This window comes from Diorhabda sublineata, chromosome 6 (genome assembly GCF_026230105.1).
Source record: "Diorhabda sublineata isolate icDioSubl1.1 chromosome 6, icDioSubl1.1, whole genome shotgun sequence".
NCBI classification, from domain to species: Eukaryota; Metazoa; Arthropoda; class Insecta; order Coleoptera; family Chrysomelidae; genus Diorhabda; species Diorhabda sublineata.
In genome coordinates, this window is record NC_079479.1 from 32,301,986 (window position 1) to 32,374,074 (window position 72,089).

General features: G+C 32.6%; 1 protein-coding gene across 1 annotated transcript; it reads right to left on the reverse strand.

The window, feature by feature from the left end:
- Window positions 1-11,423: 11,423 nt before the first annotated feature.
- LOC130445096 (homeobox protein caupolican) lies at window positions 11,424-55,433 on the reverse strand. Its single transcript, XM_056780595.1, has 5 exons — window positions 55,038-55,433; window positions 35,437-35,754; window positions 30,026-30,135; window positions 14,662-14,966; window positions 11,424-13,693 (listed from the first exon to the last, which is right to left on the reverse strand). Exons 1-5 carry the CDS (start codon window positions 55,074-55,076, stop codon window positions 12,993-12,995), a joined length of 1,473 nt encoding a protein of 490 aa, XP_056636573.1. The 5' UTR covers window positions 55,077-55,433; the 3' UTR covers window positions 11,424-12,992.
- Between the last annotated feature and the right edge of the window lie 16,656 nt (window positions 55,434-72,089).

The window sequence follows — 72,089 nt, forward strand, 5'->3', positions numbered from 1 at the left end:
GAGTGAATATTTGAATACTACTGTTCCTAAATTCACCAAAATGAAAGGTAGTGGAACCAGAAATAGGGGACTACCAAAAAGGTTTTGGACAAGACGCCATACATACATACATAAGATTAGTATGTGAATGTTATTCATCGATTTTAAACAAGCATTTGACAGTCTGAAAAAGAGGACAATTATAAAGTATATGAGAAATTCCAAGTACCGCAAAAGTTGATGCGATTGGTGAAAATGACTATGCTAAATTCTAGGGCAGGACCATCTGAGGAATTTGAACTAAATACTGGGGTAAGACAAGGTGATGGACTTTCAGATGTATCGTTTAACATTGCAGTTGAAGGCATAATAAGGAAATCTAATATCAATGGAAGTATCATTAATAAATCAAAAGCAAATAATAGTATATGTTGATGATTTAATTCTAATAGCAAGGACCGAAAAAGTCTTGAAAACATAATAGAAAAAATGATAAGAGAGGCGAGGTAACAGAGGATTAGAATCCTTATCATATAAAGACAAAATATTTCAAAATTGAAAGAAAGTCCATAAACAAGACACACAGTTAATGTAAATGACTTCATCTTCGAAATAGTCAACAGATTTAAGTAACTAGGAACAATGATAAGCTGCAAAAATGACATGACAAAGAATGAGATAAAACATAGAATTCATGCAGAATATAGAGCACAAAATTATAAAGCACTACAAGGGGATGAACGGAGCAGCCAGTCAACAAGACTACGATAAAACCGAGGAAACTATGAGACTAACAAATATGGATTAAGAGCTACTGGGGATATATGAGAGAAAATTATTGATCTTATTGATAGTGAAAATTGCAAATAATGAGTATATAAACTCATGAGCTTCGAAATTAAGAATATATTGGAAGATGTGGATATAGTAAACACAATAAAAGCCAAAAGAATACAATGGTGCGACCACATTAGAAGAATGGAAAAACGGCAGGAAACAAGAAAAATTACAGGTGGATATCAATGCCAGGAAGACCAAAAATTAGATGCGAAGATCAGATTGTACAAGATGTCTTCAACGACAGCGATTTAATACAAATGTTGCTCTTGTATAAATACTTTTAGTAGGCTTTGATTCTAGCATGATTCTTTATCTTTTGAAACATCATGAAAAACGTGCAAGGATAACAATGATTTATATTGATATATTTGTGGTGTTTATCGCTTTGCCAATGAACCCTTAAGGTTACTTAGAAATTCTGGAATTAGATTCCGCAATTCCAATGACTTTGATAGGGCCATTTGGTATTAAAATAAACGAACCCGAACAACCATATTTATGGACAGAGAAGTTAGAATAATGTAATGTTTACACAATTTTGGACACTATTTTCGTAAATTTGCATTAATATAAACTTAATTCATATAATGAATTCTGAACTTTTTGAATTTAAAAACGATCACCCGGTATTATCTTTGTCGGTATTTCCTGTATATACAGCAAAATCTTCCGGCAACAAAAACCCTCCATGATCAAATCAAGAAGAAGAAATCCGTTGAGTTTTAGATGTAGTAATAAATGAAACTTTTTATGTTTGGAAATAAAAAGATGTTGACTTCAATAGCCACATAATTTACGTCTTCAGAATCTTGTGTGTACTTTCATAACAATAGAAAACATATGATTGATGACAATGTATTTTTCATAATGAAGTCATAATTCTTAGAACGATCTGCTTTTCTGTCGTATATTTCAAGTCATTGAGACGTTTACGGAATACTAAATCAAACAGTCAAGAGATAATTCCCCTTTGATATTTTTAATGAACAAATTATTATAAATAAATCTTATTGTATACCCACCAACATTAGAAATTCTTAATCATGATTTAAAGTGGGCTAACAATGTTTATTTATTTATTTTTTTTTTTTTTGGAGAAATCATTTAACCAAAGCTGAATGGTACCAAAAATTGGCGAAGTGTTCTCTTGATAATGATACAATATTTCTTTGAACCTTTAAACATCGAGTAGGAACACCGAACACAATATTTACACTACCAACAACACTGTCTGACGTTTCGATAACCAAGTTATCATCTTCAGATACTGAAGGTAAACATTTCAACTTGGTTCGCGTCTGACAGTGTAATCGTGTGTTGATGTGTTCAGTATAAATATCACCAACGGTTCCAGGAATTTCAACTCAATCGAATAGGAAAATGACAGTTTTGATTCTTTTCCAAACTGTACAGTGTTGTTTGAAATAACCAATCTTATCTAGATTTGTCGTAACCCACGTTGTATTCTCACTAAATATATCATCATCTAAAAGTGTTATTACGGATTTCAACAGCTACATCCACAGTCTGAGTAGTAACAATAGCGACGTACTTCACTTTAATTAGAATTCTCTCTCATATGGTAATGGTCCAATGAAAGTTAATTTCACGTCGTTTGCGGCCACGTAATTAGAAAGTCGCTGCAAACAGTGGGATATCAATGGCACGCCGTCGTCGTCCTGGCTCTTTGTGCCAGGATTCCAGTCCTTGCTAATTACCCCACGTGAGTGTTGAACATAAACGACAAGATTAAGTCTATTAGACGTTCTTACTCTTGCAATTTGCATGCGCTGTTATGAGTACAAAGTCGATGAATTTGTCATGTAATTCATTATAATATTATTTAAGAAACATTTCTAAATACGAAACTAATATATAAAAAAACTATTTTTGATGAATTAGATAGAAAAATATATCTTGTTATTATATAATTCCATCGTCCATCATTTATTACATTGCCACAATTTCTATTTTGACTGTAGCTGAAGCTTTTGGAAACGGTAAAAAATAAAAGAAAATAATATGTTAATCATTGGAAAAGGAAGAGAATATTACAAAAATTAAAAGAGAACTAATTTACGGACGATATGAGGTCAGGAAGTGAACGGAAACGGTTTATCTCTATTTGCCCCAAAACTACATGTCCCATGAACAATTTTTTGCTTTTCTTTAGAAAGCTTACTTATTTTTCACACTATCAGAACAAAAAACCCACCGATTTATTGAAAGAATATCTACATTTTGACTTTTTAACAGATAAGAATAAAAAAAAATACTTGGCAATTGGAATTTTTTACATAAATTTTGTGTTTTAAATGGGATACAAAAATTGTATTTTACGTTTAAAAACTTGACTGATTGATTATTTTGAAATATTGAAAGTGAATTTTGACATTATATGCAGAAAAGTAAAAAACTACTTAAGCTCTAGCATGTATCTAAAAAAATATTACAGCGTGAAAAATGTCTGAATAATTCTGAACTAGTTTTAAAGATTCATTGCCTTTCTATTCTAAATGGTTGTCCTTTGGCGGTGGTCCTCATGGGAGACTTGTACACCGAACTTACATACCTACCCATTGTCATGGCATTCTCAATGTTGACGGTCGAGACCGCACTGGCGAAAAAGTCCTTGTGGTATATTTTAGTTGGCGGCGAAATTAAAGAAAACGACGACGATCAGAGGCAAAGCAGAATACCAAGCGACCACTCAATTTTACATTCAACAAGAAGTATTCGATTATGGTGAGCCGGTAGATATTAAAAAGTAATTGGTAGCTATATCAATGAAAATTTGGAATTTGATATTTTTTACCAGGATTGTTAATCAGATTGTATTTTATTAATTTAACATCGTGCAAGGAATATTTAATGTCAACACTTCGTTATTGTTAACATTTATACTGGTTTGAGCATTAGAAACAGAAAATACGCGATTTAGTCAGAAAAAAACAGTCTGATCACGAATATTCGTAAGGTAAGTATAAACAAACATATCTTCAACTTCAAGTACAATGAATATGCTTCGCTCGTAGATTTTCTGGACCTGATACACATTTTTTTTAAATTTTCATAAAAATGTGGAATTGAATGACGCTTTACTAGTATTGCTTCCAGTTTTTCTCTTCGTGTTATCCAGTTATCCACTAGCTATTCACTCAAAGGCCGGAGGCTCATTGTTTTCTCCTTCATTTTCCACAATTTTGAAAATTAGTTGACTAACTATCCATGCTCTCATCTTTATCTCTTCGTTTATTTACTTTCAAGCATTTCTAACCAAAAATAAAGTTTTTTACAATTTTCATCTATACTGTTTCATCTCCCAGTATAGTCTTTTGCTAGCTGTAGATTTATCTTTTTGTTTCTTCTTATTGATCCAACCAAATCGTTCTGGACATCGTTCAATCACTTCACTTTTCATTTTTTTCTCTAATTCTTGCCTCAATAGCATCTTTTAACAATTCTATCAGTAGTAGATCTGTAACTGTCTCTTCAACATACTTTCCTATCGTCCCATCTGCATTTTCACTTCATATTTTCCAGGTACTCAGCAGAGGCTTATTTTAGTGTTACGAATCTAGAGAGTGATTTGCGACAGCTTATTACTTACCGAGCCATCCGTAAAGATCAAGATTTATTACTCATTAATGATGATGATTTATCAACCGATTCTTCTCTTGTAAGAATACTGCTTCCAAAAAGTTGCTCTTTCTAAACCGGAGAATATCTCCGGATTTTGTAAGTACTATTTAAATGAAGCAGTAAAGTTAAGTGGAAGAATAGTAAAGAAAAAATAATTTGACGGAATTGACATCTCAAAATGTAACATGAAAACACTAACCGAATTAACCAAAGAAATATTGAAAATGCAGCTACGTCACTATCAATTTACCACAAATCTTCATGTATTGAGTTCCTTGCAACTTCTAGAAAGTTTGATAACAAATTAACGAATTAAGCACTCATTCGAGGATTCCTAAATTGTTTTTGCCTCATTTTCCTAAAACGAAAACCAACCATTGTCTAATTCTAAAGTATTAACTTGAATCATTTGAAAAACAAACATTTTTTTTCATACTATAACATCCCGACTCAAAAACAAACAATTCCATAAATCATCACCGACATGTGAAGCATCCATCTTTCATCTGTTCCTTTTGTGGCTCCCTCAAATGATACGTATCTAATCAGATCTCAAAGAAAAGCCTTATTATGATCAGCGTTTGATAAATGATCCCAACATCAAACGCATTTCAGTAACAACAATTATAAAAAGTGACAAAACGTTTAAAATATTCTACTAATTACATGCATGTGCAACAACTTCGAAGTACCTAAGAACAGATGTTATTTTCATCGCTGGAAATCTTGAAGGATTTTATTTTGGGGCTACGGCAAATGACTCGTATAATTATGCGTGCCGAGATGTCATAAAAAAAACTGCACCGAATTTATTACTACAAGTGTTTGTGGGATCGCAATATGCGTTACGAATTTTTGTCGATTTATATAGATACTTGAAGATAGATATACTTGAGCGAATCAAGTAAATAGGACCGCTCGATAGAAAGGGGGAACTTCGCATTCCGAAGTTATGTTTTTGACGTTAATTAGTCAGCGGTGGGGCGTGCAAAGGAAGAATTATATCCAGAAATTGCACTCTAATCTCCATCAAATCATGAAAATTCCCGTTTAGATAACGATTACCACATTCGCGAACTACCAGTGCACTAATTTCATGTGCACTGGAAATAGTATAAATTTTGAACGTCGCTGTAAACTGTGGTAATGAGGGAGCTCGGTGTTGACAAATCAGATTTAATATTCTGAGATGCAATAAACGAAGATATCATGTAGATTTCTCACGTTACACATAATCCTAGTCTTGGAAATTGAATTTTTGCATACAAACTAATTTATCGTTCTTCGAATAAAAAGTAAAGGAAGCATTAAATTATGAAGTGCACAAATACATGTGCACTTATTGAAGTGATGGTTTCTAATCGTCATTTTCATATGATGTTGGTTTATTGTTCATTGTTCATCTAAAAACAGAAAACAATTCATCTCAGAAACCAAAAATAATGAATTTATAATAATTAAACTACCATTCGAACAGTAATAAGTTTATAAATCAACAATTATAGGAGGAAATGGCAACAGCAGCATGTAATTAATGTTTTTCGTTCAAAGGCAAAAGTACATTTCCTCCAAAATCGGTACACAACTCAAGTTGTTTCGTTGATGTCAACACAAACGTTGTCGACCTTAGTTCACATTAAAATTGCCGTCCTCCTTTGTTAAATATCCTTCAACAACTAGATTATTTTGAAAACTCTAGTGTAAACTGCATAAAAGTGGATATTTATACTGCCGATTCCGTGTGTGATATTTTTTTGTGATCTAAAATAGTCGTTGAAATAAAATAAGTGGCGCGGCGGTCGTTGTTTGACAGTCAGTCTGCCATGAAAACGATCTTCAATTAGGCCCGTGAGATATGCGCTCGGGAGATACTGCTTCATCTACTAAAAGAATTTGATGCACGTGTTTATCACACTTTTCTCGCTTATCTGGATTATAAGTGTTCCTTTCATTCTAATGAAAATATAAACATATAAATCATATATGTCGAGGTGAATTACGATGTTTTTTAATATTATGTGTTTAAGAACGTGATTAAGGATTTTAATATTCATCTGCTAGCTTAAACTACTACAGTGTGTCGCATTTAAGACGAAAAAGCTTCATTATCAGAGAATATTCAAATTCTAATAATCAATTCAAAACTAATCGATTGACATTTAGAAAGTTTTTCCAATTAGTTTGTATTCTGCTCAGCTAAGCCTCAGGGACGATGATATCTTAACATATTTATCTTTTTCTGGTCTTATTTTATAAATTCCACCGAAACTAAGCCACGAGGGGTGCAAGGCCTGGGCATTTCGAAGATTACTGCAAACGCGATTGTATTAGATGAGGTTGACGATTTTGATGAATTTTCAGTTAATAAAACCAGATCTTGAATGATCTCTATTTCAAAGTAATCTAACAGTTACTACAACAACAATAAATGAAAGTAAATCCATAGTAGGAGATGTCAAATCTAATGAATTTTGTGAGTAGAAGAAATTATCTAGTAATGGTAAAAGCAAAACTATACAAATCTGTAATAATACGCGTTACATAACATATAAGAAACAAGAAAACACATAGGTACTTAGAAATGGATAGAATAAGACGTAGAAATCAGGAATAATAGCAAAAATAGATTATGAGGCAGGAAACGAAAAGAAAACAAAAACAGCTTCTCACGAAGAGGAAACATTTTGTCAAAATCAACCGAAATTAGATGCCAGCAGACTAAAGCAAGGAAGGAAATTGAATGATGACTTATAAGATACATCACATTTGAAAAAACTGTCTGATGGAGTACGAAAAACTAAATAGACTAGCTGACATCTGGCTAGCCAGTCAGGACATATTTATAACATGTAGAGGGACGTTTGGTAAAACTCTTTGCCACAAAAAAGCCTTCACTACATGAAAATCTAATGTAGGTAGGTGAGACCCAGTTAGTGAGGTCCAGCATAAACTGGATTATACAGTAGATGAGCCTAGAACACTAGGAGATCATCTAATTCTATCCGGATCCCATGCCACGTGGATTAGGTTGCATCTAGTTCAATGAGAAATGTAGAAAGCAGAAATTTTAACTACGCGGGAAAGCCAAGCACCTATCACAAAGCTAAGCTGTTCTGTTTCCAGTTCCAAAATGGTTCAAAACAGTTACCCAGTTGTGGGTGTTAGAGCGTGAGAGGTGAGAAGATAACCTTCTTAGAATCAGAATTTTCTATGGAATATTAGAAGTAAGAAAATAAAAAGAAACAAGAAACTACTGCAGATTCTGTGAGCTAGCAAAATAAATATCCGTTTATATTACTTCATACATCATGCAATGATCCCAGAGCTTAAAACTTATGGGCATATCGGATGGAGTAGAAAGATTTACCCAAATAGAAGCCGGTGGGTGTACTGAAATTTTTCAAAGGAGCAGGAATTAAAGTACAAGCTTTCCTGATTGTTCTCAGAAATTTTTGGTGGCTGCAATAGATTTTTTAGGTCATATTAAAGCAGCAATGTTATTATTTGCGTGCTCCGTTGATTTATGATCGATTTTTTTTATTTTTTTGCTCCTTATCATTCTGATTTCTCCTTATTTCTTCTTCTTCACATTTCATTCATAATGACGGTTGTATATTATGGCAAAATTGTATAATAGAAACAGCATTTACATAAGTATTAGGTCTCTTAAGGAATTAAAAGTTGTAACTGAGCAGGTATTAATGATCAATTAATTTTATATTTTTGGATATTGTTTGTGACAAACAGATAAGTGTAGGTATGCCTTAACAACACTTTATCGCGTAAAAATTATTAATTTCTCGTTTACGACAAATATTAAATTGAGATTTTATCATAAAGCAGGGTTAATTCCAACAATTTTTATAGTCGTAATAAAAAACGGAGTGGGTAATGTAGAAATAAGGTATTGACTGTTTAACCTTGGAAGATGCACACTTAGTCAATTAGCCGTGATCCGTAAGCGGGGGCGCTCGTAATAGACCTGCCGCAAAAACTGACTCCATAAATTGCTGCATATTGATCGATTTATAAGAAAGTTGGTATCTTCATTATGCTGTGGGTCGAATACCATATAGGGCTAAATTGGCCGAGTCTGACAACCGATGACGATATCATCAGCAGACTCCCCATTTGAGACATAGTTTTTAGGTGCATAAAAATGCATGAAACATGAAACATCCCAACCGATCGCATTGTGATGTATCATAATTATTATTCTCCAATAACAAATGCGATTCGCGGCATATTAAAGTTCGATGGTCTTTGTTTCAAATGTCACCAACAATAGACCACCTGTATTCGGTGACATAGAAAAAATAAAACGCTGTTTCAGTTTTACTGGGAGTTTACATTAAGAAATTAATCGACGAAGAAATTAAACGAAGGTTGATAAACTCGTACAGACACTATCTAGAATATATGGACGTTCTTTTACAGCATTCTTCTAACAAACAATTTATTTAAAAAAACATGTTAATGAACAGCTGTAACAACTAGAGAATCATACAAGGCTGATTCAATATGTGAACAGGAGGATGAAATAATAGGAAATCTTACATTTGATTATTACAAAACTGTGTGGAGTCGCATATTACGAGGATATATTGAAAAATTCTTAGCCTATTATAGAACAAAACAAAATTTCAATGTCACAATATTTTATTATTCAACATATTCTCCTTTTAATTGGATACATTTATTACAGCCAACTTGCAACGTCTCTAGACCTTTCAAAAAAATGTTGTTTCTTGCTTTGCGAACCAGACCTCCACAGCTTTTATTACCTCCTCGTTGGAAGAAAATTTACGACCTTTTAAGCTTTTTTTCAGTTGAAGAAAGAATGTGTCGCGAATTTTTTGCATGGCAACATGAGATTTGTGTGCAGGGGCGTTGTCCTGCAAAGACAAAACACCTTTGGATAGCTTTCCGCGTCTTTTCTCTTTAATTTTTTCCCGTAGAGTGGTCAGTAATGTCGAATAGTAATCTCCATTTATTGTTCTACCCTTATCCAATAATGATTACTCCATGGCAATCCCACAAAACTGAAGAAAGATATTTTCCAGCAGATTTTTGGACACGAAACTTCTTAGGTCTTGGAGAACCAGAGTGTCGCCATTCCATATATTGTTGCTTTGTTTCTGGATCGTAGAAATGTACCCAACTCTCATCAATAGTAATAGTTCGGTTTAAGAAGTCTACATCGTTTTCAAATCGAGCACAGATCGAACGCGATGCTTCTACCCTTGCACGCTTTTGGTCAACATTCAAACATTTGAGGATCCATTTTGCAGTAATTTTACTCATGTCCAAATTGACGTGAACTATATGATGAACGCATTCGTATGAAATATTAAGTGCTTCAGATATCCGGTTTAGCCCAATTCGATAAAATCTTGTCATGAACTGCATCGGTATTTTCGGGGACTGACACAAAAACTGGCCTTCCCGATCGGTCATCATCTTCAATGGAAAATTTACCTCTTTTGAAGCCTGCAGTTCAATTTTTCACCGTCGCATACGAAGGACATTGATCACCAAGGGTATTAAGCATATCTTGAACAGGAGGCTGGTAAGAAAACACAGGAAATTAAATCATTTTTATTTAAATATATTGGGGACAAAAACTAATTTTATAATTAACATACTTCAAAATCATCCTTCTTTTGAATCAATAAAATTTTTGCTCTCTGGGCATAACTTCCTATCTAATGACTCGCACACAAAAATCTGTAACAAATCGCAAAGCTCTTCAACTTTCTACAGGGAGTACGGTTTTGCTATCTTTAGATTGTACAGGTTGTCCCTGTAAAAGTTACGGATTGTTAACCATTGTGCATGAGCCGCCCCTGGGCTTCAGATAGTAGTGTAGAATAATTTATTCCGTCAAATACACTACATGGACAGAAGTATCCATCCATAAAAACATAAAAATTTCACAACCATTTGAGAAAATTTTTTTATGTCACAACTAAATATTGGGAAAGTAAGAAAAGAGAAAAAGCTTGTTTTAAAACATTTCAACTTGTCTCTCTTATGACCAAATGGTAAGTTTCTTGTGCTGGGTGTTTGTTTTGCAATATTACGTTCTAAAAACAACACGTGGCTTCATTTGTTCTATCTACTTGTCCTCTTACCTCATATTCTACGTCTCCATAACTGATTATGTTAATCCCAAATTTCATTTTTTGTTAGGGGGTCAAGCGAGCAGCCTACCCCCATAAAACAAATAACTAACGATAAATAAAAATCTATAAATTTCAACTAAACATTATTCGATCGTAGTTGAAAGAGCTGGGCTACAAGATGAAGATAATGTAGCAGTCATATGAATAGATCTGGACAATGGGCAGTACGGAAACGACTACGACTTGAAATTATGAAAACACGGACATATTTTCAATGTTAGATGAAACTTCTTCCAATTACACTATTTGACACTTAGTGTTAAAAGTACACTCTTGAGCACTGGTGGTCAATATTTATTTGAAGTAGGAATTGACAAAATTTGTACTTTCTCTGAAAATGATAAAATGATGGGATTTTTGTCCACAATAATTTTCTTTCTTGTTCTGTTTTATCAAGATGAAATATCCATTTATTTGAATATTTGTTGCTAATTGAAGTAGGTTGTAGTTTTACTATCACCCATCATAATCTGTAGGATTTTTGGACGTGATATCTACATCTACCTCAATACTTACCTAGACGTAATGAACTCATCGGTGTTAGAGATTTTCTGCGGTTTCTTTATAAATTCGTGGACTCGTTCTTCAGATAAATAGCCGACGATAGGGATTAATTTAGCAAAATCCGCTTCTCTTTTTTCACTTAATTTTATACTGGAAATATCTACAGACGGAACGAATACCATATCAGAGCAATCCATTTAAAAACCATTAACTAGTAAATTACTTTCATGAGTAATAATGGAGAAGGATATTGAAATGAAATAAAAGAACGTATTCAAATAATGAACGAATCACTTTATTGCAATGTCAATACACGATTCAATAGATGTTACTATTTCGAAGATATGTTTGACAGTATCACGTGTATCTGACGAAATTTAGTACAATCAATGCTAAACCTTCAAATATAGGATCCATCGATGCAATATGTATATTATTCTTATTATTACATATCATAATAACAAATGTTTAAATTACAATTCTATACTAAGTAAGGTACATACATAGATACAAGATTTATACTGCTGCGTAAACGCAGTCTGAGACTATTTACATATTTCCGAAACTAAGGCAAAAATTTTAAATGAAAGATGTTAAAAGAAACGACGAATTTTTCGTTTATATATTTCATATAATAAAAAATTGTTACTACGGGAACCCAATAATAAACGAAATAGCAATACTATCGATGGAAATTTTGTAGTAAGCAAAACTTTGGATAGCACAACTCATTACCACTTCAGTACCGTTTGTGATATCGTCTGTAGTGATTTTTTCGGTAGCGCTACTTTGTTATCATTTCGTATTTTATGATGCCAAGTTTATGTGCATAACTTATAGCGAAGAAATTACTACCGGAATTATATTGACGCTATGAATAACAATAGATCATTTGTCAATGAATGGTAAGTCACCCTGGAGCTCTGTTCAGAAAACTTCAATTTGGTATTAAAAAGTTTGCTACGAACTTTGTTCCTCTGACTGAAAATCAAAAAGAAGATATAGTTAATGGTTTGAAAGAACAGCTGATTTCCATGAAACATGATAAGTGATGGTGTCTCAGAATCAAAGCAACAGACAATTCAATTGAAGACGCAATCGTCACCTCATCCAATAAAATGTCGTCAACCAAAATCGTCAAAACAATGTCGCTTTTTAAATTTCAAGAGGGTAGGTCATAAAGAGTTTTTTCCCAAAGTCAAAACGTCATATAAACTTATTTTCAAGAAGTGTTCGTTTAAGAAGGCTTCCGACAGACAGGAAAATGGTTTTTACAGCACCACAGCCATCTCCGTTCAAAAGTTTTTGGATAAAAATGGAACGGTTACGCTGTCCAACGTCCTAACTGGTCTCATGTGACATTTTTTATTATTGCAGTTATTTTCGAGTCCCCACTCGTAAAAAAGCGTAATATCTAATAAAAAATTCTAATTACCACTGCAGCTGCTAGCTCATCTCATTATATAAAAAAACTTAATTAAGAATTGTCGAAAAATTCATTTCTCATTTTTAAATTTTTAAAGATTTAATTGATGTTAAGTCTGAATTGCTTATTTCGTATTTAAATTTGTATATTTCTGATTCAGTTGTTTTTGAATCGGCTCACACACTTTTTTCACAATAGCAAAAATTGAGTGAATGAAATATGTAGCAAAAAAAAATAGAATTTGATTCTCGTAACATCTTTCATTAAGAGAAGTGCCGTTAACTAAGGAACCATAAGGTATATATCACATTTACTGTACAGCACACTACGGGTACGGGTGTCCGTTATTGTCCGCTCGGTTTTCGTACACTCGACGAGGTAGATCAAGGCCACAGACCGGCCGTAACTAAAGAAGGTCAAGCTTTATTCAACGCTACTGGTTTAATGGGGGTTTCCGATCCTGAAGATAAAGATGACGTGGACGACGGTGATAATCTTGATGATGTCGTTAGACCGAGAGGAAGGCTGCTAGAACTAGAAGTAGCCGTGGCTACACCTGCTTTGGTAAATATGGAAGGAGTCGATTGGGCAACAGCAGCGTTCGAAGCATTCTGCGCCGCTATCAAGTTAGCTCCTAAAGTTCTTTGGTACGTTTCCAAGAGTGAAGCATCGGGCGAACCACCACTAGCAGCTGCTAGATGATGCGCGGCTGCCGGTGAATAAAGACTTCTATAGAAATCGTGAGGTCTGGGATAAGGTGACGTATGTAATCCTGGAGGAGGTAATCTTCCACCTAACGGTGGTACTAGTCTTCCCGCTGCTGTGGAATATAGTGTAGAAGCCGCAGAATTAGGAGATCCATCACTTTCTTTACTTGCCATATCCGCCAAAGACCAAATTCTTGGTTTTGATGAGACGGTTGCTGAGAGTTGGGGTGGAGAACCGGATGATTGCGGCGTTAAAAAGGCAGGGTGAGGTGGTCGTTCGTAAATTTCGGGACTATCGGGCCCGCTATCGGGCCTCGACTCGCTCCATTCGCTTGCCGTATCTGCAACTAAACGAGAATGGGGAGGTCGATCGCCATCTTCGCTTGAAGCAGTACCCGAGTCTTTGGAATCTGGAACAAAGAAACCACTCGTTAATACATTACTTGATTATAGTATTAAACATGTTAATATGATACCGAAACTTTTTGGAAAATATTGAATATTTTATTAAATTAGTTACATCTTTCCTTCTTAATTTAATCAGTGAAAATATAGGGCATACTTTTTATGACGATCGTAAAACTCAAAACGGCTTCTCTTTGCCTTTAGGTGAGAAGTAGTGTTTACACCTAACGAATCTACATATAATGAAGGTGATAAAATGTTTTATTTTATATAAAAAAGCCAAGAAAAAGAAGCCGAACTAAGAATATATATTAGAATTCTAATGGTAGTTCATAAGAATGTAATATAATGGACTGATTATGGTAATAAAACACGTAATAAAATCATAATTGTATATTATTTTTTTAATGTAAGATGGAGCATTGAGAACTTAATTTGTTACAGTGTTGTAGGAAATTATTCGAATTTCATCAGCATACAAATTAACACATCATATTAAATTAAAAAAACATCGTCTAATTAATATAATTTTATTCATTAATTTGGAAACTGTGACCTTGGCTTATTTTGAAAATGCAGCTTCCACTCAAATTTTGTGTAACTATTATTAGAATAAAAATTAACTAGAAATTTAACTTGCAATAGCATGATTGGATATTAAAAAAGTATTTAGCTGAATAAACTTACTAAAGTTGCAATATGAGTAGACAGAAAAAATAATAAGCGGAAAATTAAATGCTAATTAAATGCTGAATAAAATTTCTCGTTCTACAAGCTTTTGAGAAATTGGCTGTTTTGCTAACTTTATAGAAAAAGTTAGCAAAGCAATACAAGTTGAAGGTGCAAAATCGATAGATAACGAAAGTAAATGCTTCCATAAACATGTTCCGTTGTTCAATTATAGAGAAAAATGTTTTGTAATCTAACTAATAGCCAAAATCAACACGTGCAGAATTACTAATAAACAACTCACCAATGATATCCTTTCCATCAGTACTTTTGTGGTCTTGGTCATCATCGTCGTTATTATTATCGTCATCTTCGACTCTGTTTCGAGGTTCCCACGTCATTTTGTTTTCTTTTTTCAGTCTTCTCCTCGCGTTAGCGAACCACGTCGATACTTGCGTCAAAGTCATTTTGGTGATAATAGCTAACATTATCTTTTCACCTTTAGTCGGGTATGGATTTTTTTTGTGATCGTTTAACCAAGCTTTAAGAGTACTGGTTGTTTCTCGAGTAGCGTTTTTTCGCCTAGCACCATTGAGATCCATACCATATCTGAAACAAAGAAAAATGTCTTTATAGTATTACGAACAAGTCCACCACATTGATTATAAAGCTGATCTTCTCCGGTTATAATGGAATTGTAAAATTTGGCGAAGTCGCGACCCGTTTTATATACAGCGGAATTCGTTTGATATTTGTTTTTATATATGATTTTATCATAGCCGGCGATTTGTTTATATTGTCTATTTGTTTTTGATTGTTTATTTTCTACAATTCTAGAAATATTTGTTACTAGCTTCAAGATTTATGCCTCGGTACTTTGCGGGTATCTTTTTGTCTCCTTTTTTAAACAGTAAAATTGTGGTACTTGGGTGCCATTAATCCGGAATTTTTTAATATAATAGGATTTTGCGAGTTATAGCTGTAAGCTGCTGCTTCTCCCACCGTATTCAAGAAGTTTATTTGGAATGCCGTCTGAGCCTGGACTGTTTCTGTTCTTAAGTTTCATTAATGCGTTTTCTATATCTCTTTCTTTTATTTCAGCTACTTCGTTAATTGTGATTTCTAGAGTGTCCAGTATACTTTCTGTATCTTCTTTTTTATACAATTCTTCAAGATATTGGACCCAAGTTTCCTTTTTTATATGGTTTGAGCTAATATATTCACTTGCATCTTTTCTCTGAGTTCTGATGAATCTCCACATCTGTTTTTGAAGGCCATAAAAGTCATTTTAAATTTTTTTTAAATGCTTCCCAATACCACAAATTTCTTTTATATAAATTTTCTTATAACTCATTTTGTTTAACTATTAATTATTTAAATAAAAGCTACCAATGCTAGCTACTTGTTTATGCATTGATTCCAATGCGTTCATATCGTTCAAGCTTATGAAATTGATAAGGATCGAAAAATCAAATCTCGCTGTTAGACGTCAAAATCTCACTTCTGTGGAAACAGATGTGCCACAACGATATATATATATACACCCGAACACTTCGGGGATGGATGTATCCAACAGCCGGAATTAAAATGTGCTGTCAAGACATGTCAGTGGAAGAGAACAAAACGTTTGATTATTTTTTGAATGGAGATACATCAGTAGTCAAGGTCCATTCTATTTATTACTATCTCGTATTACAATTAGTCGTGTCTTATTTGATTCATCAGGTTTTTATATAGATTTGGATTTAGGATTAGGAAATAAGTAACACGTACATTTGAAATATGATCAGACCTAATTTAGAAACAAGAAATTTTTGTCATAATCGTCATATTTTCATTATTCCCTTTCTAAGTTCATACACTTCCAAATTGTGACATCAAGGAAAAGTCACTAAGGATCAGATCTGTTGAATACGGAGCGTAATTCCTAAAAAAAAAACGTCGCTATCATTTTTCCGGCCAGTAAAACTGTCATTATTTTTTGGGGGCAGATTCTCTCTCTCAATATATAGCAAATTCGACGTTTTGACATGCAGATTGCCTCTTCTATCCATCTAACCTTACTCAAATCATCCATCAGTACCATTTGGTGATAATATCGTTGATTGTCGTAGTTTTTGGAGAACGCTTGTTTTCGGTGGATCTGCTGGTCGTTCAAAAACGAATATTTAATTAAACATTTTTTCCATTTCCACGAAATTATTCACTACGACTCATGCGATTGTCACACAGAAACTAACAGTCCAAAATAGCTGAAATTTCAGTAATAATTTCTCAGCACATGCGCAAAAATATTATCTCAATGAATGAGTCCTGACATCTTCAGGTTGTAGTAGAACACTTTCCATACAATTTCCTCGGATGCTTGAATAATTAGACGTTGTGGATATTCAAATAGAATGGGGGAAACTATTAAAGAGGATGTGCAGATCTATGTGATATATTTTGATGCAGAAAAAGTCGTTGTGTTGGGATACGGTTCTATTAAACATTTTTATAACGTATCAGCATCAGCTATGATTGTTTCCAGTGAACATTAAGAATGAACGTGACTTGTAAACACATGTTTCAGCATGCCTACCAAGTTTTCTGCGAAATTCGTAAAGGTTTTTTACGACGAACGTTGCATTAACTACATTCCACTTGAAACCTAAAACACCATTATCAGCCATCGCTGAAATTTCTATTCCACCAACGTAAAATGTTCATGGGTGTTAAAAGCGTACTGAAAATCACATTTTTTCTGCATCTTAGGTATATTGACGGTTTAGTGAGTAAGTGAAGTTTGAAATAAATATTTGCCAGACATTTCCACTACAACAATAGTTTCGGGATTGCAAAAAATGACTTGTTTCGATGCTATTTGGAGTGCCAACATGTTTCGAGTAAAACCTGCTTTGATCCATCAATATTTTAGACACGGACTAGGCTTCTATGACTTCGAGAGTAAGTTTGCGGCTCAGATGTGGGACGATACAAGGGTGATGAAATTATTGTTGGCGTTACACGCATTGTAAATCTAAACAGACAACCGCAAGATTTTGAAATACAAAGTGGAAAAATAATCTAAAAGTCAATCAATTATTCAGGATGTACTGAGATAACTGGTGTCACAAATCTAACAATTTGGATGTAATTTCTGACAAGTCAAAAATCAAACAGAAATAAATCTCTAGCAAACAAAACAAATTTTCAGAATTAGAATCTGATTGACCTAATATTTGAAAATACTTTCGTATCTACCCGTATCATAATTGAAATACGGTCATTTTCAAGGTCGTAAAATCCTTTTATCAAGGACCTAAACGTCGAAGATTGGTTCAACTTATTGAACTGGATTTCTGAATTACACAAAATGGCAGTTCGTTTTGATTATAGAAATATATGATATTTGATAGAAAAATATATTTTTTTCGAATTATAGACTAATTAAGATAACCTAACTTGGGCTAAAATAAACCTAACCTAACCAGAAAAAAGGATCTGTTCCTCTGTCTGTTCAATAATGCCAAGATACAGTCTTCAATCTAATGTAAATATTGTAAACCCAATCTTTTGATGTTTGTTCAAAATAAATTTACTTTAAAAAGCCGTATTGGTAAAATCTGAAGTACTAACAGCTGGACCTTCGATAAATGGATTCTAGGACTTGGAAAACGCCAACATTAGCTTAGTTTTATTACTACGTACTACGTTATGTACCGGATACTGCTCAATCATGATACTCATGATTTAAATTATTTATATTTTAGGAATTGCACCCCATATCTCAAGTCTTATTAATTTCAAAATCAGAAACATAATTTGTTGGTTGCACTCAATTCTGTATATAATTGAACTTTTGTAAATGAAGGTTGTGTTATCATTTTGTGTGAATTTTTGTTATATATAATATCTAAACAAAAAACAAATTTTTTCACAAAAAAAATTCAATCCAAATGTATTATGTTATATATCTAGCAAATATGCATTAAAATAAAGTAGAAAAACCATTTCTAGGTTTATAAAAAAAAGTTTAATTTGGTATTAATTTGGATAAATCGTGGAATCGTGTGTTGAATACCCAAAGTGACCAATTTGAAAAATTTGTGTCCCAAATTTAGTGCGCAAATGGATCTTGATCTATATTATGCAAGGATACCTATAGTGCAGTCAAAGCAATTACGCGTTCCGTGTATTTGAACTTCCAGAAAATAAGATAAATATTACCATTAAAACGGACTTTAAACAGATGCTTTATATTTATCTCTTATGACTTTAACTACATATAACGGATTTGAAAAACATCTCACATCTCGAGCATAGAAAATTGATTCATTTTTGAAAGAAAAAGTATTTGATCGTAATCAAAAACTATCAAAGTGCTAATTTTTCCAGTGGATAAACATCGTCGTTATCGTGGTTATATACCTATCTATATTGCTTTTGAAAATGTTCATATCAGAATAAGTAATAGGTTTATTCTATACTGATTTTTTTGACGTGGGAAACAAGCGGCAAACACTACTGGATTGGTTAAACGAGAAAGGGAAAAGTTTATAGATGGGAAATTAATAAAGCTGACAGTTATCAGCGAAGCGACGCATCCGTGCAGAAACATTTCAATCTGATGAACCGCCGACGACCGTGGCGCGGTGATGGTTGCAGACGCAAATGGCGTTTCACTTTATAGTACAGTTAATTTATGAAAAAATATATTATTTCCGTCTCTAGTTTAAGAACATATATTCATAAAATAAATGGTTTGTGTTTCAAATATTTCTAACAGAATAAATTTAATTTGCAATAAAGAGGAAAAAACAATTCAACGATTTTTGCTTTTGAGTGATTACTGAAGTTTGTCACGTAACTGTACTTTAGATATTGATTTCTCAATTTGAACGTGCTAGTGAGAACGTTAATCATACACATTTTATAAGTGAAGACTAAAGACAATTAGCAACTGTTTTATTATAATAAAAGCATTTATTCATCAACATGTCGATTGTTTGAGGAGCTATTTTGGCTTTTAAGCCGCTCTGTACGTATACTTAACAAGATTTTTTGAGTATAACGATGCATCTCATTTCCTCGTTTCCTTAATATGTAGATTCCTCGGAAAGAAAGCTATTTTTTGTTCCTCTTACGCAGATATTGGTAAGGTAAAAAAGCCTTGATGCAGTAGACATCATCATCATCATCATTCAGCCTTATCTCGTCCACTGCTGGACATAAGCCTCCTCCAAATACTTCTAGTTCTCTCTGCTCTGAGCGGTCGCTATCCAATTTGTCGATATTCTTTTAATACCGTCCATCTCGTAGATAGATAATTAGATACTTTGCAGAATCTACATTTATCGTACTCTTCCAAGCCTATTGAACAGAACAGTGTCTGTCTTATCAGAAGACAGCAGTTTGATATCCCGATCCATATCGTGAGTCAAATCTACATTCAGTTTAGCTGCAGCTCCCCTAAGCGACTTGAATTAAAATTGATGGTGGTACGTAAACATATTTTCACAAAACAGAGAAAGAAAGTCAATTTTCACAATGAATCTTGTTAAAAGTTTATGCCTTGGTCATTCTCTTTTTTTTCAAATATGACTAGGTACAGAAATTTACAAGATATGCTTGACTTGAATTTATTGAAACTTCACATAGAAAGTCGTAGTTCTTTGATCAGGAACTTTGTATTCTGGAATGATATGATTCGAATTGCAAGAAGCTTTTTCTCTTTCATAAAAACAATTGGAAAATATCCACTTGACTTTCAACATAACCATTCTTGGAACGAAGAAACTGTTTGAGTACTTTGTGTAAACGATTTGATTTACTAATACAGACATTACTTAACAAAAATTTCTACAAACTCTTTTCATGAATTAGGTTTATATTATAAATATTTTCAGAGTGTAGGGTCGCTTTGACTGCAGTATTATGTTTAAAATGCAAAACAGAGAGTTAAAAAAAAGACCGAAGCGGTTCGTCAGGTTTGTCGCCCCTGATCGTATTATCAGCTTGTTTCCATAGCAATTGCTAATCGTAGTGCGCCATGCGACGTATCGCTTCTGCACCGAAGACTGCCAATAAGCGTCGGGAATTGGCGGCGCGCGCGCTGATATTTTATTCGCCGTCATCGCGCGTCGTTTATTTGCGTCTTTTGTTTCGTCGTCTGGAGTCTAACTAAATTGAGAGGGTTGTTGTCATGTTCATACCGACTAAAAGAAATAACGAAATGATTGAAAGAATTATACATTTTAGTGTACAAACATGACAATTAAATGTCGATAAAAAATATTTAACCCACTAAGTGAATACATTTATCAACTTGTAGAGATAATAGAAGAACCGGATATTTAAAATAGTGCTGCAGAAGGATTCTACAGTCTTCTCGAGGAGATCGAATTTCTTTCTATGAAAAATAAAGAAAAATCGGGATTTTTATTTGGTCCTTACAACTTTTAAAACTGTTTTCTTCGTTTTCTATTATGCTGGTGGTGATCCAAGTAGTTGCTACGTCTACTTTGGATTGGTGGATAGATGGTTATTGATTTTTAATGAGGATGTTGTTGAATGGAGCTCATAAAGTCCGTAGTTCTTTCTTTTTCTTTAAATTGGTTTCTTCTGGTGATGATAAGTGCCTGTAATAAGGCATAGACATCTCTGGTGAAAACGCTTTTATATGGAAATAGTTTAAATGTGTTATTTTCGTTTGCTAGCTCTACTGCTGCTCCTAGGCTATTAGATGTTTTCTTTGAAGCTTGATTTCGTATGATTACGGATGATTGTACTATTAAAAAGGTAGTGGGACTAAAAATTATTTACTAAAAACGCCCTCTGTTTCTTCTTCTAAAGCTTTATTTATTATATTAATATTGAAAATGTAAAATTCGTGTAAACCAATCATTTAATTTGGAATTTGACGAATTACAATTTTAAAAAACCGTATAACGTCTATAAGATACACCATAAATTGTCGATTAAAGTTTATAAAATACAATGGTACAAAGTAGCATTAAATATTTCAAGCGATGGTTCCGATAAGTACGATCGCTCACCGATAAGACTCGTCGTTGTTAACGACGGCGTAGATGCCCAATACCAGCTGCCATTGACCAGGCATTTACACACACGAATAACTTTTACTTTCAGGGCATCGCTCAAAACAGACGTAGCTATGTTAATTGGCAATTCTTCTAAAATATAACGACACGAAATCTAATGAATATTAATCAATTGAAAATTACGTAATACATAAGAAGATGATTAACCTCATTTATTTCAAATAAATAAGAAGTTTAAATTTCTAATTAATGATAATTTATTAAATAGAAATACGGAAACGACACATATATATATATATGAAAAACTGGATAAAAAATCACTAAGCAAAAAAAAAATAATAAACAGAATAGTTGGTAGTTGAGCTTAAAACAAACAAAGAACGAACATACAATTCTTTATAGTGGTGTACATCCAACTAAAATGGTAATGATAGAAAAATTACATAAGGAACAAACAAAAAATAAATAATGAAATGAAATAAAGATAAAGAAGAAATGATGTAATGAATAAGTCTTGGTATTTAACATTGGCCAGGTCCTGGCAGATAAGCTTGGCCAAGTCATGGCAGTTAAAGTTGGTCCAACCCTGGCATTTAAGCATGGCCCAGTCTTGGTGACCAAGCTTGGCCCAGACTTGGCGATCAAGCTTGGCCCATCGTTATCACTCCAGAGTCTTACCAAGACTAGGCCAAGCCTGGCTTACAAGCTTGGCCCAGAGTTCTACATAGCTAGGCCAAGCCTGTGCCCTTGGAACTTTCCTCTATGGGTAGGAGGACATAGGATTAAAATAGTGAGGATATCTAAATACCTTAGAACAGAAATATAAAATACAAGCAATGAAAATGCAGAGATAGCCAACAGTATTGAAAATACAGTATAAATAACTGCCTTATCAATAAGAAATGTCTAAATAAATTCGAAATTGCATGTTTATAAAACAATTTATAGTCGAATATTAACGTACAACTCTTACTAACAGATAAAAAAGTGCAATGCAAGCTGAAGAAATGAAATATCGTGTTACGATAAGATCTGGAAATCATGTCACCCAAGTAATTAATTTATCGGTTAAGTTAGTGGGATCATTAACAAAGAATAGAAAATTCTAGACCAGTGAAGAAAGTGAGGGAAGCTAAATTAGGTCAAAGTAAAAAAGACCTGAAGCGACACGTGACAAAGTAATTGAGAAAAAACTTGGAGGGAAGTCAAAAATACGTATATGCAGAAGACAGCGAATAAATTGATATAAAATACAATTATTAAATAATTAAATTGAAATTCAGAATATCATAATTTAAGATTGAATTCTAGCATGATTTTAAATCCTTCACCACTTTATAAATCTATTATACACTATCTTATAATCAAATTCTGTCGCCGAGTTGTCTGTATATCCGATTAACTGAAATACGAATGGAATATTCAAACCGCGTCCACTGTCTTTTTGTAATATCACAATGAAGTTGACACTTGTATTAGCAATAAAATGTAATTAGTGATCCTTCCGTCCACGTGCAGGGGCATCGGCATCCAAGATACAGGATGGGAGGGAGCGAAGGTGTATATATAATAAGGAAGAGGACCGTGTACTTCGGACATACGTGGTAGACATATTGATTAATTGAAAAAACGGACTAGCATCAGGAAATGATAAATGCCGTTTCCGAATCGACATATTGCATAATAATCATTAACAGTTCAAAGACACGTAGCTTTGATTTCTTTAGTTATTCAATTTATCTGTGGAAGTAGATCTAAATCTTTAGAGAGCGATTCGGTTTAGTTAGTGCTTCCTATATCATGGAAAATGATTAGCTTATACATTGAAACAAACTGTTCAGATAATTCAAGTCAAAACTCTTATTAGCTAGTTTTTTGGACCAGAAGTTATGCCAAGTAAAATCCGCTTAATATTGCCAACAGATGCAACCAAATTATTGCGTTTTTGGCTATTTTGGGCGAGATTCCATAAGGTCTCTCTCATTTGACTTTGCTGTCAGTTGGAATGATCGTCCTACTCATATATTGTAGTGTAAACAATTCTAAACAGCTAATCAATAACAATGGTACAATTTTTGTACGGAATCCGTATATTTTCATCTTCAACTTGATCTTGAACTTCTGTAAGTTGTAGTGCTCGGGAAAGACGTGCCTTGGTAGATGATTTCACAAGATTGCACGCATTCAAAGGAACGAGTCTCGATAAATCGACGTTCTAGGCATCAGCTGAATACTTCTGCCTGTCGAGTAGGTCTTGCAGATATTGCTCTAAGTAGGATTGGTAAACTCGGAAGAGCATCTGCCGTGGGAGTCAGCTCATCGACCTTTCTTCTATGCTCGAAACTGTCCCAAGTCTGAATGGACCTAAATCGAATTTCTCTATTTTGTATTTAGTCAAGCACCTTAAGGGTATGATTGGGAGCCAAGTTCCAAATGTGCGAGCAATTGCCCAAAGAAGGAAGTAATCTAGTCCTTGGAGAGGATTAAAAGCTGTTGCAAAGTAAATAGCAATTTAGTCGGCCTCGTGACCACGCCAGAACAAATTTCTCTCAACCTCAACACCTAACAAGCGAATGGTGATGTTTTTGGTCCAAATTCTGAGTTGCGGTGCCAGTAGCTATAGATCAGATTTGCAGTTTTTTCGAGTCGATCGTTGAACAGTTTTTGAGAAAGTTAATGCAATAGACCGTGCGATCTTAATTCATTAAGAAGATCATACCAAACCCCATCGATATGTCCAGTGTGATTCCCCCATATTTGGGGCCAGATATGCACCGGTTAAATATGTTTACGAAAGCCGAATTAATGGTCGCTGATGAAGTAAGCAAACTCAAGATTAACTGGTTAATCACTTTCTCCATGGCCTTAACCAATTTTGAAAGTTAGTTTGTCCTAATTTGAAGAAAAAGACGGTATTTTCTAGAGATGAATTCCTTAATATATATTTTGAGATATAGAGAATTGACAAGTCTCCATTGCTTATGAAGGATTTTCATCACCAAAAGCACTTCACAATTAATAAAGAGTTTGTTGTTCACTTGAATTGACCTTGAAATCGTAGTAGATCGTAGGGTGCGCAAAACTTATTTAATATTGTTCCGTTTCACCTTGTAAGATTGTAAATGACTAGATAAATTCGTACCTTATGTCAATTTCCTCTTATAAATAGGAAACGGTTAAAGTCGTCCATTAAAAATAGTTTAATAACTGTAATAATACCTGATGTTCGATGGAAGAAGTAGTTTTAAGGATGCATGTAGAATGTCTATTAGCATTGAGGCATGACTGCTAGCGGCATGAGGATCGGCATGCAGATTTAGTGTTATTGCACACGTGATTGATTTAACTTGAAGTGAGACGGCGAGTGAAAATAAGAAGATTAGGATTACTGTTGGTGTGGACATAAATTACAGATAAACTCAATTGACTTTAATCGTTTAATGGATTCCGCATCTACATACCTCTGATTCAAGTTTAGTTTGATTATCAACCGGCATTGAATAAGAAAAAAATAATACGGAATAAATATACGAGGTGTTATATGTTTACATCACATATTTCAAGTATTATATCTCATAATCATCATGTTGGGATAACTCGCTCCGGCTTGGCAGGATGTTACTTAAGTAAATTCATGTTTGCTTTGTCTGTTGTGGAAATTAAAAACGACATAATAAATTTCCACGAAGAAAATACTTTATTTGAAACAATATAGTTGAATCAAGTTTTTATTGTATGATTAGGAATTTTCCATATTGTTCAATGTTAACGACACAAATTGTTTGAAATTATTCGAAATGTAGAATTAATTAAAAATGTCGCCATTATTCTCTAAAATTACAATAATGATGACCTTTTCTTGACTCTAGACCTGATAACCTATCACTCTAAATTTTCAATTAGTACAAAATTTACAAAAAACAAATGAATAACTTGTTTTTTTTTTTGAAAAATACCGGATGTCATAATTGCATAAATAAAACAATGAAGTGACAATGCTATTGACTTTGTAATAAACAGATCAGAATTAAAAAAAAAAGAAAAATATGAAAATTATTCTCGATAAACTTTCTAAATGCTGAATACAATGAATAACAGGGTAAAAAATGAAAAATATTCTGACAGAATTACTACCAAGAAGTAGAATGAAGAAGGTATAGATGATACAAGATGAAAATAATATATGAAGTGAGTTTATTAGATGAAATTTAAATTGGAAATTTTGCCCTTTTCGTACAGGTTTTTTCCATGAAAACTTGGTATTATATCTAGAATAAACTAAATTTAAATTCCCCTAACTGAAGTCGATATTTTGGTCATTGAAACGCACGTTAGAAATTGTAATGTCGTATTAGTATTAAACAGTGTGTTCATTCAATTATCGATTATTGAAATGTGTGATAATAATGACTGTTTTTTACTCTTTTGGTGTAACAGAAGACATTAATAGTTAAGTTTATTTGAAGAAATATTTGTCCATATCATATTACTTCTGAAATAATTTATAAATATTGAAATATCAGATATTTCTGCTAATTTTTCTTATAACAAAACTACTATGACGCGTACTGAAAGAAAAACGGTGAATTATTCTATTGAAAACAATGTGAAAATGTAATAAAAAAATCAATTTAGGTAGCAATGTAGGTTGAATCCATTTCTGGGAAGTTTCTTTCGGAAAGGCTTTGATTTGGTGATTTGGGGCCAAAATACTACCAAAACTCTTTGGATATATTCTAAGGAAGAACCCAAAGTCGCATCGGTGAATAACACACAGATAAATCCGTGTTGTAATAGTTTAGTATAAAGCCATTTATCTAATCTCTTTTTTCGCTCATCATTTCGAAAACGTTTCTCTAGAATAGTCATTGTCTGTTTAAACTAGTTTAATGATTATTTCCCCATTTATATGCCTTTTCAAATCGACATACTTCCAGACCGTTCTAGACCTAAAATACTCATTTCTACTTTGAAATCACCAGTACCACATGAGCTTTAAAATTACCAATTAAACTGATTTCACAATTTCTTTTTTGATGACTTTTATCTATTTCAAAGAAAAAACTCAAATCGTTATATTAACAGAATTTAGGATATGAAAATCAATTAATTGAAGTAGAACATATATTTTATATTCTCGTGAACACTGTGTTTCCTTATTCTTTTTCTTTCTTCCACAATAGAACTTCCACTGTTTCTTCTTCGATATCTTTCCTCATTCTGGGTCTAGTTTGAGCTTCCATCTCTTTCCAGTCAATCGTCTACCATTCAACTTATATGTAGATTCTATTATTTCTTATGTTGTATTGATTTTATCTACATCTTACATCACGTCTGGTTTTTTAGCTTCTTTCTCGTTCTTGTTGTATTTTCCTGTGATCCGGCTGAGAATTTTCATTCCTATGATTTCCAGTTGTTTTGTTTTTGATGTTTCTGGCCGTGTTTCTAATGTATAAATCATTCTGATTGTTGTTTTGTTAAATATTTTCTTGAGTGTGATTAATAATTTATTGAGACATCCTTTATATTTATTTATGTGAAATATAACTTAAGTACTTGGCGTATCTAGCTAGAGGCCACACAGCATTCAATATTGATTAATAACAATTATATTGTTACTTGTTTCCAGTAATTGATGGCTTGGAAATAAAAATATTTTTTTTGTAAGTGTACTAATTGAAATAATGCCGGAATGTGATAAGATAACTAAAAGCTAATTCTATAATTAATTATAACAATTTCTTGGAATTTGTCGCCACACACGGAGACATTTATAACATTCCCATTATCATCACTATTAAGAATGATCACGGCAATATTTCAATTCAATAATTATAAATTCGTCATTGATAGTTTCGCTCATTGAATGAATTAGATTTGAAAGTTGTTTTTGTTTTCGTAACACGAGAAGGTATTTTTACAAAGACATACATACGTCAGCATCCACCATGAAAGGTTTAGTGTTTCAAATTGTTTTAGGTACTCATAATTGAATTACTTTTATTCACGGTTCGTCTTAAACGATGTAAAAATTCAAAATTAGTTAGGTTACGTGATAAAGTTCTGATGAGCTCTTAGAACTAGAAATTTATGGATGTACATGGATTGCACCAATTTGTGGATTTATATCTTGAATTATCTTTGTTTCGCGTACAAGATAAATAATATGACTAATACCAGTTTTTTTATGAATTCCAAATACGTAGTAGCACACCGAACATCTGCTAACTACATAATCAAAGAAGGAATAAAACCAAAAAGTTCAAAACTTGAAATATAGGGATTGAAATTAGAAGAATAGCTCATTGGATTTGGAATTGCCCCTAAAATGTTTTATCTACGACCACCATTGAAATTAAACATTTAAAAACTCACATAAATACGTGACATTACATATTAGACATATGTAAGTTTCATTACAACACCCAAAACAAGTTACCTTAGATAATTTTGTGTTGTGTTCTGTAATTATTATAATTTTCTACTGTTATTAAGAAGTCATCGTCGTTTTGTAAAATATTTTTCTTTGATAAAACACTGAACGTTAAGCTAAATGAACATAAAAAACGAATCTCCTGAAATTACAGAAATTGCGTGCAATTTAACTCGAAACCTGCTTCCGGAAAAGTCATAAGGCGGTTTTTAAGTTGGTGTAACACTAAAAAAATCAAAAATGCCACAAAAAATGTTCTCATTGTTTATTTCTAATATTTTGTCACAAATATATGCTTACAATTCAAACTAAAGTATTTTTTAATGTGGTCGTAGATAAAATATTGCATGAAGTACTTGTACACTTCACGCACTTGTATTAAAAATAAATATTTTAAGGATTCTGACACAGGGAAAAAATTAAGTTTGTTTTTAAATAAGAGGAAAAAAACATTTTTCATTGATAACTCAAGCAATATTTAGTCCAGTCAAATTAGTCCTTAAAATGGAAAGAAGGTTACAAAAATTCGCATGGAGCTAAAAATTGGTTCAGAATACTATTATAAATTTGGAGAATTCCCATAAATTCCGCTTGTGCAAAAAATTTTATTGATGGTGAAAGTTTACAAAAATATATTTTCCACGTTTTCAGCTAAACGGTGAGTTTTACAGCAAAAATAGTTTAGATAAAAATTGTAGATCATCCGATTCTCGACAAAAAATGTATCCACACTTTTTTTCATAAGTATTACCATTTCCGTGATAAAGCGGTTGAAAGAATTGAAAAAAATATTTTATTCGTAAAATGCACACGTTTTCACACCACCTATGAGGTAGTGTGCTTAGCACTTTTTTTTAACGTGGTTTATAATTTTTATATTATATAAGACATAGGGACTCATATTTACTCGTATAACAGTTCAAAAATGTGTATAAAAGTACATTAACGTGCTTAGTACAAATAAAATATTTTTTTCAATTCTTTCAACCGCTTTATCACGGAAATGGTAATACTTATGAAAAAAAGTGTAGATACATTTTTTGTAGAGAATCGGATGATCTACAATTTTTATCTAAACTATTTTTGCTTTAAAACTAACTGTTTAGGTGAAAAACGTGAAAACCCTATTTTCGCATACTTTCACCATCGAAAAAATTGTTTTGCACAAGGGGGATTGTGTGGGATTTTTCACAATTCATTTGAAATAGTATTCTGAACATTTATACCAATTTTTGGCTCTATGGGAATTTTTGTAGCCTTCAAAACGTTATTTGACTTTGAATAATGAATTTAGGTTTAGTATATAAATAAATTGAATAAGTTAGTAATAAACACAGTTTATGAATAAATTGCGTAAGTAAGAAGATACGGTAAATAATAACGAACATTTGATAGAATATATTATTTAATGTGTAGATGTCCCATAGACAATCTCCAATAAACATTCTGACTAGATTATACACCGATCGATAATAATTAAAATATTAAAATAATGAAAATGTAGGTCTACAAGGTAATAGGTTGAATAGATGAAGTTATCGAGGGAAAATAGGGAGACGGGGCAGACTAACGAGAAGTCATTTATAATGTAGGACGATAACTGGCTTAAAGTGCACCCCTGCCATTTAATGCCATCATGGATCTAAAATCCATGGGGAAACTGATAGTACATAACACTTTATTTATAGAGCACACAATCAGATATACAAATTTAATTGAAATAGCAGCTTATCAATAAAATCCTCTTTAAAAGTCATTCCCTACAACAACGTAGTTTTCATATGTTTTATTTAGGTGGTAATATTAAAATATTGGACCACTATCATCAAAGTTTTTCGTAATGTACCACTTATAAATCATTTATATTCTGTTTTTATTACCTGTTATATAATTTGCAGTACTTGAGACATTTCTAGTTAAAAATTCGCGTTTCAAAATCAACATTCACCTTTTGTAATATTGGTTCACTTTCAAAATATTATCCATGATAATCAAACTATTGTAGAACATATAAATAATTCTATGGTGTTAAACAGAAAGTGAAAAATTTAAAAGTGAAGTAAAAAGATTATAAAATCAAACTAAATTTCGTCCATTAAGAAGGGTATTATAATTTTATTCTTATAAATCAAGATAATGTAATAAGTCGAGGGATAAACGATATTAACGACAAAATAACAAAGTGAACTTACCCATTAAATGGATATCCTGCGAATGCCGCGTCGTAGGGGTGATAAACAGAGGGATAGGGCCAGCCAGCGGCTCCAGCAGCTAAATTTTCTTTCAGTTCTAAGCCAGCAGCCTGAAAACCGAATAAAAACTAGAATTAGTAATCAAATAACCATTTTCTCTTGATTATAAAAGAAATAAGCACCAATAAACAAAAGATTTATCATTCTAATAATACGGGAAATAATAATTTATTACACTGTTATAAAAACAAAAAAAAAAGGTTTTGCAAATAAAGGTTAATGAATGAAGTATATGTATAAACAAAAGCTAACTTAAAACGGAATAAATTAGTAAGTATTTAAGCATATTGTGTGGTCAAGTCTGAACAAAATAGATTTTTATCTTTTCCCAAGTGTTAAATTGTAGATGTTTTAACACCACATACTTCACTTCTTGATTAATAGCCTTTTTGCTATGCTGTCTAGGATACTCATTATCTTATAATCTGACATGAGATTTAATTTGTAGACGATAATATCACTCCACAGAGTATATGATGTTACAGTCTCTCTTACCGTTTCCATCGTAAAAATTCTGAAAGCGTATCAGAAATAGATAAAAAAATGAAAAAACACCACAAATGAAACCATATAATGAAGTTTTTCAATATATTTGAGAGTCTTCAAAACTTTTTTACATCTTGAATATAAAAAATTAACAGTAAACGGTTGAAAGTGGAAGCAATCTGATTGAGTTTAATGCAGCAAAAACTCAGGTTGCTATTTTTATAAAGAATGTTGGTACTTCAACTCAGGATCCTGTCTAGACAAAAAAATATCACCATCACCGCAAATTCGCTTGTTTAGTGTTGAAATTACAAGCAAAATGACCTGGCAGCTTCACAAAAACAGCTTCTAATCCTCTACATGGTCCAGATTTATCTATCTTTGGAATATTGGAGCTCGGCTTCCAAGCATACCTTGAAGATGTTGGACTCAATACAGAAGAGAGCAGTTCGACTTATAGGCGATCCAGAGTTGACCAGAAGCTTAGACAGCTTAGAGCATAGAAGAGGCATTGAAAATGTTCATTCGAATGCACTTCAAACTGAGCAAGCGCTCAAGTTGAATTCTATGATAGCTATGGATGATACAAATTCTGATTAATTGGTAAATATAAATTTTGATTCGAGTAATCGTATAATTTGTTCGACTAGCAAAAATTATGAATACTCTTATCGACAATTAAAAAAATATTTTCGAGAAATTGAGACCACTTTTCAGGGCCCTTTTCCTTACCGATTAAAACTTGAGTGAACGTATTTTTCAAAGTTGGATTCTTTATTTACTGTACTGTATAATACTAAATATATCTCAAAAAGATAGTTTTCACTTTCACATTTTATTTCTAAGTAACGATTTTAATCATATCGTAAAGTGCGAGCCAGAAAAAACGATCCCAAAGTTTGTTCACTACATTGATGGGACATTATGGAACGTGAATTTTGAACAAGAACAAGTATACTCCTAATCTCCTGTTAAAATAAATAATCTCACTGAATTGAAGGAAGTCCTAATTATCTATAGTCCTTATTTTTTCTTGTAAATCGGTTTGTATTAAACCCCTGTAGCTCTCGCAGTTGTTGGCCATCCCGAACGCTCGTCGACAGCCACGTTTGAAATCAGCTGCATGATTTTAGGTTATAAATGATGGTGCAGAGTCTCTTTACACAGTATCTAACTCATATTTCAATTGAGTAAGCATTTTTCTTTCCAAATACAAATATTTAATGACATTTTTTCCAATTTTAAAATAATCTTCACCACGATTCATATATACGATTCTCAAGGAGAAACTAGGCGATGAAAATGACTGAAATTTTAATGATAACATCTCAACGCATGTGCAAACATATTTCTTGTGACTGTCATCTTCAGTTTGCGGTCGGAAACTTTTCAATCCTATACAAAATACTAAAAGATAATAATGAATAAATTCGTTGTATATAAAACTTGCCATATCCTCTTGTAGTTTATTTTTATGTTTTTGTAATCGAATTTACTACGTATAAAAATGTTTGAATAATAAATCTTGTGGAACATTTGAACTTTTCGTCTATTGTATTAAAATTTACGACAAAACAATTTGTGTTCGATAATTTGAAGCATGAAAACTATTGTTATAAAACAAGTCCCTTTGTTACTTACAGTCAACATTTTAAGTGTACTTTTCGGTAGTATTAGTAGTATTTACAAAGGGCAATGTCACCTAGTATTAGTAGATTCTCAATTGTAATAAAAAATAACATTACTGAGCACAATAACTTTGAAGAAATTGAGGAAAATGATAAGATACGATAGGAACTGAAACCCCCTCATTCGACATATGGAAATAGAAAAGAAAAAGTTTATAAAGTCCAAAAAATCTTCTTTTTATATAATATTAGTGTAGATAATCATTTCGTAAATGATCTCAACATTTGATAAACCAAATCATTGGGGACAAATTTTTGTATTTTCAACTACACTTGAACGATGTAAACAAAATTTTTGCGTGAAAATCATTTTTTAGACGACGCCATCTGAAAGTTGTTCGTTCCATATTTATTTACCTACCGAAAGCTGCGTATTCAGCGTTCCATGTATTGAAAGTGACTGTTCCGTACTGCAAAACACTTTCGGAATGATTTGGAGTGACTCTGGAGTGCCTATAACCAGTTCAATGTTGACAATTGACAGTTTCACTTCGATGATTTTGCATAACCTTAAATTTTTAATTTTTTGAAATTATTTGTTTTCTCCGAAGTTTTGTCTAAATAAATGAATTACAATGAATGATGATGAAAAAGAAAATATCAACGATGAAGAGTTATTCGAATCCTGGCCAACGAAGAAAGTAATGCGGCCGTTCCTAATTCGTTACCGTGTAAATCTCTTGCAAGGTACGAAAAATAGTACGAGCTCTTTATGAAGGAGTGTCTCCAGAAAAAATTATAAATAAAATGTTTATAATACTACTGAAATACTACATAGTTGGATGAGTCTGTCGAGTCCAACAAAGTAGCACTTTCAGTTCTTGGCATACAAATAACTATTATTAAGTTATAAAAGTGAAACAAAGTTTAACTAAAATCTGCTACAATCACACACAGCTTCTAGGTGCATATTCTCTATGCATGTCTTTGAAATTCCATGTTAAGATGACATTCTCTAGTAGTCTTTACTAAATGTAAACTAATTTTATATTTGTTATTGATACCATTTATCAAAAACCATACCAATGACACCAACATCTATAGTTAGTGAAATAATCTCATGAAAGTCGATTTGTTTGCATGGAATACCGTCCCTAATAATTTGGCGATTGTACTATATATATTATAATATAAGTTATAATAAGGTACTAGCAATATTGCATTCAGTTATCAACTGCAATAAACAGTTTTGATAATTCTTCAAAAGAAAAACAACTGGAAGTACAGTTAAATATTAAGATGTGGAGCAAGCAAGTTTTAGATCTTTTACAGGCTTGTATCAATAGGATATTCGTCCATTTTTGTTATATGCCCTCTCCATCGGATTCTTTTTGCTTCGACCACATAACCCATATCAACTTGACCATACAGTAAATTTATCTCTGCGTTCGTTCGTTTCCTCCACTCGTTTGTCTCCCGTACTCCATCGAAAATCCTCTTTAGTACCTTTTCCTCCCGTATGTTTATTTTTGCTCCTTTTTCGTTCATTATCCTACACTCACTGCCATACAGTACCATTGGTTGAGAATATGATTCTTCTTCTTCTTCTATCTTTTCTATCAACAATTCTGACTGTTTCTTTTTTTTTGTTGTGGTTTTAAGTTATATTATCTCTCCATCTTTTCCGGGGTCGACCGACACCTCTCCTCCCGGCCGGCGATTTGTTTCTTGCGATCTTTACTACCCTATCATCTTTCATTCTACTTATATTTTTGTTCCATTCTTTTTGTTCTATTCTTGCTAACCAGATTATGGAAACTAACTACTTAGGCATCACACTATCAAGCTTTGGAGACGTAGAATCAGAAGTAAAAGAACAAATACAGAAAGCCAATAGAGCAGCAGGATGCCTCTATAATACAATACGGAAAAACAAACATATTAGAATGGAAACTAAGACTAGAATTTACAAAGTTGTTATGAGACCAAAAATGACATACATAGCAGAAACGCGACCGGACACGTCCAAAACACAAAGAATGCTGGAAACAGCAGAGAATATGGTTGAAATAATTAATTATGTAAGTGACCACTGGTACTTACTAATACCACTTGCACAGTTACAGTGAATTCATAGTACAGTGGACCGTGATGGCATTATCTCGAAATTCTTGTAAGTTTGCTTTAGCATTGAGCTGCGATTTTCAAGCTGTATACCGTTGGCATTATTTGATAATATATTCGATACTCAAAGTTCAGTCAAAGGGTACGCAATATGGTCAGTTACTTGATGATAATTTTTTTGTTTGGGGGATTTGAAGCTCGAAAATTTGGTTCAACGAAAATTGGATTTGTTAAAAGAATAGACACCAAATTTAGCTTTAACCTTCCTTTTCCATTAGACCTATTTGTGATCCTATTGGAATGTTATGGAAGAAAGGAAGATGGTATCCATCATGGATATTTTAAACAAGAGTATGGCCACTGAAGATGTCTTCAATTTATTAGTACGTTCAGTTGTGGTTTACACCTTCAAGGCATCAGTATACAGCACCGTATATATATATATATATATATATATATATATATATATATATATATATTACATCCGAAATTTATTATTATGGAATATTTTTCGTTCTTAGCGGCCTAAGAAAAGTGGCAATGAAAAAATATCTAGTGTACCTTCGACTACAACTTATATATCACCTGTCGAAATATATTTATTAATTGGTTTCTATTAACTAAGTCTTTATTAATATTTTTTCATAATTTTAACAATTGTACAAGATGGCAATGAAGGGAATTGAAAAATATAGTAGCAGAGGCTTAGAAAAAAATTTTTTTCAACAATTTTACGTGTTTTTCATATATCAAGTTTTTAAAGAGAATTGAAGATATAGACGATTTGAAATTGTCAATTTACCAAATTATAAAATCAACAATCGTGTTTCCACATAATAGTTCTGAAGAAATAACTGCAAAATAATGTCGGTTGGCTGCTGTAATCATCAATAACAAATTACGGGCGTTAATTAAAAGTTCATGTTAATTTGGCTTATTGCGAATAGATTTTTCTTTTCTTCGCTTGATAAGGTATAGGATATCTTATCGAAATCGAGATTAAAATACAGAAAATTGAATATTAGTTGAACTTGAACCATCCCCTTTGAAACAAACATTCAAAAATTCATTAAAAATTTCAATAAATGCCCATTTTTGTTTGTACAAACTTACCGTTGACGTATAAAAAGGCGCCTGGTCTGCTCCTAGTGCGGGAAAGTACGCAGCCATTCCTTCGGGATAGGGAGCACTGTACATTGAAAGAGCAGGTAAACCAGGTACACCAGCTCCAGCTAACCTTTGATAACCTAATAGTTCATATTGACACGAACAAACACTTTGGCCCGTAATAGGATCCGTGAATAATGGTCTACCAGTATCACAACATCTTTGGGAGGGCGTAGGAGGACTACCAGTCGTAGGCGCTGAAGAAGTCACTGCCATTGTTGTAGGTGGAGAAGACGATTGACTTGGGCCTGTAGATACGGCACACTGGAACAAAAAAAAATATCTACTATGTTTGAATGATTATATATTTAGAAAACTCGTTTATTTGTGAATAAATTTAAATAATAAATCTTCGGGATATCAGTCAGTATGTCAGTGAGAAAATTAAATAGGTCTACGGTTTTTCTATTCTCTTCTATATCAATAATGTTCCGATTCCATGGAGGAATTCTTGTGGTTATACGTATATTTGATTCATTTTTTCTTCATAAAACGGAACTATAATGTTTCAAATTATGAATATATAATTGAATGGTTCCTCCGTAGAAACTTTGGCTCTATAAAAAATACAATACAATACAAGTTTATATTTAAAGTAAATGACTACCGAGGGAATTGAGATTCTAACACCGGTCGAAAAACCCACCAACTACCAACGTAACGACATCATAAAAATGTTTCATTATACACAACCCTCCATTCTATATTATACGTATGCTCTTTTAATTAATTCTTGTATATAGCCCCGAAAATTTGCGTGAAGGGCGTGTAGGACAAAGTACAAAGTACATTCCCTGCTCGATTGCCGTTCCGTTGTTACCCTCCCCCTTTACCACCTATCATTATCTACCCTCAAACATCTTACCCAACAGTAAAAGAGCAGAAGAGACGTAAAATTATCTCAAATTACGTTGATGCGTCTATATTGTATCTTTTCGCGAATTTGAACCGTATTCGGAGAGACGAGAGATATGAGAATCTTCTGAATATAACTAAGGTTAACAGTAGTTGCACTTTCGAGTGATACTCGTTGAACTGTAATAACAGCATTATTTATTTACCCCGAGGGATGTGCACTCATGCGATCGCATATTCGTTCGCCATTATTAAAAATAAATCTGCTTTTCGAGCTTGAGTTTCTTCTTCTCATCTCGCCATTTCTTAGTTTCTCCCTTCTTGAGCTGGTTTAAGCTGGAAGAAAAACTGTTTTCGAAGTGGTTTCTCTATACCGAACATTGTAATTGACAGTGGCGTACATATTTACATTAAATAAAACGTAGTCACTTCTACATCTGTTTCTTATACCTTAGACTTTGAAGGAATAGAAGTTATATAATACCAAATCTCTAAAAACAGCATAAATTATTGATACTCTAGTAAATGTTCGGAATTTTTGATGTGGCATCTTTGACAAGTTTTAAACTTTTTCGTTAATCACCTGCGGAGACGTATTTTGTTCAAGAAGTTATTTTTTTATGTAAAAACAGTTTATTACAAGTCCCAACTACGTTGTAGACTATACATATCGCCATGTAGAAAGCCCTAAGCTATGAAAAAAAATTTTGATAGATACGAGGTTTAGAAATAAGTACTGAAACTACTTTCAAAGTAATTTCTTTAAGAAGCTATGCAGCGTTTAAGACGGTTTAAACTGTTTGAATGTTTTCTAATGTCTCGTAAGTAGAGCTTTCAATTTAGGAATGAGAAAAGTCACTAGGACTCAAGCCAGCTAGTTTTCGAAATATTTCCTTTGCACTATGCCCAAGCATGAAGCAAAATCTTCACACCTCTATTACCATTAAGAATACTAGAAATTTTCTCCAATTTAGAGGTTCGTTTTGATTCTACATAATTTGTAGGTATATTTCAAAAAACCTGTTATCCATAACTTATATAAAAATCCTAATAAGAATAGTTAGAATTACATGGTTGTTTCCCTCTCAGAATTTAACGTATTTGATACCAATCCGTTGATTGTAAATTCGATCGTACATTTCATGTTCCAGCTCAACAAAAACTACAACAAAATGCATGACATTGTTTTCCCACTGCACTTTAATAAAAATTATTTCTGCGTCTCCGAACTTACGTAAAAAGTTGTAGCTAAAAGCTGTAATAATTCATGATACACGTATAAATTTATTTCAGGAAAAGCGATCCAAATACTAGATCAAACGGTAGAAATGACGGAGAATGATTTATGGAGGGATTATACGCTTCGAACTTATTTCGATTTCAAAAGAATTGCATTGGATAAAAAAATACCCATTATTCCTAAGACATGCTAGAATTTTTAAATCACGTGTGTTATAATTTATAATGTAAAATTTTGTTGTAACCTATTCGATAAAACCAGTATGTGACATTCCATTAAACACAGGTGTGACTTTAATAAGAGTTTTTGAGTAGATTAAATAGTTGTATCCAATTATCAAAGACGCAAATTGATAATTTTGACTGTTCGTTTATACTATATTATCATAAAATTGTAATGATAATCAAATGTGTAAGAGCAGTATTCAAAAAAATGTTATTAATGATCTCATTCAAAACCGACTTTTCAAAATGTAAAAAAAAATATGTTCAAAGCCATATCGGTGAGTTTTTCACCAAAAATTCTTTCAGCTTTTCATATATAATCATACAAAGATGGTCCTAAAAGTACCTGGTGTAACAAAGAAAACGCTAAAAATTTATTTTCCAAGTTATATGTTTTTTAGCTCTATAAATATTTCCCAGCGATGTTCAATAAGTTCGAGGCCTTTTTTATAATAAGAATCGTCAAGATCCTCGTGTGTGAGTGAAAGCAAATGGCTTGGAAGCAAGTCCATCAGCCACAGAAGGTCAAGATCCTCAAAATAGCCATTAACTGTAGGCATCATTATCTTGCTGGAAAATCTTTGAGAACCGAACTCCTGGAACAGAAAATAATATGAGGGAGCTAAATCTGGCGAATAGAGGTTTTTTCGTAAATATGCTATGTAGCACATTTTTTAAAATGTCTGCTAAGTCTGCTAGCTCGCTCTTTTTCTGTCATAGATCATCCAGGAACGCTTTTTTGTTATTATGTGAGTCGTCACCTCATTTGGTCGACCTGGTGGTCTTCGGAAGTCGTACGGCCTCATTTGAACTCCGTTGTCCAATATTTTAATATTGATAACGAAGGAGCAGTCTCACTCAGAGTAGAATCTAGTTCAATTTTTATTTTGGTTGGGCTGAGACTTTTCAAATAAAAGTATTGTATCATTCCATGTTCCAAATTTACTGAAAACATTCACTATTAAAGGCTGCCAAACAAATACTAAACAACGTGGTGTCTTCAAACTTAAAACTCTTCAAAATCGAAACTCCTCATTCGCTCTAACTGTTTTTCATCAGTTTTATTTTGGAGGTGCTTTCAATCTTTTCCCACCATCAATAATTAAGTCTACTTCATATTGATATTCAGTACTTCTAAAAAATAAACGAAAATTTCAGTACTTTTCTATTTTATGACTAAATTTCAAAGTATTTAATGATCATCATTTAGTTGCAGTCACTTCTTACTATACTGAGACACCAAGATCCAATTTCTATTTTTCTTTTGGTGATCAGAAGGTTTTTTGCCGCAGCTTTCGGCATAAAAATTTAGTTCGATTCTGAAAGGCAAAACAACAGAAATATTTTTACCAGCTAGTGAAGGAATCGTGTAAAAATTTTGGATACAGATAGATGGATGAACTAAAAACCCATTATATGTTGTTAACCATGTATTTAAATCTATGCTACGGTTAATAATAACTACAAAACTTGGAGTGTTATTCTAAAACCCAACTCAGTCATCGATCGAAATCATGGAATTGATGGAGTCGACAGAAATAACTGGTAGTGGGCTTTCTTTCCACTAATGTGGATTCATAACACAAAGGGCAAGAAAGGGCAATCTGGAGGAACATGTAGGATTTCAGGTTGTACAATAGCCGCAAATAATTAGACAAATACCTCAAATTGAAAAATAAAATAACCTGTAAATGCAGATTTTATTAGTGGTGGGTTGAAAGGATACGAGTTTCCTGCTTAAATACAAGCACCAATTTCTCATGTCCTAAATACCTAGTTATGCGTTTTAATATCTAAAACAGCAGTTGGAAGATCAAGAACTTAATTTGCTAATTTTACATTATTACTTATTTGTTTGATATTTATCAACCAATAAAACAACTTCTTCTTGTTCTGTTATTTATAATCAACATAGTTTTCTATGTGATGTTATTAGGAAAAGATTCATGAGTTCATCTTACTGAAAAGTAAATGTTTATATTATGTAAATAGGATTAGTTATAATAGTAGAAAATAACCAGTATGTAATTTAATTTATACTATTTTCCACTCTAATTATTTTCTAAACAGTCGCAATAAGCGACCCGATAAAATCTCATAATTAAATATAAATTTATCAATTTAATCAAAAACATTCCACATCTCGAGCTATTTTTCGTATTATTATACTATTTGTTCCACAAGACGTATTAAAAAATTACGGTGGTTTACAAAACAAAGAGTTGTAACATAAATTTAGTATATTCACAAGCAATGTCTTCTAATTATATTTATCAGTTCCTTTCTCATTAGCATTTGAAACCAGTTAATTAAAAAAAATTTCAAAGTTACACATTTGAAATTTGAATAAATTAGAATAATTTTCCTGGTATGAAATATATTATTATAATAGACATAACGAAAATATTCTAATTTTTAGATATGTATTACTTTTTCTTTTTCATGGTAAGCCTTTTCTATGCTAAGCAGATCGAGAGAGATAGAGACAGAAGTGGAAAAAAATTCTGTGGAAAGACCAAACAATGAAGACTGGGTAACCACTGAAATAAGCAAAGAACTGAAAAGACATTAAACTACGAATAGAATTTGATCTTAATCAGATGACCTAGAATAAATACTGCAACCATGCACGTATTCTTTCTAGAGTTTTTATCGAGTTAATTTTGTAGGTGATACTTCTTGAAACAAGCTTCACCGTTGTATCCAGCAGGTTTATCTCCCATTAGTATAATTTTACTGTTTCGCCATCTGTCTAATAGTTTATGTAAGCAGATCTATCAGGATAAAATTTATAAACTCCTGTCTAAAATATTGGCCTATGTACTTTAGTATTCCATTATGAGTCCATCCTGTCCAGGAGATTTTCTATTTTTCAAGATCTTGGTCGACTTCTAGAATTGTGCCCTCCATGGACTATAGTGGTTTTCTATTAGGAATATTTCCGTGAAGCTTATGTAGAAAAACTGTAGTCTAGTTATAAACGGAAATGAGATCTACAAGCGCAAGAAAATTCAATTCTGCAGCTCTGACAACTGAACTTATCAGTAAGAATGTGTGAAACTGTAATGAAAACAACTTACAAAGTTTGTAGAGCTCGCGTGGAAACAAAACAAATGGTTAACATCGAACATATAATCCAAAAACCAGCGTCCAGTGTGGCTGATACAGAAGATGAAAATAAAAATGATTCGATAGTTCTGCACGCCAAATCCGATTGGGAAGTATTCAGAAAATTTGTACTAAAATTGCTTCAACCAACTTGGTAAATGAACGCTGAATGAATGCAGAGTATTTTAGCTTTATCCCAATATTTCTTAATAACAAGTTAAAGATAACAATTCACTAGAATCAGAGGGAACTAAATTTCAAGGTTATAAACGAAATGATACTTAATAATGGCCAACACATATTCAACTATTTCATTTGATTGTGTTTATTTTTCTTATTGACAAAATCAGTGATAGAAAGATGTTCATTGGATTATTTCCGAATTGGGCAGGTACATCAGGTACATCAGTTTATTATATTGGAAGTAATAATGTTTATTCTAATATCTCTCAAATTATGTTCAAAAACTTTTTAAGCGCTTGAATCTCACCTACAACACCACTGCTTATTGCAGACTGTCTATGGCAGGAATATTTCGAAGAAATTTCGTACATACGCCTTCCGACAGCTTCGACCATTAGATGTGCATTTATGTTTTATGTTTACGATTCGATGTTTTCATTGGTAATCAGTAGAAATGAAGAGTCCACGTGGACTGACGGTTTGTTAGATATTTACAGAATTTTATACGGGAAGTAAACATTATTTTCATTCCTGAATTTGGTATGCCGTGTGTATATATGAAATATTGATTATTCCTTGCATAACTGTCTTCCGCAATTGATATTGAAAGAACTATATACACCAGTTGTATTTGTACACCAATTGTTTTGTACCAAATTTGCAGTTTTATATTTCTGAAATAGTTTTAGATGTAGTTGATGAATTTGTGAATAAAATCGATACGAAGTGCTTGAGAAACCGTTGGATTGTAGAACATAAATAGATAAATCTGTTTACTTTAACGCGCCACCCATTGTCCATTAAAACTCTTAAATACTATAATAAATTGTTGTTCACACCCCACATATTAAATTAAGAAAAACCGTGAAGGTATATATTTTAGTGTCCCATAGAAAAGCACTAAAAATCCAATTCAGATGACAAAAGCTAAAACCCATATATACCTTATTCTATTCAAATGACTTAAATTTTTAGCCAATAACAGCCTTATACCGGATCGGTATAAGGGTGGTTTTCTTTGTTGAACAGAGGACGCTGTCGGCAGATGGCACAACCCTCTGCTAAGTGTTAGTAACGCTGAATTTCACCCATCAAAATAAATATTAAATCGTTATAAATCAAAGGGGCAGAGAACGGCGTTCCGGTTGGATACTTTGAGTTTGGGATATAGTTGGAAATGGAAAGCGGCAGGTTTGAACTCAGCTCGTTAGCACTAAATATTTTTGCTCCCTTCATTGTGGTTGAATGGATACATCAATTAGAGATATTGAAAAAAATCAATAGCTTTTGATATATCTGCACGTTATATTCCAATAAGTTTGTTTTGGAGAACATTTACTGTCAAATTGTTAATCTGTTTTATTGATTCGTTCATATCAAAACAAACAAACAAAACAAAAATCTAGCATCCGTTTTTGACCGAGGTATACGGTAAACCAAGTAAATTGCCTTAGAAAAGTTTATTGTGAAGTTGTTTTATTGATTAAACCTTGAGACAATAAGTCAATAGAAAACTAGTGACTTAACTCGCTCTAAAAACGCTTGTGAATCAAAGTTGAACAGCAATCATCGCTTGTAGCAAGAAGAATAACTTTAAGCGGTTACTTGTTAATTTTTCTTCACTATGACAACGCACCCAAAAATCGCTTCTGATTTTTTATTTCTTTGCGCTTAATGTCTAATAATTGCTATCTGAGAAGGAAAACGTTTTGACAGTTGATATTGAGAGGATCACGATGAAATAAATCCAAACCATTTGGCAAAGAAACCTCAAATCAACTCAGCTTTGGAATAAGTGCAAATTTAGCAACTACTCTATGAATGAAACTAAAAATATTTTAGTTCAACTTTTCACTTCTTAGAATCCTTATATGTTGGGATGATTTATGTTTATTTAAGGTCATTTTTGATAGAAAATCAGTACATAGTAACAGGTTGATGTTTGATGTTTGGGACTGAAGTAGATCAGATCGGATTTTTATACAAAATCAAAACAAATCATGATTCAAACAAAATTTTACTTTAATTTAATCAATTTATTATCTACCAGCAAAACCATTTTCTAGGTACTTATATAGAAAGTAATAAAACATATAAAAAGCATGAGAAAAAAGTATATTAGTCCGCCCCTGTGTTTGCGTAGCAACAAAACGAAGAACGGCAATAGGGAAGCGATACATTGTTTTCGAATTGTGTCAGTAAATTCGATTTATGCTTATTTACAATCACATTATGGTAAATTAATTCTGTTTATAATTGTTTAACGTTATGACTGTGGGACACGGTCAATTGAATTTTTTTCTAAAGGGAAGCATGATAGATGTGTTGAGGTGCATTCATTTTTCCGACAACAATTTGGAAAGTACACGAAATTTTAGTAAACTTTACAATCTTTTTTTTAAAGGAAGCTTCCACATAATGAGCATGATATCCACCTTCTAATGGAAACGAAATATACTTCCTCACAATACCTCCTCTTCTTCCCTTTCATCTTCAGATGATGAGACTCTTCTTTTGCTGTTTTCGCTGATCGGCTCCTCTTCTTCTTATTTTTTCCTGTTCAGCATATTTTTGTTCTTGACGATGACTTCTAATTCTTTCTTCTAGTGATAATTGCTGATATTCCACGCTTTTTAACAAATTGACAGAATTTGTTAGTTAGCAGAAGTGGAAAAAGTTATTTTTGTGTAGTCAAAACAAAGTTACTGTCGCTTTTATCACGTGGGAGCACATTAGCTGGTTGTGATGTCTCTGGTTCCTGACAAACAGTGTTCAGCTGGTTCTAATAAGTGCATCCCCTGGTTGGATTAATTTTGTTCTGCTTATGATATCTAGAGTTGATACTTAACTTGATACAGTGTTAATTTGTGATTAACTAACCTGGGGATCAAATAAAATCAATGTAGAGTCGTCTAATCATCTCACAGAATTGCATTGAAATTAAACATGAAAATTTCAGTATTTTCCTTATGCCTTCCTACCCTCACGGATCTAAGACTTAGGGATGAGTTTCTACTTTTTGATAGCATCCTACTTTTCTCTAGTTCCTATTGTTCTGTTTCCTTATTTTTTCTTCTTATTCTCCTTTCGGACTTAGCATGCAGCAATGTCTTACTCAATTATTTGTTAAAACTAGTCTCAATGTTTCGTGTTGCGTTCTGTCTAATTTTTGTTGCTGCAAATTTTGATTTAAGCCTCTTTCTAATATCCTCCATAGATCTCCTTTATTTATTCTATCAAAGACTTCTGGTTTTCTATTGATTCGAAATATCAATTCAATTCAATCAGTTTTTTTTATAGTTTCTCCTAATTTTTCTATTCTAGCAAATAAATTTGCTACGTAACTCAATAAATTTATGAATATGTAGTTGTTAAATTCTTAGCTGTCACCTTTTCTGTATTTTGGTGGAATGATTTCGGGGCTCTCCCAAATAAAAATTCCAGGTAAAAATATTTCAAGAAGTTCACTAATTAATTAAGTTAAATATATATATATATATATATATATTTTTTCGATTTTTTTCGAATATATGAGTAACGAAATCGAAAACTCTGTATAAATGATTATTCCGAAAAAAAAAAACTACTTTTATTTGCAACTGTGATGACTGGATCATTAAAATAAATGGATCTGCTGCTGTCGCTACAAAACATATACATATTTTTTTGATTTTGTTACAATAATTTGAAAGAAAACCTGAGAAACCTGTACGAGTCTGCGGATAAACTGATTTGAATTTTTAATTTAACTAATACAAGAAACGCTGTAGTAATTGTTGTTACATTCGAGTTACCACTACGATACAAACGAGTCATCACGAGCATTACAAACAAATAAACTCATTGTTAGGCCAAGAAATTCTACACGTTAATTTAGTCCAGAGATAAAATTTATTCTATAGCTAATCCATTAATACCTCAATTTGAGTGAAGGAGGAAGTTGGTTGAAGTAGCAAATTTTTTAGTGGTTTACTGGTCTAAATAACACCAAATATTAATAAAAATAAAAATGCAAAATACTCGTTATCGACAAGAAAATTGAACTTTAGCGAGAATATATTAGAATTATTTGATTATAGGAGATTATATTACGAAAAGTGCAACAACTGATTCTAGTATCACCAGAAACGAAGTGTCCAAAACAATAAATTACACAAGCAGAAGGAGTCGATAAAATTTCTTTATTTTTAGCTATTTTCATGAAATGTAATTGGCACCAAACCAATCTAATAGGTTCTTCTTATTATTTCCAATTCCATGTTTATTTTTTATTTTGCGTCTAGGTTTTGAAATTTTTGAAAAAATTCAATAATTTTCCATAGAATTACGTAAAAGAGATTTTTCTCATTGGATATTCTTTTAAAGGAAATATAAATATTATAATGAAGGGGGAAATAAATGGCTCTAGCTCTAAATAACCAAATAAATAGTGAACTTTACATGAAATATTAGAATAGTTCGTAATATATCGAACTTATAATAGACCATCTTGAAAACCTAAAAAAGACACATAGAAATACAATTATTTCTTGAATTTTCGCTCTAAAATGCAGTGAATTATTTCGACTGGCCTATCAAGAAACTCCAGAGGATTCGTATGTATTAAGAATCAATTAAAACTCCAAAAAATTGCTACCATATATGATTAATATTAATGAATGAATATATATGTGATGCAGGAGACGTTTTTGCACATGACTTTGGTTGTACTGAACACATTTTAAATTCATCATTAGCTATTGTTGTTGCTTTTATAGACATATTAACTTTCTTAATTGCATTATTCATTTATATAAATCTAACAATCGACTGCTAGTTATTGACGTTGTTCAGTGAGGTTTTTTGAAGAAATTTCCACAACCCGACCATAATTTAATTTTGTCACATTTGATTTTGCCCACAAGGGAATTAAAGTTATTATTATTCATGTCACAGCAAAATTTTCAGTAATAATTCGGAGCGTATATTGTTCATTAGGAAAGGACACGTATCTTAACCGTACATCTTATTGCGAAAAGAATGAAATACAGAAGAAAAACTCATGGCTCGATCATCAGTAACTATTTGTGGATACCAAGTTTGTTCACGCTCTGTTGTTTTATTACTAAAACGTTCTAATACATATCGAGAATATTCCTGCTGCATAAGTCAAATAAAAGGTTTTCAAATAAGAGGTGTTATTTTGAACAGCCCGCTTTTTCGGTAAATGTCATTTTTTGACATTTGACAAGTAGAAACTACGCCATTAATGAAAATGGAAAGATACACGCTTCAACAACGCAGTGAAATTATTAAAATTCACTATAAAAATGGTGAAAGTTTGGCAAAGACGCTTCGTAAAACTAAAACATTTTTGGGTCGACGTGAAGCACCTTCTCGGACCACAATACAGAAATTGGTGGAAAAATTTGAGCTGTTGGGACAAGTTAGTGATGTGAAGAATAAAACCCGTGCACGTCGCTCAAGAACAACTGAGAATTTTGCTGCTGTAGCCCAAAGTGTTGAAGAAAACCCAGGTTTATACATTCCTCGTCGTTCTTTGGAATTAGCCATTCCACAAACATCATTACACCGTATTTTGCATAAAGACTTGGGTCTTGAGGCTTATAAAGTTCAGTTAACACAAGAACTAAAGCCAGCCGATCATCCACAACGTCGTGTCTTTGCTGATTGGCTCCTTGAAATGCATGAAAATGATGCGGAATTTCATCGAAAAATCATCTTAACTGATGAGGCCCATTTCCACCTTGGTGGTTACGTCAATAAACAAAATTGTCGAATCTGGGGCTCGGAAAACCCAAGAGTTATTGTTGAAAATCCTCTCCATCCTCAACGCGTGACTGTTTGGTGCGGTTTATGGTCTGGCGGTGTCATTGGACCTTACTTTTTCGAAAATGAGGCTGGAGCAACAGTTACGGTGAATGGATTGCGCTATCGAGAGATGATTAATGATTTTTTATGGCCGTAATTGGATAGTATTGATTTGGACAACGTTTATTTTCAACAAGACGGCGCTACGTGCCACACAAGCAACGAAACCATCGATCTTTTTCGGGAAAAATTTCCGGACCGTGTTATCTCTCGAAGAGGTGATCACAATTAGCCACCGAGATCTTTCCTTTGGGGCCACGTTAAAGATAATGTCTACGCCAACAGTCCAGCATCGATTCAAGACCTCAAAGATGGAATTCGTGAGGCTATCGAGGATATAGGGCAGCCGCTTTGCAATTTGGTTACGGAAAATTTCATGAAAAGGATATGGTCCTGTAAGCGCAATCATGGCGGCCATTTGGCTGATGTTGTGTTCCTTCCTCTTCATAATGAAATAAACATCCGATCATTTATCTCAAAAAATGGCATTTTTCTTTGAATATCAAAATAACACCTCTTCTTAGAAAACCCCTTATTACGCTTTGCGCTTTTTTACATTATCAATCGGAAATCTATTACTAGAAAAATCTGGCAATTTAAGCTTTTAACTGAATATCTTGTGCAATAGCATAGCCAGGGAAATTTTAATGGTTTGGTAGGAGAAAAATTGTATATTTAATAAAAAACTCTTACAGAAATAATAATTTTTTATAATTATATCAAATTTAGTCTTCATTAGAACGAGTAAATCAATTAACTCCTCAGTGTCTCGATCTGTGTCAAGCTCTGCGGTGGATCGGCATTATATTTGTTTGCGGACGACTATTTCGAAAGTGGGCATGCGACCGGTCCCAAACTGATTCAGAATCAGACCCGCGAACAACGCTATTAACCTGAAGGTTTTCTTGAATGAAAATTTAGGCATCTTCTCAACGGTACCCAAAGAAACTGACAGTGTTGTTGTCAAAATTTATATTCAGTTTTCACAAATCCCAATCCAAGGTATCATTATATCAATTCTATATTTTGAGTTTAATTATTGCTAGTCTTAGTTTTTATAAACTATAATTTATTACGTTAGTATTTCGAATGAGTTGTATCCTGCAAGAATTTGTTGACTACTCGGTCTAAAATTTAGATTCTGAAAACCGGCAACACCCTTTTCATAATTAACATATAATTTTAAATTAAAAGCGACAAATTAACAACCTGCCAAAGTGTAGATAAAGAAAGAAACTTATTTATCGACCCACCTCGCTTAGCCTTGTCTTGCCTTTTGTTTATTGAAATTAAAACTAATTGCTTAGCGTAAATATTGATTATTCATATTTTATCATCAAACAACACGGGTGTTCTTGTATATCGTGTCAGTATTAGCGTGACAATAAGTTAAATAGACTTTTTATTGTTGGTAAAGGAAGTTCGATAACAAGTATTAATAGGATCGATTCGTTTTACTTCACTATCAAGCTACTTCATATGTTTTGTAAACACTCCATATTGTTTTGATTCAGCATTTTAAATCAATGAACTATTAATTGTTATGTTTTAACATGTTTATACATACTTAAATATTAGATATAATAATTATAATAGAAAATATTACCGAGATATACTTGAAACGTTTACAACAAACATTTTTCTTATTCTACAACTGTTTGTTAGTGAGATACAGGCTAATAAAAATTAAATAAATAAAATTATTATCGTATATACAGGTTGTTTCTAAAATATAAATTGTACTTTTCCTTATGAAGCAACGGTTTATCTTTTAACGAAATTTTCTGTAGAATATATCGCCCTACAAGGTAGTGAAGGAAATTTTATATTTAAGTGAAGATACAAACTTTATTGTCATATAGACCTAACCACCGATATTTTGTATCCTGTGTCTATTTGAAATGGCAAAGGATATAACAATATGAGATATAAGTCTTTTTTAAACAGAATCCTCTCTTTATTTTACGTTTATATGACTGGAAATTTATTTTTTATTATTCTTAGTACCAAAGGAAATAATCATCTCACGGATACAAGTTTTAAAATCCATAAAGAAAAAGTCTATTCCGATGTTATAGAAATCAAGGATGGAGTACCACAAGGAAGTGATCTACGACCTTTACTATACTTACTATATAAATGTGATACTCCAGACAATTTCGATGGAAAATGCATGTTGAAAAAAAAAGAGAAAAATTTGTACTGAAATATATGAAAATTCGCTGGTTATTTAAAAGAAACTCCACTTGGTATCTACATAATAAGCTTAATAACCAGATACTTAAACATATATAGACTTTTGGTATCCAACTATGGAGATCCCTGGGTCCCTGGGTGAATAGTGACCTTCATAGGGACCTGGAAATGAACACTGTTGACCAGACCATAGAGAAATTAGCCAGCTAGCTGCTTGACAATACTAGAGAAGAAAGAAGACTTAAGAGGATCAAACCCTCTATGCTAGTTTATTATTATTAGAGCTTGAGCAGGCACGTTTAACTTTAATGCAGAACGCTGATTGGTATACCTTAGTTTTAAATTTCAAACAGTATTAGATTAAGTTGAAAATTAAATTACCAATTGATCACCGCTAACCAGATTGTAATAAACTAAATTTATGGCTTAAAAACTTTTTCTTACTTTCAGAGTAATATCCCTTATCTTTTAATTTTTGTGTAGATTGATTTGGAACAATTGTATTGATTGATATTCATTATGAACTGTCATCTACAATGAATGAAAGTGTTTACCTGGAGTTCCTGAAGACGATAATCTGATTACAGAAACACGTGACATACAGTATTGATGTAGTGGATATCGAAAATATAAATATTTTTTTGACAAAACGTTTCCTAAACTCTTGGTCAATAATTTTAGTTACTGAAAATAATTTTATGAGAAGTATTTCCTGTCTGATTCGAAACGAACGTGAGAAAAATATTTCTTTTATATCTCCTAATAAAAAGTCCCTAATATGGTCGCAATTAATAATAGAGCCGTCATCATATTGTTACAACTAACCAATAAACTTAAAGTGTGCATAAAATCAATTATAAACACATTAAATTACATTTAGAATGCAATTAATTTTTCCAAAAGGTAAAATGTCGAGCAGCTGTTGTTTGTCTCAAGTTTCACCTGAAGTCGTTTTTTTTCTTCAAGTATCACTGAATACGTTTACGTAGTACTTCCTGTGTCTTAGATTTATGATAACTATTAATATTTATGTATTTATGCGTATGCATATTTAATATTCTTATTGTTAATTGAAGTGTTTGTTTTGTGAGAAAAATGAAAAAAAAAGACCGTGTTTTAATAATTCAAATACGTATAAATATTGATAATTAATTCTATTATTTTCTGTATAATTAAGATTTTCAGATAAGGACAAGTTTTAATTCTTATGTTATTTTTTTTTATAAATAAAAAAGTTATCACCTATAAACTCCCTAGAGCTCAAATTATTTCTTTAAATTTTTTCGAGGTCCAAATTTTTTCAGAAAATTTTGACGCCGTGGCTGAGTGAAAATTCGTTACCAAGAAATAATTTACAAAATTTTTTTAACAAATTAACAAGATTTTATTTTGGTTTGATGTTTGGTGACGCTATTTTGACAATTTTTTAACGAAGTTTCAAAGCGTTTTATTTGTGGAAAGAAAATGTTAGGGCTTAGAAAAGATAGGAATAAATAATTGAGATAATTCAAGATGAAATACAATATCTGTGTCAATCTTATAGTAGCTGGGCATATTAATATTTATCGCAAAAATATTGAATACTCAACGGATTTGGTGAACCATTCTGACATCACTGCCGTGTTTAAAAGAGGCCGTACGTCTCGCGAAAACCAGAAGACGCAACAGAAATGTTGAAGAAAATACAAAAAGAGGTACTGGATGATCATCGACTGAAAGTGCGCTAGTAGGTATTCCAAAAAGTATGAAATAACTCGTTTTAACTGAAAATCTGGAAAATCGAAAGCTGTGTGCAAGAAGGATGCCGCGTTTGTTGACAATGAAACAAAAACAGCTTCGTGAAGTTGTTTCTATCGAGTGTTTGGCAATTTCATAACTATGGACGAAACGTGGGTCCATCAGTTCACATCCAAATCAAAAGAACAATCAAAACAATGTAATGAAAAGGGAGAACCGGCTCCAAAGAAAATAGAGATCGTTCCATCTGCAGGCAAGGTCATGGAGTTTGTTTTTTGAGATGCGCGTGGAATAATTGTCATTGACTATCTTGAAAAAGGGAAAACTATCAACAGCGAATATTATGAGAACTTATTGCAACGTTTGAGCGAAGAAATCAATAATAAACGGAAGAATTTGGTTAAGAAAGTGCTGTTTCATTAAGACAACGCATCAGCTCACACAACTGTTATTGCAATGGTGAAAATTAATGAATTAAAGTTTGAGTTGCTACATCATACATCCTATTCGCTAGATTCATCCCCCTCGGACTATTTTTTGTTCTAAAACTTGAAAAAATGGCTCGGTGGTCAAAAATTTTCCAACGATAACGAGGTGATGTTGGCACAGAATATGACGCTGAAAAGTGAATATATTTTATTCTAAAATTTCTTTGTTTTCTTTGTTGCCTCTATTCGTACATGATAGTTGTTAATACAGGGCAATTGTCACCTATAAATTTTAGTTCAGATCAGTTAGGTCCCACGATCGAAAACATTTTCGAAAAATTCCGGTTGTTGTTATAGCAGCCTGTTAAAGAAGGTTTCTGATTGGCTTAAAATGACGCATAATTTTCAATTCGAAAGAATCACTAAAATCTGTATTAACAGTAATTTGTTGTCTCCGATTTTAGGAAGTCGATGGCAAAGGAAAGTCTTAATGTGACTCCCTCTTGAGAATGTTTCATTTCAGTATTACTCAATGATGACGATGATAAAAGTTTATTGTTCAGTAAGACAGGTTATAAACTAGAAATTGAGACTCTAAAAAAATAATTTGTTATGTAGAAAATAATTATTCTATGATTAGAAAAACAAAACATAGGTGATTCTTTCAGATAACAACAAAAACTTATGGAATGAAAAGTATCTATATGAATCAGTCCTTCAACAGACTACCTTGACCTAATTATTAACTACAGACCAAATTTCCTGGTTTTCTAGGAAGCTATTTTGTCAATAATTTCGATGAAATCATTTTTTCTATAGAAATCGATACAGATGATGATCAAATCTGTGAGCTTGCCTATTATTTCCTAATTTTTAATAGTTTTTAACTTTCAGCTGAACCCGTAGCAACTATTACAGAAATTCTTAATATCGTAAAAAAATAAGTAGAAGTTGTAAAACAGAGAATGATCATTATTGACTATAATATCTAAGATTTTAGTTGGCTCTTTTAGGAGAAAGTAGGATATTGAAAGACACTCAGATAATAAGGTAAATATCTCATTTCCCAAGGAAGTCGCATGCTCAAGTAATCAAAAATAGAAAGCTGTTGGAAGGAATTTGAAACTGATTCATCACTGCCTTCGTATTCAAATATAATTCCCCATTATCTTAAGTTTCGAGATGGAAAAATCAAAATCAATACCTACACCTCTAGTGAGTATTAAAATTATCGTCAGATTTCCGGAATTTCAAATATTTTTTGAAATTTTATATTCGGATATTGGAATCTTGAATCATTTTACTTGAGACATCAATTTCTTCTATTAAATCGTACCAGAATAGAACTAAATACAAAAATTTAAATGTTTCTAAAGTTCTAATTAGTAATGTTAGTCCGGCGCATGCTCCGTGGAAGAATTCAAGTTCTGAACATATTCTAAGCAAATCATAGGCATTTGAAAGATTCCGAATATATATTCTTCAAGTGCCATCTCCATTTAATGAAGGTTGGCGACAATTTAGGTCCTGAGTGGTGCGAATTAATGATGATGTATTCATATCGGTCCAAACGCGTATGTTTTTTAACCATGAATGTTGTCTACAACCAGGTCCTCGATTTTTCCTTCTATTATTTCATTATATCATACTTGTTGTTACTGTTGATGTATAATAAGATATAAACAATAAATCTCGGTTTTTCAAATGTGAATATGTGTGTACAAAAACGATCCATATTAGGTCCTCTATTATACGAGGTTCGTCTGAAAAAGTTTCAATCTGCACCTGCGAATTTCAGAACTTATCAATATAAGTTGGGAAATTTATTTTCACTAAAATTTCATCCATTTTAAACGCTTAGTTTCTGTTTGAAAATCATGGAAATGAGTCTTAGGAAGATTTTTTTGCAAATGGGAAAATTTGGCATCGTGCTGTTATTCTTAGATTAGTTAGAAATTGTACCATCATTGACAACAATAAAATTTTGGGTAGAAACGTAATGGAATCAGCTTGACTGATGAAGAGTTCAAAAAATGATAAAGTACGACCTTCAATTAGAGGTTTGGGACATAGAAAAGCCCATCAGAATATTGAAAGAACAACGCATTTGCCATAAACTGATTGAAGAATTTTGCTTTTAGAGTAAATGGATTCATATCGAACGACAAAAATTATCATTATTGTATCAAGAAGCTGAAGTATATTACTAAGAAAATCACAATCTACAACACCAGCTAAAGAACAAACTAAATTTCACTTTATATACAGAGGTAACGAAAAATAGAAAGAAGCGGTCATAAACAGGGAATTACTCAACATTTATGATAGCGACCGTTTTGTAGGAAAAGAATGGATCACGAATTAGGTCATAGGTGATTTTTTTTATGTTTTGATGACCCATTTTTCACTTCTATCGATTGGAAAGAAAATAAATAAATCAACCCTGTAAGTTACTTACAAATTTGTATAGTTGAAGTTAGAGCAGATTTAAATAGATTCTTGATTATGGTACTAATTTGAATAATTGATAATAATGTAAATCCAAGCCAAATTATTCATAGTAAAAGATAGATATTACCGAGGCGGCTTATTTCACTTGTATTGCGGTCCTCCAAATTTAGATGCAGACAAAATTCACTCCAATTCTAACTGATTTTCTTGTCGTAACTTATAAAAATTCTGGTGATTGTTCTAATACACGAAATGTTTTGAGAATAAAATTATTTTGTTTTGTAGTACTGAGTGTAGAACTTGAAAAATTCTAATTTATTATTGTAAAATGTATATAGTAAATATTTTAATTTCAAAACAATTGAAGTTTGTTGTTTACAATATTATTTATTAACATCAATAGCATAATTATGTCAATCTAATTGTCGTCCTCATTTAGATAATTTGACAGAGAAATTTTAATAAAATGTTGTATTTATGCAATGTTAAATTTCGTACCAAATGAAAAATAATAGTAAATATTTAACCTTTTGATGTATCTACTTCAACTTGTATATAGCATAATTATTAACTGAAATTTTAGTTTGGATAGGAGATAAATTCTTTGTGCCAAAACCTGAATTGTTCTGTTCAATAATAATTAAGAAATTTTCTAACAATGTGAGAAGGGAATTTAATATATTTAATTGCCATATTAGAGGACAATAATTTTCAAAAAGTCATTTTTATATGGTGACATTCACAGTAAATTATCCATTTCATAGTTGGTTTCCATATTAGAAACAACCATTGATAGCTTTAAAGTATTTTGTTAGAAAAGTTGAAATGTAGGACTTCATGTTATAGTATGATAGGTTTCTATTGATTGGTGATATTTAATTCAATTCAGCAGATTTAATGAATAAAAAGGAAATTAGAAGCAGAAAAATTATCAACTAATACATCGAATATAAAAGTGAGTTTTCGTCAACGAAGAATTTTCATATATTGAAGAAGGTAAATGATATAAGGAAGTTGTTGATACCAACAAGAAAGTTATGTGACAACTTATTTTGTATATGTATCAAGTAAATAATGACGGTGGGGATTTCCGAAATAGCAGGAGAAACATGCAAGTGGTTAGATATAGGACACAAGGGGGTAGTAACATCTCGTAAGGACGTAGCGACGTAAGGGCGCAGGACCGTTATGGAATTATCCTTGTTTGTAAGTGATTCGGTACTGGGACAAAGTACAAGTGAAACTGTACAGTACCTGTGTATTCGGCGATGCTCGGAAACCAAACTGGGACATGATGTGTCCCAGTCCCTGCTGCACTCACTGAGTCGTCGTCGTCGTCGAAGGAAGCATGGCTTCCAGCACACCCGCACGATTTCACTATGCGAATGTTTTTTATTTTTTTTATTTTATCACTTTTCACTAGCCACGTGGCCGAGCGTAATGTAATGTAATTCGGTAGCGGCCGAAACTTGCGGTGCACCAGGTGATAATTGCGGTTGTTGTCGGCCGAGCACTTCTTTCTGGCTGCCCGCCGATTTTTGCGAATGTGCCCAGTGGGTGGAACGGAGTAGAGGGGAGGCGAGAGGGGGCCTCTTCTGTGGTCAGAGCGTTTCTAACGAGTCCTGTTTTTGCAACCGACAGAACGCGACTACTGATGTCACGGAATTCTTTTAACGGCGACAAATTGTCGCGATCACACAACACAAGCGCAGTAGTCGCGGCGATCCGTAAAAAAATAGTCGCGAGTGGCGGGGTTCGGGCAACTTTTCTCCGGGGACTGTGTCGCTCTTTCTGAGATACATTTTTGCGGCCTCCCCTCGACGGACCGATTGATCCACCACCACTAAAAATGCGCCCTACTTCTTTTTCCGTCCCCTCCCGCGCGGCATTTTTCCCCTCGGAGGGCGAGTCACCGGTACCGCCTCGCCCCGCCCCCTCGTCTCGCCCAATGGGGCCGCGTGATGGATCGGCCGCGTGTACACAGCTAACCGCGTACCCTGTTCGCACCTACAGACACGGTCCGACCACCGTAACGTTATTTTCCACCTTTCCTTTTTCTTTTATACACACTTCTCTTACTATACTCGCCGTGCTTTACACTCCGCGCTACTCGCCCGATGCGCTCTCTGTTTGTAGCTGTCAGATGATCAGACACGGGGTCCGATGTCGCTCCTTCCCTTTCCTCCCCTTTACGATCCCCTTACCTTATACACTATTGCCACTCTTGTGACTTTTGTTTTAACAAAATCTTCATTCAAATTGATAATAGCAAATTACTTAACAATAAAAGCCTCACGAATTAACATATCGAAGGACTAAAATAGTTATATACTAGCAGGATCGTATTCGGGACAAACATACATTCCCACAACATATTAATATCATATACTCAAACTTTCCCACTTCTTATGACTCTATTTTTATTTTTCTTCTAAAATTACTTTGATTTTAGGTCTCTGAAGAAAAACTAAGAAAAAAATTTCAATTTTTATCAATACGGGACTCGATAAGAAAAATTCGTTAGTAGATAAAGTAAAATTTCTTCATACCACCCCTCGTTTCTGAGTTATAGGTCTTTAAAGTTTCGAAATCAGATCTTATATTCAAGTATTATTATCTAAATTGTACATTCTAACAGTATGAATTTTTAATGGATGAAATGAAATAATTCTACACTACTATCTGAAGGCCAGTGGCGGCTCATTCCAATGGTTAACTTTTACAGGGACAACGTGTACAATGTAAAGATACCTAATAAATGTTTCAATCGATTTTTCAACAAAATTTCACTCTTAGTTTCACTACATAGAATTTATAGTTTAGGAGATATGTAGATTTTAAGATCGTTCTACATGTCAAGGAAACCGTTCGCTATAAAGAGACATTCTAATGAAAATCACCATAAATTATAATTATTTACTTATAAGATGTATTCAAACAAAATCAAACAAGACGTAAGACAAAAATTGAGATGTGGAAAAATTTAGTTGTAAATGTTTGAAGTGGATACTTTGCATTTCTACAAACTACACCGGAGTCTTTGGTAGAGCGTTCCATCACTATTAACCAGTGTTGGTTTCAGGATTTTATTGTGGAATGACAAAAAACGAAGAAAAATTTCGTGCAAGGACGTTTTAAAACAATTAAATGTTCTCTTGTAGAGTAGAAACGCATGTTTCACATGAGTTAATATGTGGCGCTAGTTCAACATTGAGTCTTAATCGTTGGTCACTGGTATATTTCAAATTTCTACGAAGAGCATATGTCAGATCATGAAAAGATAACCTCCAAATCACCACCATAACTATCCTCCTTCCATCTCTACCGTTCGTTCGTTCAAAACTGCAAATTCATGTACACGAATCAAACTTAGTGTCAATTTTGCTGAGAAAGTTTACATTCAGCTTGTTTTATATAATTTAACAACATAGAATCCAATTAAATAAACGCTTTACTCAAAACTTAACATTCTAAAAATTGTATACAGAAAACTAGTTATGTTGAACACATGTAGAAACTTTTCATTATGTGACTGCCCTTGCTAGCGTCAGGGTATTGGGCTTTTAGTTTCTATTCTCCTTTTATTCATGTTTTCCACACATTCCTTTACTTCATTCATTGGCTATATTGTTTTCTCCTTTCTTTCTCCTTCCTGTGCTGTTTGTTGTTGCCATATTTTCCCAGGTATTCCTTTCCTTCTTCGCTCCTCTTGGTTTTCTAACTAGGCCTCTTTGCCTATTACTTTTTTCGAGAAAATTATGTTGCTCAGGGCATAGTATTGATTGATTGGCTTCACTACCTCCATATATATTTTTCGATCTTCTCTGAAAATTGATTCCCAGGTATCCAAATATGGTAAGTCCATTCTTTATCCTTTCATCATCAAATTTTTCCCATTTTCTGTCTTTGATATACTACCATCTCTTCCATTTTTAGGTCTTCTATTGTTTTTATCTTTTTCTCCCATTTTCTTAAATGTATCTACTACGATTACTGTATCGTCTGCATATACTGATCCGTCTCTTTTTAACGGCTTCAGGTTTCTGTATCCAATTATTGTCTCCAGTTTATAATTCTTCTCTTTTTAGATTAAGAAATTGAACCTCTGAGCATTCGGTAAGTCAAAGTTCTCGTTTGGACGAGAAATTAAACAGAAAATAAATATGGAAAATAATCCTACAGAAATTATCAATTTCAAGTTTTTAGTCGCTTATGTTTTTATATTATTATCACTTTCGAAGTGGGTTAATTTTACATTGTTATGAGAACCCATTTTATTATTATTTGTTTATATTGTAATTTTTATATTCTATAATATTTTACTCAATACCATATTTTTATTAACCTTCTTTATCAACTACATTCTATAATAAAATTGTAGGTTTTATTGTAAGTATAAATCATTTGTTTGGAGATTTATATACAATGTAGAACCGTTGAGTAATAAAGAATCCAAGAAATACTCGCGAAACCATTTGAAAATATCAAATTCAACATTTTTCGCAATTCTGATGATTGATTTCAGAGAGGGTTACGTCTACGAATCGCATATACAATACGAGGTCTGGTTATTAAATAACAGACTGTGCGTCTAGAGGCCGCCCTAGGCGGGTGGGGTAAAAAACATGAACCAGACTTACTATTTGTCAGTTTTGGCAACACTGTGAGAACAACTCGTGGATTTTGTACCAGGCCAATACACCTACCCATAACGAACTATTTTTGAAGCAGTATATGGCCTGTAAGCGCACTCCACCCGTCGTACTCACCAGATTTGGCGCCGTGCGACTTTTTTTGTTTCGGAAGATAAAATCTGCTTTGAAAGAGACCCGATTTGAGTCGGTGGAAGCGATAAAGCAAAAAACGGCAAACTCCTAAAGGCTCTCACCCAAGAAGACTTCCAGCACTGCTTCGATCAACGAAAAAAAAGGATGGAAAGGGGTGTGGTGAGGGGAGGGAAGTGTATTGAAGGGGAGCATTCGAATGTAGAATAATTTTTATTATAAAAACCTGTAATATTTGTAATGTTGCGAAAAAAAGTTATTCTTATTAAAAATTCCTCATGGCCCACAACGTAAAACGCAAATGTCAGATGTCAATTTTTTAAATCGTATACGAGGTTTGTCAAAAAATATCAATTTGATACAAGAGTAAAGTATTTTTTACAATATCGAAAACTTTAATTATGAAAAGTTTTTCGAAATTAAAAACTATGTTTTAATATGCAATTAGATCATACTTTACAAATTCTTGTACAAATATCCAATGTAATTTTAAGGTGTCGATAAGAATTAAGAATAACGTTAAAGTGCAATTACTGATTACTTCACTCATTATCTAATTGCAAAATTGATAAACTTTGACTTTATTTGTTAAGAATTATCTCAAATAAACCAACCAATATGTAATTAGAATTATTAATTTCGGGAACATATCATCAAACTTTATGTGCACGAACAAAAAAAATCCATTTAAACTTGTCCACCGTTTCTTTCTAAGCATTTAAAAGTTCTTTTAGAAAATGCTTTTATTATATTTCTAATAAAAGCCGGAATAATTTCGTTACATGCTTCCTGAATTGTTCTTTCCAAATTATCAATATTGTCGAATGTTCTGTTAGGGAAAACTTTTTGATTTAAGTATCCCCACAAAAAGAAGTCTAGTGGGTTCAGGTCTGGAAATCTTGCAAGCCAAGCAAATTCCACAAGTCATCCAAATACTCGTCCATTAAAGGTTTGTAGTAGATATTATCGAACATTTTTAGTACTATGACATGATGCCTCATCATGTTGGAACCTACCATATACGTTGTCTTTCAATTATTGGTAGATTATCAATAAAATCGGAAATTTTATCATCCAAAGTAACGTTCAGAATTCATAATATTCCTGAGAAAAAAGGTCCAACTATTCTGTCTTTAAATATTCCACACCATTAATATTGGTTTCGACAGTTGGTCGGCAATGTTGTGAGCTAACTTTCCCATTAGAAGTAAACGTTACTTCGTCCGAAAAAAGTATGCACCGTTCCATATATTGATTATCTTCTAGTTCCTCTTGGAACCAACCACAAAATCCAAACCTTTCATTAAAATCTTCGGGTCTTGGAGTATGAATGAACTGGGGTTTGTAGTGTTAAATATCTTCGCAACTAGGTGTTATTTACTTGTTAAAAAGTAAGTTGAAAATAAATTGGTCAAAATATTCCTATTAATCTTTTGCAATTTGTGCACACCCTGTAGATTTAATGTCAAATGTAAATACATGATTATTACCTTCAAAAGTAGAGATTTCAATAAAAAAAAAACAATAAAATTTGACGAAAAATAGTTTGAATTTTATAAAGGGTAGTATTAACTTTAAAATAATTAATATAATACTCAAATAAATTCGCAAAATTCGAAATCTTTCAAACAATTAGAATGAAATTCAAGAAAAGAATATTGCCAATCAATAATGGTGAAATAGTTGGTGATATAAAACTGTTTACAAATGGTAGTAACAACCGTTACCCTATACTATATGTACCTCGATTTTTCAATCTGTTTACCCATTAATAAATAAGTTCCTGAAGCATCCGTTAAAATGAGTGGCAGCACGATACAGTCACCGATAATTCCGTCAGTGCAAAGTAGATGGTGGGGAAAAAGGAGCATTGAAGAGGGGATATCGTTCTCTCTTATTATTATTTACATTTGAAGAGGATCATAGATAGACAGTGTTGTCAGATGAAAACGATTTTTTGTATTTCTTTTAAGTAACAACAGAGCCGGATTAAGATTTACAAGGCCCGGGGATAAAATAATGACGGGGCCCACTTTTGTATGAAAAAATTAAACAAATAATATCAATACGTTAGATTTGTGGTACCAACACATCAAAAAATACAGAATGATTTCCAAATGATGGGGAAGTCTTGGACCTGAGCCCCCCCAAGCTTAATCCGGCCCTGAGTAACAATGAAATGGGAGGAAATAGTATTTAATTATCATTTATGTATTGATAAAAGGTAGGGTAAACTGATGAAAATGTGTTCATTTAATAATTTGTAAAAAGATTGTTTGTAGTCGCATGAGTTTAAGCTGTGCACATTATTTGGCGTTTCGAATCGAACCGAATCCGATTCAAGTCGGATTAATATACATGGATAGGAGGCCGAAAGTCTCTACATCTACATTAAAATTTATTAATAGCAATTTTTGATCATTTTTGTGCGACAGATCATATAGAAGTTTTCAATGTCATCTTCACTATAAGTTTCTTCTACGTTATTATCATCATCTGTAGCTATTATGACACAAATAGTCATCTCTATAGTTTTTTTCACGATCTTTATGTGCAGGAGGGACACAGAAATTATGAAACATTTTATTGACAGTTAGTGAGCAGTAAAACTTTTTTCTTGTGAATTTTGGAACATATTTCACACAAAAACTGTTGCATTTTCTTTATTTTTTGCTTCTTGTAGATCCTTCTTACGTAAATATTTTCTTTACGTTAGTTTTTTTGTTTTCTCCTTCTTTTTCTGCATACTTTGCATCTTTTTCAGAAGTTAAAGCAAATGGTGTTTTTACACAAGGGTACCAAAAGTGCTAGGCGCGGTCCTGATATAAATTATGCAGGGTAGGCCTTGAATTTATTACACACCATTTGTACAGGCGATTAGGAATAATTATCGCGTTTTGACTAATTAAACTTAAGACAAAATCAAAATTCAATAACGACCAAGGAGTGACTTATTATTTAACAATTCCTGGGGACGAATTTGAAATTATTACTGTTAATTATTAATTTGTTATATTACCTCCCACAAAATTCGGACACGGGCACTTCTAAAAGGATTTTTAATTTTTTTATGAAAAATACCAAGGTTAATGGAACCGGACCATGCTAGGACATGATCAATGTTCTATGGACTTTTGTTGAAGTATCTAAACAAAGTAAGTATTCGATTGAACTTTTTAAGATTGAAAATTATGTTAAATAGGGTGCATAAGAAGTTTAGAAGGGCTTCGGTAAGACATGGTGCCAAAAAGGTTGGGAAATTATATTCTGAGAGACCGAAATAAGTCGTAGCGTCAATTTTTTACATGCATGGAAATATAATTTTCAATTAGAATAATCCTTAAATCAAAATAGGTAATTCGGCAACGAAGAAACTATTGAATTAACCAAAATAAAAAGAGTTTTTCTTCTCCTTCAACATAAAATTTAATTATTCTCAATATTCAATGGATAAACTTAAAAAAGTGAAAAATCATCTTTACTGTTTTCATACCTCATGAACGCTAAAAAATTTCAAATAACTGAATTAAATGATACCTTCAAAGCCAATGGACCGCATCACGAGTAATTGAAAGAAATAATCCGAAGATGGTATGAGCCGTGCACGAAGTATTTTTTTCATAGTTACTCAGCTTATCTCGCTGGACCAATAACGATGAAACCGAGGCTACGTAAAGGCGTTTCCTCATTAAGATGCCTTCAGGGATACGCCTCTTCGTGATTACACGTCAACTTTGAGTGATAACCTGGTTCTCAGAGCACGCGCCGCCGGAATTTAACACTTTTCTCGAACTTAACCCTGTATATAATCAAGTGTAGAAGATTGCCTACCCATAACAGGTTATATTAAATCTACTCGATATTACTTTAACAAAATAAAGAAATCAAATGCGCGGAAAATACAATAAATGATATATACATTACCTAAACATAGTAGAAGTAAACAACGGCCAAAACTAGAACGTGTACAATTGAGTAGGGTTATGGATAGTCCAATTATTTTCTTATACTAAGTTATCAGCACTACTTGATACCATTTTTTTAATTAATTGTTATAATCTTTTAATGGTTTATAAACCTCTCGTTCCATGCATAAGTTTAACTGAAATTGAGAAATTATAACCTCACTTTTTATTTTACATCTGTTGTCAAAACAATTTTAACTGTTGCTGTCTACATATCACACGATACGGTAATTTAATATCAGTTCTAAGCTGTTATTTTCAGCTACTATAAAATAGAAAAGAAACATGAATTTATTAAGAAAAACTTTGCTAGAAACCTTATAATTGAGTTCTAAAAAACTTTGTTTTAATGCTCTTTTCTGATGTGTATCTCGGAAACCTTGATAGCATTCCTGTATGATGCATACGCTCTACCTGCTCTTCGCTCATATCTCCTAAATTTTTCGGAAACCTGTCCAAAATTTTGAATCAAAGAGACGAAAGCCTAGCAAGATATTTAAGTTCTAGTTCAGTTTTTCGTAAGTTCTCTAATTCGGTGGGTGTAATTTGGGCGCTAACCATCCTTCTTTACCTGTCTGACCAAGAAGGGTAGATAATCCGACATGTATTTTCGGCGCCTAGAAGTGCAGGTAGGTCGAGTCAAAGAATAACCCAATAGAGGGAAAGTTGATAGATTTTTAAGTAAGTTAGGTTAGGTTAGGTTAGGTTATGTAAATCTCTTATTTTATATGTAATATGTACTTAAGTACTAAATAAAAATAAATAAGAAATATAAAATTTACTTTATTCTGTAGAGTGTTATGAGAAACCTTTATTAAGGGCAGATTTTTCATTTAAAAAAAGTGCAAAGTAGCCCCCTCTAACATTAAATTTTTTCAGTCTTTAAGTGATAATAGGTCATTTCTCTTATAGGAAAATCTAAAAATACAAAAATATATCTTATTATAAATGTCGGTGATTTAATAAATAACTGTATTTCATAAATCATGTACTTCAGTCGGTTAGCGCCCAAAATACACATAGGATTAAAATGACCCTTCGGTCTTGGCGCCTAGTTTACGTGCTGTAAAAAGTACATTAATCCTTTAGCGCCCAAATTACATCCGCCCCTCTAATTTGGGGGCAATCAAAAATAATTTTCCATAATGAGCTGTAGCAAAATTTTGGCGGAAACACAGTTTAACGAAATCTGGACTATATTTTCCTTTCCAGGCTCCATATTTTCTCTCAACGGCCCATTTCTTCTTACCCAATACCCAAAGCTCTAATTTAATACTGTTCCAAAAGAAATATCAATCATTGTACTGTGGGCAATAGGTACCCCAGAGTGTATCAATTACCATTATGTAATAAAATACATTTTAGTCTACATTTTGAGCCAGTCGTGTGGTTCGTATTGTTTCAAGCCCATTCATGTTAACAAGTCTTTTATATCTGAGCAAAATATGATATCTTGGCTTCTAGAATTTCGTCGTTGATAAAAGGAATATTCAAGTCGATCGTAACAATTTTGAATAAATTCTTTGGATGATATTCAGCAAGATAATTGTTTTACACATCCCCATAATACCCACATAACTTTCAGTATGGTTTCCATATCCAAAATGCAACTTTGATTTTCGCTCTAAATACATTTGCCGGTATTTTAAGTCAAGATTTCAGTCTGAATATGCTTCTTGCAGGTAAGATATAGGTCTAAATATCTTACATCTGTTACTGTGAGTAAGAGTACGTTATCCATTGTTGTTTTCGTCTTCTTTACTTTGGTTTGCCATCGTGTAAACTATTTATTAACAATAAAATAATGTTGAGACAATTGTTGTGTCATTGAGTTTCAGGTAAATCAACTGTGTAAAGTAGAAAGAACAAGGGCCAAAAAACACTACCTTGGGGAGCACCGAAATTAATGGGGCAGATATCATTTACGATTCGATGGACTTGAAGGATAGTGACGTGGTGTAGGAGAAATCAAAACTGTTGGAAGTAGGCAGATGGGTCGGGAAGATGTAACTTCATTGGGCTGTTCACCTGGTTTAGGAATCTTATGATTTAGGTTCTATATATGTACTATATCCAAAGAGACAATTACATCAATCAATTTAATGACAATGCCATTAGTAATATCGTGTACCTTTTTAAATGAAATAAATAACATTAATTAGCATAAGCGATAAGTATCAGCATTTTCACTGGTGTATATATATTTTGTATGACCTCAGGTGTTACAACTGATATAATTGTTCAGTAATAAGAAACAAGGGTCACGAAAAAAAAAACGGAAACGACAATGTACAGATGTAAACACGATGACAATGTTACTTTTTAGCCGGATGTCACATAAGTTTTAAGGACCGGAAATAGGCACCTTCATAAAAGATTTGCACAAATGATAATCAATTCACGGTTAGTTCATTAAACCTTATGTTTAGTGTGTTTTTTTTACTGTTATGCAACAACAAATATGATGAATATTGAATGAGATTGTGTTAATGAAAATAATAATAACATAGTAATTATAGCAAACTCGACATGTCAAAAAATCGATTGAATCAGACTTCAATGACAAATTACTTACCAGTAATTGTTAGAGTTGGTAAATCTCACGTACTAATCTCTGATTGTAGATTTAAATTTTTTTTATTATTATTAAAAATATACAATGAAATGATTCGTTTGTTGTTTATTGAATTCACGATAAATGAACAAACATAATTTGCTGCACAATACGCAGACTGTATAAATGTATTCTGAATATACGATTCAATCTAAAGGCAACACTTGCTTCAATAATTATCTACTCTGTTTTAATTAATGCATTTATGCGTTGATTTATATTAATTACTATAACTTATTGCGTGGGGGGTTGCCTCCATCTCAGTCTCGGTCCCCGTTCCCTTACATCATTCTGGAAAGTTCGTCGACTCTCGCTACGCCGTCTTGATTTCCAACAAGCAAATGTAAAGTTGTAGTAAGTTTTACTTCTCACACTATAGCAATACGTCTCAAGGAAAGTTCCCAACACTCGACGTTTTGAATTAACAAGTTGTTTTAATAAAATTCCAACCCTTCCCTTGTGTGCACGAGTGGGTGCAAAATTGTCGCGCCCAGGAAATATCCAGGCATAAATCAAAACTTGGCCTCTATGCCGTCTGTTTCTTGTTTTGCTTATGAATTTGTTTAACTTTATGGAATATTAAATTTAATAAGTTTGTTGTTGGCGCTGTTACGCTTCGAATCAGGAAGTTTTATTAACTTTTCTTCAAAGTAGATGTAGTTAACAGAATAGGATATTCAATTGTATTCCCAACAAACTGTAGATTCGAAGTGTGTTTAAAAAGTTTGTCGATAAATTTGTATTAACAAAAATAGTTCACAAAATTTAACTTTTCGTTAGTTCCTGCCAATTATGTGGTTGATTGATTGATTAACATGGAAAAACTACTCAAACCAGAACGACTCCGAAAATGCTTCCTACCCCTTCTCAATTACATATTTGGATACGTATTTGGACGATGCTAATAAGACTTTAAAGAATTTGTATATCGATACTAAAAACGTGCTGCATCGATAGTTCAGTATGTACAGATTTTAACACAGATAAGCAATGATTACAATTTCCAAGCTGTTTCTGCCGATAAAAGATAAAAACAGAGACGATTCTATAAGATATTCTGTTATAGCAGGTCTGAGCTCATCGTACATACGGCAAAGACTGTCACAAGCTTTTGATTCTGCTTTGTCGCGAGAAACGAAGCAACAACATTCGAAAGCATATCATAACTCACCTAGTTTTCAAATCAACGCTGTTATTTGTGACCCACTAATTCTACGTTACGTTCTACCAAAACTGATATACTAAAATACGAGATCGTAGCTGCTACTGCCGTGTTATTACCATGGAAAATCAGCAATAAGAAAAAAAACAGCTTTAACCTTTCGAAAGCTGTAACTAACATACATGTTTACCATATATGTATTTGTGGAAAGACTAGTTGACCCAGGCAGCTCCGACAGTTACATATCAACCTCGTTTGTTATCAAAAATCAAATATAAACATTTCCACCCGTCAGTAGATTCTGTTTAGTTGATCTGAAGATATCTGAATACACTAAATTCTACGTCCGAAAAGAATCATGTCCTGAATAAGCCGGCGATTTCTATTTGCAGTTTGGCCGTGGTAAAAGTAAAGCCATATCCTTTATTTACACAACTAACTGAAAATTGCAAGCCAATCGCCATAAAATCTCTGAAATGAATTTGATCGAGTCAGGAATAGAAAGGATGCTAAAAGAAAACATTATTGAATCTAGAATCCTCGGTAGAGAACTCAAGTTGTAGTAACAAGCAACGGAAATCATAAAAAGAGAATGCTTGTAGACTATTCATTGACGATTAACAAATTTATGTTATTCGATGCGTATCCGTTACCCCGTATTGAAGATATGATGCAGTAAATTTCCCAGTATTAACATTTTAGTATTATAAATTTTCTTAGCACTTTCCACCAAATTCCCATTCAAGAAGAAAAGCGAATTTATGCAGCTTTTGAAGCTTGCGGAAATTTGTGACAACTCCAAGATCCTTTCTACAGAAATTATTGGATACTACGAGAAAGTGTAACTTTTGGATGTCTACTATAAATACCCCTGGCTACACCATGGAAAGAAAAATAATAAAAGCAGATACTTTAACAATTATAAAATATAAATATAAAAATAATAATTTTTAAAAAGAATATCTCTGTATCAAAATTGCAAAGGAAGTATGTCACAAAGTTATTCGGTTTCACCATATTATTTATTTTAAATCCGATCGAGTTGATAGGGCGTAACAGACTTTAAACAGTAGTGTGATCTTATTTTATGAACAACCCTCGTATATTGTTTTTTTCGCTGTGCTTAGTTGTGCGAATCCGCGATACAATTTTGATTTGAATTTTAATTACGCTTTATCCATTTTTGAGAATATAAATTCGGTTATAACGATTTGTTTTTCGAAAAATTTCGTTATGGTGATGAACTCTTTAAATAAGTAGCAGAACGTCCTCTAGTTTCTCTATTAAAAAACGCCCTTCGCTCCCTTCACAGGCCTTCATAAATATGTATGATCTCTGGAAATTATACGTGTAGATGTGCGAGAGATATCAATATGCATGTAAACATTCCACACCCCATGTTTCTCGTGAATTATTGGCGTCCTAGATCGGTATGTAACATTCTGGAATTGTGACCATCTACCTAGATTTTTCTATTACTGGTTTTATTTTATAAGGGGACTGGTAAATAAGTATCGGAAATAAATGGTGAAGAAATATTAGATATTTTGTGTGAAGCAATTAATCTGTGCCATATCAAAAGGAAGCATAAAATTATCTTAAAGTATTTCCATGATATTTCAATTATGGTTAAAAATGAGACTTGAAAAAGGGCACTTAAAGATGAGCCAATGTTTTCATCGCCAACTTTGTTTTTGCCCTATTTATTTGGCATTTTTATAAACGATGGCCTTGAAAACATTGATCAAATTACCTCCTTTCAAGTTTCATTTTTTACCATAACTGGAATACTATGAAAATACTTGGCAATAAAAACCTTCCTTTTTTTAATTATCATATTTCTTATTAATAGTTTGGAGACGTTATTTTTGTCAATGTCAACAAACAAGTTGTTGCAATTGCAGGAAGACTCAAATTCTCTGTCGTCTTTACCTTTCCTAAATTTATTCAATTATTTGTTCTCCAGCTTTACATATGTAGCAGCAATCAAATTATTCGTAGCTGCATCAAAATTTATAAACTTAAATTATATATTTTACTCAAATTGTTCAAGTGTTTTCTATCATCGTTTTTATGTACCTATGTGACCATTTCAGTTTTTCTTGTATTTGATCCCGTTTCAAGAATTCTTATAAGTGAATATATGTCTCGATATTTCATAGTTTGGTGGTATTGATGATCTTTGAACCTCTTTTCTAAATCCTGAAATGTCTGTCTTATGTAAACAGCATTACAATCATCACAATAGTACTTGATATATAGAATTACTCCTTTTGTTTTTGGGTGTTGCAAATTTTATTTTAGTAAAATATCCCGATAATTTTACCAAAAATAGTATTTATTAAAATAATTTGATAGTTAGGTAAAGAAAAAGGTTTTAAGTTTTGATTTTAGGTTTCTTTTTTGTTCCGTAATTTATTATAGTGAATGTTTGTCTTTTTCTTAAATTGTTTTTTCAGGATAATTATTTTCTTCTAATGAAATTTTTGCTTTTTGAATAGCTAAGCAATTCAAAATCTGTTAGTTGGATATCTCTATCAGCCAAACTAATTATTCTACTGATCTTTTTTGTTACATACCATACACAAAGATCGAAATAGTTGGAAACGACAATTTTTTCCTGATTTTTGACACTAATTTCTTACCAAATTGATAAATCAAAATGATATAAAAAGTTGAAGAAATTATGTAAATATATATTGAAATAGTTTATCAATATTGTATTGGTTTGAAGACAAAATATTTTTTTTTAACAACGAATAGTTTTTAATCAATTATATATTTTCCATTTTGCTCGATGACCTTTTGTGATTTTTCTTTCGGCTTCATGATTCCGCGCTCACAAAATTTCGGGACATTATCATAAAAAACTGAATCAGGCGCGATTGAAGGTCATTGTGAAAGTTTGACCATTTAAAGAATTCTGCAAACTTTGAAGTAAATGGTAATTAGATGGTTCCAAATCAGGGCAGTATGAGGGATTTCGGGTTACTACCCAGCTCCAATAGTTTCCCACGAGTTGCTAAAGATGTGTGAGGTCTTTCATTATCACGGCGAAACACTAAACCTTCCAGATTTGACAATTCTGGCCGTTTTTCTTTGATTGCTCCATCCAGTTTCATCAATTCTTGACAGTAATTATCATCAGAATTAATCGTTTGGTTCCTTCGAAGCAGCTCAAAAAACACAACATCTTTGCAATCCCATCAAACTAATAGCATGAGCTTTTTTGTTGTTTTTCAGCTTTCGATATGTTTTTTGCTGGTTCATCGTGTTTATTCCATGATCGTTTTCGAACTATGTTTCTGTACACTACCCATTTTTCATCACCAGTGATGACTCTTTTTAAGGAAGGGGCAATTTCATTCCGTGCATATCGTAAATGTTGATTCTTTGACTTTTTAATTCGTGAGGTACCCAAATATCAAGCTTCTTAACTAGTCCAAGGCATTTTAAGTGTTTTTCGATTGTTATGTGCGATACATCGACACCTTTCGAACAGTTATATGATAATCCTCTTCAATTATGACTTTGATTTGATCATCATTATCTTCAGTAAGCCGACCAGAACGTTGCTCATATTTGATAAAAAAACTTGTATACCAATTCTGACGCGTGAGCTCTTTTAAGCAATCAGTATCATAACTTTGACATATTTCTTTGTGAGCTGCATCAGCTTACGGAAATAAAAAAGTAAAATAAGCCGAAAATGTTCGTAACTGCACTCCATTTTAAATTAATTCGAAGCTAATAGCTTTAATACAAATTATGCACTAGTTGCTTCTAAACGGCAACGTACAGCACTAACATAAGTTATTAAAAAGTAAAGCGAATCTTTCTATCAGTAAAAAATCAGTAAAAAGCGAAAAAATCAGTTGCTAACCTTATATTAGGACGCCACTGTCCATATCTTTACAGGCGTGGATAATAATTTTGTCACCACGCGCAGTTACTAGCTTGTTCATGTATGAATGTTTCAGAAAGTAACAAAAAAATCTTCAGGAATTCTAAAGTATTCAGTTGCTAGAAAATGATACATTGTCAAGACACATGTTCCGAAACAAAAAAAGTCTTAAAATTGTTTCGACTACTCAACTACAAGAAAATTCTAATAAATTTTGTGGCGCAGCTGAATTTTCGTCTCTTTAATTTATTGAGATGTGAATAAAAAAATTTTGAATTCATGTTTTACTAGGAAACGAGGGATATTTCATTTATCAGCTGAGTCTTAATGTTAGTTTCTATTTATACGTTCCTAATGAATACCGTCCCTATTTAAAATGTAGTCTTGTTGATATTTTGTTTTTGAAAAACATTTACATTTATCATTTGAAAGAAATACAAATTAAGCGATTATGTTGAATGGAATAAAATCATTAGTATTATGAACACCACTATGAATTCATCTAAAGTAAAAACAACGTCATTCTAAATTTTTTGATATCGTAGGTCAAGTAGAGTATAAGCAGGTGTCCAAAATCTGTGTAGTTACTTAACAGCTGCTAATATATATATATATCATAAAAATCTTCAAGAAGTTTGATCTCATGCTGTTAACATGAATATTAAATATCAAAATTTCAGCTTAAGCTCATAAAGAAAACAAATTTTTTTAACTTAATCCATCAAATGGAATTGTGTTTACAAATATCTCTTCCCAACTGTGAAGAAAAATTACTACCCGACGAAACTTCGCGTATGTCTTATGTCATTGTGAAAATGTGAGAAAATTACAAAAACTACGGATAATAAAACATTAATCAAAAGGTTAGGTTATTAAATAACAAGACAAGTGATTTAAAATAGTTATTATCTCCGTCAATATATACCCCACCTCTATACCTACATCGTTCCATGCAAATCTGTCAGTTTCTATAACTTCAATAGACTCAGATCTTCTTCTTTTTTATGCAGGTTTGAGCTCAGGAAAGAGGTAGAAGTCGCACGGTGCAAGATCGCGCGAATGAGGTGGTCTAACATTGGAATGGTGCCCTTTTTCGATATTTTCATCCGTTTTGGTCGTGGAAAGGCAACCCGAATCATCTTCATCAATTCCTCGACCAGATTAAAAAGTTTTAAACCATTCAAAAAGACGCGGACGCGGCAAATATTCACTTGTTTCAATAACTTATAAGTTTGAGTTTTCTTTTTTATTGATGTTACTTAATCGAGGGCTAAAATTAATGATATTCCACCACAGATATATTATAAACTAAAACGAGAATAAAGCTATATCACTAGGTATTTTGAAAATCTAAGGGACAGATTTCGAGGATGCCGGCGATGTAATGGCGATATTATTTATAAAAAATGCTACTCCTTTTTGGTTTTGATTTCAAATATATATTTGTTTGTGTAGAAATCTGTGAATTTATTCGGTTAACTTGAAGCACATTTCCTCACTTGAGTTTTGTATAGTAGTTTTATTAACTTAAGTGGAATTCTTTGAAGTTTTACTTTTCTATTAATTGTGTGTCATAGGTCTGCTCATTTTGAATTAATTCATTTCGTTGATGAGACATAATATTTTCATAAATTTCGTCCCTAGAAATTTGCATTTTATTAAAAAACATCTGTTTCCAACCGAGTCGGTCATCAATTACAAAAATAAAAACGAATGGATCTCGATATATTAACATTAACATGAAAACAACTATTTATCGAGAACAAATTAATGAATATTATTTATAGCAGCTATTTCCATTTTAGTATGAGCCATATATTTTTATAGTAGTAGAGAAAATGACATTGAAATTTCATACCAATTCCAATTTCGGTATT

Excerpts from the sequence above, each read along its gene's own strand:
- LOC130445096 (XM_056780595.1), bottom strand. The coding sequence starts at position 55,076 with ATGTCCCAGTTTGGTTTCCGAGCATCGCCGAATACACAG. Across the intron at positions 35,755-55,037 it reads GAGCATCGCCGAATACACAG|TGTGCCGTATCTACAGGCCC; the intron begins GTACTGTACAGT and ends TTTTTGTTCCAG. Across the intron at positions 30,136-35,436 it reads CGCCTTTTTATACGTCAACG|GCTGCTGGCTTAGAACTGAA; the intron begins GTAAGTTTGTAC and ends TTCGGTTTTCAG.